The sequence below is a fragment of the Pogona vitticeps genome, chromosome 5 (assembly GCF_051106095.1).
Source record: "Pogona vitticeps strain Pit_001003342236 chromosome 5, PviZW2.1, whole genome shotgun sequence".
In the NCBI taxonomy this organism is placed as follows: domain Eukaryota; kingdom Metazoa; phylum Chordata; class Lepidosauria; order Squamata; family Agamidae; genus Pogona; species Pogona vitticeps.
This window is the reverse complement of record NC_135787.1, coordinates 8,841,173-8,904,276: the sequence shown is the minus strand read 5'-3', so window position 1 is coordinate 8,904,276 and position 63,104 is coordinate 8,841,173. Positions and strand designations below refer to the sequence as shown.

General features: G+C 40.5%; 2 protein-coding genes across 4 annotated transcripts; both read left to right on the top strand.

The window, feature by feature from the left end:
- Window positions 1–10,162: 10,162 nt before the first annotated feature.
- On the top strand, window positions 10,163–43,330 carry MOB1B (MOB kinase activator 1B). 2 transcript variants are annotated; one of them, XM_073002082.2, is made up of 6 exons: window positions 10,163–10,598; window positions 31,172–31,338; window positions 34,245–34,338; window positions 35,220–35,353; window positions 36,427–36,590; window positions 38,032–43,330. In XM_073002082.2, exons 1-6 carry the CDS (start codon window positions 10,585–10,587, stop codon window positions 38,107–38,109), a joined length of 651 nt encoding a protein of 216 aa, XP_072858183.1. In that variant the 5' UTR covers window positions 10,163–10,584; the 3' UTR covers window positions 38,110–43,330. The 2 variants fall into 2 exon arrangements, with proteins under 2 accessions (XP_072858183.1, XP_072858182.2); XM_073002081.2 differs by lacking the exon at window positions 10,163–10,598 and adding an exon at window positions 26,340–30,549.
- A 616-nt stretch (window positions 43,331–43,946) lies between these two features.
- On the top strand, window positions 43,947–61,123 carry DCK (deoxycytidine kinase). 2 transcript variants are annotated; one of them, XM_020805253.3, is made up of 8 exons: window positions 43,947–46,465; window positions 47,470–47,563; window positions 49,517–49,632; window positions 51,336–51,529; window positions 53,970–54,117; window positions 58,331–58,446; window positions 58,963–59,062; window positions 59,545–61,123. In XM_020805253.3, exons 1-8 carry the CDS (start codon window positions 46,358–46,360, stop codon window positions 59,590–59,592), a joined length of 924 nt encoding a protein of 307 aa, XP_020660912.3. In that variant the 5' UTR covers window positions 43,947–46,357; the 3' UTR covers window positions 59,593–61,123. The 2 variants fall into 2 exon arrangements, with proteins under 2 accessions (XP_020660912.3, XP_078250594.1); XM_078394468.1 differs by lacking the exon at window positions 43,947–46,465 and adding an exon at window positions 47,052–47,170.
- Window positions 61,124–63,104: the final 1,981 nt, after the last annotated feature.

Sequence of the window (63,104 nt, the reverse complement as noted above, 5' to 3'; positions counted from 1 at the left end):
GTCACAGGTTTGGAATCTTCTTCCTTCCATTTCTTTCTAAGATAACTCTTTACTTTCCCCCTTTGAGATTCGTGCTCCATTCTACTCTTTCCTTTCAGTGAGTCTGTTAGTTACTCCATTAATATTCTTGTAATTTTATTAAACAATCCTCCACCAACGCTTCCTCCTTGTCTTTCCACTGTTTTGCCGCTTGAATTCTGGCTTTACCTAATATGGATAAACAAATTTTTGTCTCTTGCTTCGAGTTTTGCCTTGAGTTCCAGCCAGTCTTACTTAGTTCTCCTTGTGGTATTTTATTTTCTCTTTTATTTTTATATTCTTTTCTTGCTCTTAATTTGGTCTTTTCAATCACAAGTTCCCATTATGTTATCCTAAGGTCTTCTGTTGTTTTTCTCTTTTAAAAGACTCTCTCTGCTCTGACAAATCCTCACTTTGCTTCTCACCTTGTTCTGTTCTTTGTAATCTTCCAACCTCCCTCCAGTTCTCTTAATTGTTAATTAACAGTCCCTCAAAAAGGTCTTTACTCACAGTATGTTTTGCATTCACACCTCCATCTCCTCTTTTAAAAATATAGTGGATGGTATGGCTTGGTTTCCATAGAAAACTCCTGGTTCAGAGTTGTGGCTGCCTTGCATATCCTCCTCCAAGACCTGGCAAGTCTGTTTTCAACTCCCTTTCTTCTATTCACAGATTTCCCCCCCCCCCAAGGTCTCCCTGGAGTCAGTCTTTGGCTCCTCTCCCAGTTCCTCCTCTCCTGGAGGCAACTTTGAGTCAGCCAAATACTGTAATCTCTTAGCTGACTTAATCAGAAACCACCACAGCTATGATCCAGAATCTTGCTGCTTTTGCCAGCCACACCCACCGGAAGATTTGAAGCCCAGGTTGTGCTTGTGGTGAATTATAGGGGGAAATGGGTGGTGGTGGTGGTTTAATGTCACCCACAAACCATTCAGCCCACCAAGTAACCCCCACTCCACTCTTTTTAAAGCCAATTCATGCCTCTTCTGGAAGCCTTTCCAGACAGTAGCTTAATAATAAAATCATATATATTAAAATAATAGCTGTCACAAAAATGGGGTTGGGCTTTTCTGTAATGGATGGGAAGTAGTGGCCCTATAACACAATTTCTCTCTTCCCTCTTGCTTCCTTAAACAGCCCTGTAAGAGAAAGAGTTGCTAATGGGGACTTAATTTAGGGCTGGACAACGGTTGGGCCCCCCCACTCATGATATTGGATGTAAGTGATGTAGGTGGGATTTGCAGTCCAACAAGATCTGGAAAGTAGACTCCACCCCCCTTTAAAAATATGCTTATGATGTTCAAATTCTAGTTTTTATTGAGCTGATGGGAATGAAGCTGGGAATAGATTACAGTATTTATTACATCAGAAAAAGAGAAATTTATTTGACACCCTAGTAACCGATTTATTAGGATTCTGTAATGCTTTGCAAAATTTGCAGAAGCTGTTTAATTGTGGAATCAAAACGTTCTCAGTCTCCAGTCTTTGTATCTCTGAATATTCTCAGTCTTCCAGGTGTGGTTATCTGGGATGGGTCATGGCAACTGGACTTCTTTCTTGTTAGGTTGAAACGTTTGGATACTCATCGTAGTGTCATCTTCATTCTGAGGGGAGTTGGTAGGAGAACTCTGATATATCCTCCACTTTGGTTTCACTTCCCCGTGGTCTGAATAGGTTCATTAGATGGACAAAGGACTTGGGTGTGTGTGAGTGAAATCCCACTTCTGCACTTCTTCTCCACCCATTGTCATGGGTTGTTAACAGGAGTTTTGGTAAGCACCACATATCTCTGCACTTCAAACACACTAACGCAGGGACTCATCCACCCAAATGACAGGGCACCAAAACACAACAGGAGCAGTATACTATATATGGTTGAATGCAAAGAGTCGTGTTGGGAGCTCTACATTGGAGAAACCAAACAGCCACTAAACAGGAGAATGGCCCAGCACAGGAAGGGCAATGGCTCAGGACCACAATCAGGTGTGTTCCTTCATTTGAAGGACAAAGGACACACATTTGATGACCAAAATGTACTCATATTTGGACCTGAGGAGATAGGTGACTTGAGAAGGCTCAGGGAGGCCATTCCTCAAGAAATGGCAATGGCTCATTTTGCTGAATAATGTTTTTATTATCTAACATTGGAGAACTGTGAGCAATAACTTCTGTAGGACCAACAGTTCCTTCCAACCCCTTCCACTTAACACAACTGTCTTTCAACTCTGGAGTAACAAAAGAGTTCACCATCAGGGGTTCACTCCAAACTGCTCTCAATCTATTTGCGAAGGTTTTCACCGGCCGGGATCGAATGGTTGTTGTGGGTTTTTCAGGCTCTTTGGCCCTGTTCTGAAGGTTGTTCTTCCTAACGTTTCGCCAGTCTCTGTGGTGGTTGCTTGAGGGGACGGTTCACCTTCCTGGCTGAGACCTATTCTTTCTCACTCTCACTCAACAGGGGTGGGGGGCCTTTGATGCAATCTGTCTCCTGTTTATCATGCTGCCTTTTATCCTTCCCAGAAATATCAGGACCACACCCACCAGAAAGACCAGTGTTAATGGCCCATTACAATGGGTGGAGGACTGCAGAAGTGCGATTTCACTCCCCCCCCCAGTCCTTTGTCAAATCTAAATAAGAAAGAACTCCAGTTGCCATGACTCAACTTCAAGATCCAGTCTATGTAGTATTTCTTATTCCCTCAGAGAGCTGAGATCAGTTTGAATATGATTCAGTAATACCTTCAGTATTAAAATTCAGGTGTGCAGGATTGTTTTTGGACTACAATTCCCACAATTCTACATGTAGCATGGCAACTGACTAAGCTTCCTGAGTAATTCTGTTAGATAATAAAAATTAGGCATTTTTGTTACTGGTTCATAGAAGCAACATTGTGATTAAACAGTATCTTTATCAGGACACTTAGAAAGGTAGAAATAAAGTGAGTCTCCTTTTAGATCTGCTAGTTGCCCTGATGCTCTTAAGCCACTTCAAAATACTGGCGAAGGTTACAGACCAAATAAGGTTGGGTCTGTATGCAATTTGCATGTGATGATTGCACCAGTGACATCCTGAACACACTAGTGACTCTGTTCAGCCTGTTTACACTTTGTAGACAAGCCTTTACGTCACTTTTGTGAGGACAAAAGAGCAAGTATGTGGATAGAGAGAAGGGGACCGTATACTGTATACAGTACAACCTTGAACTCCTTGGAGGAAAAGTTGGGTAAAAATACCTAATACACCATTCTGATTCACAAAACAAAGATCAGGAAAAAAAACAAATCACCCAGTTCTCATGTACATTGGTCAAGTGCAGCAAGGATAAGGTGGAGAGAAAAGGGATGAAAATAACTTATGCATAGGAAGGAACACAGGAAAGTGTGTTCAAGAGACTCTTCCAGCTTCACAGCAATAGGATTCTATGACTGAAAGCTAGCATCTCCCATCTTACTTTCATTGAGCCCTCAACAGTGCACATGTTCGGTCCCAGATGTGTCTTCTCTGGCTCTTTTTAATTATAAAAGGAATGCCATTACTGTAGATTGATTGTATGTATGCCTGCTTCTGAGTAAGCACCACTGAATGCTGTTGGGATACATCCAAGATGGATAGTACTTTGTCTCATCCTCAAGTGCAGATAGGTTCATATTGGATTATGCCTAATTAGAAATGTCTGATTGCATGTGTGCTTAGCAGCGGGCTGTGATTCTCCAAACATAAAACATAGTTTATTGGATCTTTTTGGATTTAAACTAGGCCTGGGGACCTTGAGGGGGAAAATTCCAGGACTCTGATAAGGAAGTGAGTCAGGGACCGTTGAAACTTGATGACATCCATGTTTTCTCCTTTAGGTGGGTTGCACAGAGTTCAGTAGGACATGTAAAGGCTGCAGTCCACTTAACAGGTAGGTGAGTCAGTCTGTCATAACTAACTTTAATTTCAGTTCTCCACTAAAGTTCTGAAACTGTAAGGATGAAACAGTGCAGCCTATACTGTATGTACTGTAAGGCTAGGATGTTTTGGTGCTATCACAGAGGCATCTCTGGGACCAAGTGCCTTCACAGAACACCACAGACCTTTCTCTTCAGGCAGGCTTTTCCTTCATGAGAGGACCACTGGTCATGAAATGGACTGTTGTGCTCTGTTGTTTTAAATGTGTTTTAATGTTGATCTTAGTTACCATGGTAGTACTTGTTTATTTTTTTTTAATTTTATACTTTTCTGTTTTAGTGTTTATATACTGTTTTAGTAATGTAAGTCACCCTGGATCCTTTTGGAGAGAAAGGCTGCATAGAAATATTTTAAATAAATAGACAACTTTTGGGTTAGAAATGGTGCCTCCCCCAGCAACGTGAGGTGCTTCTTCAGACTTTGCTAGTACCCTACCTGAAAGCACACCATATCATAAAACGTTTACGTTCTCTGAAGCTCTGAGCCATGTTAGATGTTTTGCCTGGTTGGTGCCACTTCCAAAGTGAAATCACTCACATACTTGATTACTCAACTGTTTGCAATTAAAGTGGAAGTACGTGGTTGTAAAAATCAGGATCTGTGTGTGTGTGAGGGGGAGGAGAATAAACATGGCACAAGGGCCTCTTGTTGGTCTCTTCTGGATTATAACATATGTTTCCATATCCTATTCCACATTAATTTGTTCATTCAAGGAAAACATAGTACATGAAAGGCTGTAATGGTTTTTAATATAACACACTGAAATAATATCTGATTTGAATATCTTCTCTCAAAGTATAAACAATGACAGCTGCTGAAAAGAGGAAAAAATACAGTATCTTGAATCTTAGATATGCAATTCTAAGAGCATAGTGCATTGACGTTTTTATATTTATTCTATACAATACCTGTTTAAGCTTTCTCAAAGTAGTGAATATACAAAATCTGTAACTGCATTTTAATTATTTTTTGTACAATGTTGTACAAATAAATTTAGTTTTAATTGGTTGACAAAGCCAGACAAAGCTTAATGATTATAACAAGAGAGTTTTATAAACTTTCAGTATTGTGGCCATTCTGAAGCTGATTCTTTGGCCATTTGGTCATGTGGATGACCTCAAATGGCAGATCTGATTGAGCATGTCTTAAGTAATAGCAGTTATATAACAAAGTGGTATGCTTCTAGAGCTTCCCATACTTAGTGCCTAGAGTAAATATCTCAATCACTGCAGTATGAATTAAATATAATTCAGATTATGTAACTATTTCTTACAGAAATGCCTGCCTGATTGTTAGTATGGTGCAGTTACTATTAGATTTAGTTAGCTATTGGAATGTAGAATATTTAAAGAGGGTAATTGAAAGAAAAATAAAGTGATAAAACAGAAATATGCCTCAATTTTTGCATTTATTTTTCTTACAAGCTGCTTCTTTATTATTAATTTTATGTACATATTTGTCCTTTAATTTTACATCCCTGTTCTAAGCATACTTATTTGGAAGTTAGGCTTACTAATGTCAGACTAAATTTGTAAGAATATGTGCTTACATTTTCAGGAGAAGAATCATACCCATCCTATCACATCAAAATGTTATTGATAGCTGCTCTAAGACTATAAAATATTGCCAAAAGGCCCCCTTAGGTTACTGCTAAGGAAGTTTTGAAAAGTTGGGGGTTTTTTAATCAATGTGTTCTTAAGTATTTTGAAACTCTGTTTTATGTTTTAATTGCATTTGTATTATTTACATGCTGCTAGCTACCTTTATTGCTGAATAAAAACTCATTTAATTTAAATAAACGTTTGGTTTATGGAGTAGAATTGTTTTTCTCTACTTCTCTGTTTTCATCTTATGTTTTATTTTATTTTTTCTGTCCTTATTTATTGGCAAGGGAAGGAGGGCAGAAGAAAAGGGAAGAAAGCTTTAGGGATAGGACCATGGCTGATCCCCACCCCCTTTCTTAACATTAACTATGTGCAGCAGTCAGGATTACATAAAGGAAGTGTATAGCTGTTTTGTAAGCTGTGTTGGCTTCCTTCACATGGGGTTTCAGTGTGCACTGTAAAATAGCATTGTCCAGCTCAGCCTAACTCTGGAACATCACAAGTTAAGCAGATGGGATACAAGAAGGTTTGGGAAAAGATGTAGAATGCTTATATGTAAGTGAAGGCCTTGAGCAGGCTATGCTAGTTCTCATATATCCAGAAGGATGGCGGTCCAGGGAGGTCCAACAGAGCCCAAACATGTGGTGGTGAAGTGAATACAAATTTTGTAAATCCCTTCCTACACATTACATCACCCCCTCCAGTATATAGCAATCTCATCTTATGAATCATGAAATAAAAGTTCGTTTTAATTATGAACGTATGTATTTTACCAGCAACAATATCCCACCAGCAGCTTTACTACCATGTCTCAAAAACACACATATCTTTAGCCATTTTCCAATTTTTTAAGATCCAGGTTGAGGAAGATTCCTTCACTACCACCCAATTACTGTATTTTGTAATGTTTAGGTTTTAATAAATATATATAATATAGACTAGGGCTGTTGACATGATCGCACCTAAACGCCCTCTCCGCTGCAGAGACCGCCCGGCACCCTGGTTTAATCGGGACCTCCGGGCGAGGAAGCGGGTCAGGAGACGGCTAGAGCGCAAATGGAGAAAAGTCCCGACGGATTTCAATAGGATAGCTGTCAGGGTCGCTACTAACCTTTATCTTGCTAAGGTAAAGGCTGCTAGTAGATCATACCTCGCTAACCGGATAAGCGAGGCGTCCAACCAGCAGGCGGAGTTATTCCGTATAGTACGCGACCTCTCCGGAATTGGTCCGGGCGATGGGCCTCCCCCTAGTTTTTCGCCGGACCAATTTGCAGCATTTTTTAAATCAAAAGTGGAGGCCATCCGCCGGGACCTCTCTCCTTTTTTGAGCACAGTGAGTCGAGCTGAGATGTCCAGCGCTCCGTCTTGCCCGGTGATCCTGGACACCTTTCAGCCTGTTACGCCTGACACTGTCTCCAGGGCGCTTGACCGCTGTCGTGCCACCACCTCCTCTTTGGACCCTTGCCCGGCCTGGCTAATCAAAGCAGCCAGGCCGCTAACAACGGAGTGGGCCACGGCTATAATAAATGGGTCTCTCCTTGAGGGCAGATTTCCATCTGCCCTGAAGGACACACTCATTAGGCCCATCAGGAAGAAACCTAGTTTGGCGGCGGACGAAATTGGCAACTACAGGCCCGTCGCCAATGTTTCTTTCCTTAGCAAGGTAGTCGAGAGGGTGGTGGCCGACCAGCTTCAAGTGCTCCTGGATGAAACAGATGCCCTGGATCCATTCCAGTCGGGCTTCAGGCCGCGCCACGGCACAGAAACGGCTTTGGTCGCCCTGTGTGATGACCTATTGAGGGAGGCTGATAGGGGCAAAGTGTCCCTGTTGGTCCTCCTCGACATCTCAGCGGCCTTTGATACCATTGACCACGGTATCCTCCTGGGGAGGCTATCCGAGTTGGGAATAGGTGGCCTGGCATTGTCCTGGCTCCGTTCCTTCTTGGAGGACCGCCCCCAGAGAGTTCAGCTTGGGGAGAGAGTCTCGGCCCCGTGGAGCCTCAATTGTGGGGTTCCACAGGGGTCGATTATCTCCCCAATGCTATTTAACATCTATATGAGGCCGCTGGGTGGGGTCATCAGGAGGTGTGGTGCTTCGTGTCACCAGTATGCGGACGACACGCAGCTCTACATCTCCTTTTTGCCAACTGCAGGAGAAGCCATCCTGTGCCTTCAGCGCTGCCTGGGGACTATACTGGAATGGATGCAGGAGAACGGGCTTAGGCTGAACCCGGACAAGACGGAAGTACTGAGGGTGGGCCCTCCCACAGTTGGGGATTTGGGAAACTCCCTCTCTTTTGGGGGGGGTGACTCTCCCTGCAAAGGATGGTGTACGCAGCTTGGGGATCCATCTGGACCGGGTGCTCTCCATGGAGTCACAGGTGGCGTCGGTGGTCCGCACCGCCTTTTTTCACCTCAGGCGGATAGCCCAGCTGCGGCCCTACCTGGATGTGGGGGCGCTCACCATCTTAGTACACGCGCTCGTAATCTCAAGATTAGACCACTGTAATGCGCTCTACGTGGGGCTTCCTTTGAGGTTGCTGCAGAAATTACAGGTGGTGCAGAATGCGGCGGCCAGATTACTCAGTGGAGTGAAAAAATTCCAACATATTTTGCCCACTCTGGCCGCATTGCATTGGCTGCCCATCAGGTTCCGCATCAACTTCAAAGTGTTAACGCTTACGTATAAAGCCCTAAACAGTTTAGGACCTCGATACCTGGTGGAACGCCTACTCCCACCAAGTTCTACCCGGGTCACACGGGCGAGCCAGGAGGTGAGGCTGAGGAGCTTAACGCCGAGGGAGGCCCGAAAAGAGAAAACAAGAAATAGGGCCTTCTCGGTGGTGGCTCCTCGCCTTTGGAATAACTTACCTCCTGGTATTTGCGGAGCTCCCTCGCTGGGCACCTTTAAGAACCTATTAAAGACTTGGATGTTTCAGCAGGCCTTCTCTCCAGATTACTTTTGATTTTCTTCTCTCCTTTATTGTTTCCCTATTTTTAATTGTTGTTGTAATTATGCTGTTTTATGTTATTGTATTTTATCTCTGTTGTTGGCCGCCTAGAGTAGTCCACCACGACTAGATAGGCGGGATATAAATTAAATAAATAATAAATAATAAATAATAAATAATAAATAAATAATAATAATAATAATAATAATAATAATAATAATAATAATAATAATAATAATAATAATAATAATAATAATAATAATAATAATAATAATAATAATAATAAATATATTAATCAATATATTGCCTTTATTTTTCTCTTTGGACTAATATAACTTCAGACATTTTACAAACAAACCAACAGAGAAAAACCTTAACACTTTATTTTCTTCCCTGTTCCCATTTGAAATCATTATGGTGGTGCTACTGGTGATATTGCAAGCCAACTTGCCAGGTCAGTAACATTTCATTCCCTAACATTTCAGAGCTAAAATCTGAGACCAGGAACCAGATCATTTACTGACATCAGGGTGAGAATGAGGAAAGAACATCATATGTGCAAATGCTTTTGCATGAAGCCATTGAGCTTTAATGGCCACTAGGAATGGGTGGGTCTGGGTGCCCAAGCTTTAAAAATGTTTCAGACAAAAATCTAAATTTTTCCTCCTCCATCGTCACTCACCTCTTTCCACCTGGGTACCAGTTGTTATACAGTCTCTATTCTGAATTCACTTGTTCATCAACTTCCCTGTTTAGTGTGTTGCTTGCAGTAGATTGCAAAAGTACCTTGGTTATTATGGAAAAAAATAGAGGGTTGTTTGCTGTCCCGTAACCTATTTCACTTATTTTTCTTAGTCGCCTTATACATTTTGGCTGTTTTATATACTGAACAATACACACATAAACCTGTTGGGCCTGAAAATCTTCTTAACAGCACTGACTCCCATATTAACTGGGACCAGTTATTTTTGCTTCCTCCCTCCTGGATGTGCTCAAAGACAGTTACTTCAGTTCTTTGAGAGAGTAGGTCAGCCAAATGTTTTGGACCACAAATCCCACAGTCCCTGACCACAGGTCATGCAAGTTATAATCCAAAAACAGCAGGAGGGCATAGGTTTGTGGTATGTGTGTTATGAACAAAAAGCATACACACGCACACAGACACACACAGATATAAAGCATATACAAACACAGACACAGTATATATATCTATTCCGGAGCAGAGGTGCCACTTATTTTAAATACAAGAATCAATCACCACTATGCTTTTCTAAAAGCAGTTTATCTTTTTTGCTTTAGTTAGAAGAAAAATCCATTAAAATACAGTACCTATTTTTTTTCATTGTCATGTTAACAAGCTGCTTGGACTGTTGTGCGAAACAGATTTGTTCTTAAGCACTAATTATGAACAAGTGAATTCAGAAGAGAGACGTTGTAACAACTGGTTGCCCCAAGTGCCCAGGTGGAAAGAGGGGAGTGACAATTTTAATTTATGTTATTAATTATTTATCGCATTTATACCCCGCCCATCCAGTCAATTGACTAAATGTTATTTAGCGGCACTTGCACGTAAAGCTCACAGGGGTAATACAATAAAAGTCAACCCAGAACTTTTTATTAGTCCATCACCTACATCGAACTAGCAAAGCAATAAAAAATCTAGAATGAACTCTGAAAAGGGACTGTGGCTATTCATGGTGTCCTGTCACCTGAAAGCTTGGGGCTGAAGCCTCCCCCTCTCGGGGCCGCGCCTGAGGGAGCCAAAAAAAAAAAGAGGGCCACCCCGCCATCCCTCACACGCTCTGAAGGCGTCAGGGAAAAAGGAGGCGGGAAGAAGGGCCGCTGAGGAGGAGGAGGAAGAAGAAGAGGGAGGCTCCCGGCCGCTGCCGCCGCCACCACCACCGCCGCCGCGGCCCAGGCGTCATTCTCCGCCCCGCGGCCTCTGCGCGCTTCTCTCTCTTTCGCGCCGCCTCTCCCCTCCTCTTCCTCCGTCGGGGCCGAGGTGAGACCGTTGCTGTTGGGTCCCTTCGACGCCTCCTCCTCCTCCTCCGCTGCCGCCGCCATGAGCTTCTTGTTGTAAGTGTGAGGGCCGCTGGGTCGGTGGATGAGGGAAGGCGGGCAGGCAAGCCGGGGCGACCGGCGCAGGCCTCTTGCCGGCCCCGCGGTCTCCTCAGCGGGTTTGGGTCGGGGAGGCTCCCCCAGAGCGACACCGGAGCTGGCGGGGGCTTCTTCGTGAGGAGAGACAGGAAGCCCTTCGGCCTCCCTTCCGACCGCCTGGGCAAGGCTCGTTAGGGTTGCCCGCCCGACGGCCTCCCCAGGCAGGGCCGGCTGGAAGGTCGCGGCTTCCGTGAGGGAGGAAATGGGGGGGGGTTTACTTGGGAGTAAAAGCCTCCTGGGGCCTTTTCAGCCTCTCCTCGGGGCTTCGCCCGGCCTCTCCGCGCCTTGCCCCGCCGCCCTTCTCCCCCCTTCTCACTTCCATGTTTGCACCTTCTGCTTCCCCCCCCCTCGTCTGTGTCTCCTTCTTACCCTTGACCTCCTCCCCTTTTTCCCTTTCTTTCAGGCAAACCCCCCCCCCCCCGCTCTTCCCCCTCTTCATTTCCTTCTGCCTTATTTCCCCCTTACTGGGCAAAAGAAAAAATAAAAAATAAAAGAGAAAAGCGCTTCTTTACTTCGGAGCTTGCGTTCACATTGCTAGTTCCCCTTCAGCATCCCTCGCTTCTCCCCCTCCCTTGCCTGCTAAGAGATTTTTCTTTAAAAAAAGAAAATGAACAGGAAAACGGATTCTGGATTCCTCTTGATCAAATGGAAGGAAGCGAAGAGATGGGGGGGGTTTCAGGATCCCTTTCTGTTTCCATAGTGATAGAAATCGAGATTGGGGGGGGGGTGTTCAGCCAGTGTGTTTCCTTCTGCTGAAATGTTTGGTTTTGCTGCCTCCAAACCACATCCTCTTAAAAGTTGGAAAGTCTGTGCATGTCTGTCTGTCTGTCTACCTGCCTACCTACAAAGTAGCTGTCTGTCTGTCTCTCTCTGTGTATATATCTGTGTGTATACATACACAAAGGTATAGGTATATTTGTGTGTGTGTGTGTGTGTGTGTGTGTGTGTGTGTGTGTGTATGTATGTATGTATGTATGTATGTATGCATAGGTATATGTATGTATACATGTGTGTGTATGTATGTGTATATATATATATATACACCCACATACCTATACACACACACACACACACACAGAGAGACACACATACATACATGTATATATACATGTATATACATACACATGTATATGTGTGTGTGTGTATATATATATAGAGAGAGAGGTGTTGTTTCTGGGTGCTCTTGTCTGAACAGCCACTGTCAAAATGGGGAGGGGGTTATCTTATGAATACCGGACTGATTTGGAGGAGGGAGGGGCCTTGGAGGTTGTAAACTAGTCTGGTTCCCCATATGTCTGTGTTCTTCCCTCCTTTGCTTAGATAGCAGCTTGGAACTCCCTAGTGTTTTCTTTCTTTCTTTTTTTGGGGTAGCCATAAAATGAAATTTAATCCCTTGTCTTCAGGGCCTTCTCAAGGGAATACAGAAGGTAATCAATCACCCCTTCTCCCCAGTATTCTTTTCTATGAGACTGATCTGTCCCAGGTGGTACTTATGATTAAGCAATATATGGCAGTATCAAAGAGATAGGATTTTTTTGTTTTTGTGTGTGTTGTTCTTTTGCTGAAGCTGGCTGATAACACAGCTGGTGCTATTATATATATGCATTGGGGGCATCTTGGACAATAACCTTGAGAAATTGTCATCCTCCTTTTGTATTCTTGTCAGTGATGCCAACATTGTGTTCTTAATGTATGTTTTGAAAAAAAGCAAGCAAACCCTGAAATGGAGAGGCAAACATTGAGTTCTGTTTTAAAAAGGCATTTTAGAATCTTATGTATCTAAATTTAGCAATCAGCTGCATAGTGCTTGACAGCCAAAGAAGTTCCTCTCTAGGGCATGGTAAAGGACACATTTTTTTTAGCTGTAAAAAATAAACTTGAATTTTGATCCTTCAGATTGGAAATATGTGGACGCTTTTTGTGGAAGACTCTTCCTGTGGAACAAATGGTTAAAAAACTTTGAGAAGAGGAACATCTGATACTGGGAAAAATACATATTCTCCCTCTCTTATAAAAATTTTTGCAGAAACAGTAGAAAACTTTTGAGGAAGTTTAACAAGATGAGAGTGCGTTCCTTTGCGCAACAGTAAATCTCATTGAACCCTGGGTTTTAACCTATGAGCAAGCAACAAATTTAGCCTGTGTTAAAACAACATAATGTTAACTGCTTTTGAGGAGCTTTGCTCACATTCACTAAGTTATTTATGCCGTCTTTTGGGGGGGGGAATAACAGTAAAAAGCAAGTACAAAGCTTTTTGGGTCTTATGAGATTGGGACTTGCCCTGAGATTCTTAAGGCTATCTTTTGTTTGACATTATTATAGAAGCAGGTATGGAAAAGGACTGATATTGATACTTATACATGGAACAGCTGTATCCTCTATAATGACAGAAGCAGTTAGCTAACTGATCATGTCCCTCCCAATAAGAGTGAAAACAGTATAGTCATGACAAACAAAATAAACAAGTTTAAGTTATGTGGAGAAATAAAACTCTGCTTCTAGAACGTGGGATATTGGGAATTTAAAAAGAACATGCCATTTGGTTGTAGGAGACATTTCAATTCTAACCCTATAATGCATACTTATACCTGCATGGTTCTAAGAACCTTTGTGACTGTATATTGTTACAGGACGTTGAGATAACCTGGTCCTTTTCAGCTGCTTTGGTGACAGTAGCAGCTAAAAATCCTGTTGCATAAGGTTCCTTTTGCATTCTTACTAGTACAAATCTATAATAGCAGTTTCTGACTGTCTCCAAGGGACCAAATGACTTGTAGGGATTTATACAAAAGAGCTTGAGAAAAACAGTTTTTCTGCCAGAGTCAAGTGTCTTTTTGTGTGATAGAAGTGTTTACGTTTCCCAGGGTCCCAAAAGCAATGCTGAGCCACACATGACTGTCATAGTTGCTAGCACTCTTTCAGGCACTCTTAAATCTTGTGAAATACATCCATGTATGCGGTCACATACAGTATTTTCATTTGCAGTCCAGGAAAACTCATACTGCAGGACTCTTTGTTGGTTAATACAGATTATTATCTCTTTGGGGAGTACATACTGAATAGTTTTCTGAATAGTTTTTATCCCAGAGCTATAACTGCAATTAATAGTGAGCTTAAAGACCACCAGTAGTGAATAATTAGTTGGACTGTGTTACTTGGCCTGCGGTGTAGATGTTTGTATTTTTAGTGGGGGACTTTTAGTGGGTGGGGAGTGTTTGGGGAATGTTATGTTTGTGCATGTGTCTGGTCTCTGGGTGTCTGTGAATTTCGTTGTATGGGTATACTGTGTATATACTTACAATGACAATAAATAATAATAATAATAATAATAATAATAATAATAATAATAATAATAATAATAATAATAATAATAATAATAATAATAATAATAATAATAAAAGTCTGAAATACAGAAGTAAGTGGTTTGCTTGAAAAAAGAGACTTGTTTATGTTTGCTTTAAAATCCGTGGTGTAGTCTGGTTGAGTCTTCTGTTGTGGATTTATGCTACTTTCTACTTAATTAAGGCTCGTAATAATTTTTTGGCTATAAATCCTTGTTATGTATTTACCTTGCTTCCTAAAGCCAAATAAAGCACTAGTCATCTGAACAACTGCATTTTTCAGAAAAATCTCTGTGATATTTAGACTGGTACCAAAAACTGCACAGATTTGGAAGTTTGAGCTATCAGTCCCTTTCTCCCCAGCTTGTAAAAGGATATGAATAAGGAAAGACATTTATTTGTTTTATTGTTGTCTTTCATTTGGAGCTTTTTGAACCTTATTATAACTTGGGACTGGGCTACATGAAATGCTGTCTGTCGCTTACACAGCCTTCTTAAACTAGTGTGATAGACACAAAATGATCATACAGCATTTCCTTTTATACACCCCAGTTTCACATTTTGCACAGTTCGGTCTGCTGCAATATACAATTATCTTTTTTTTTTAGTGGTACACAAATGTGTGTTCTTTTTGGTATAACTTCCTCTCCGTGATATATCACGCTCTCACAGTCATGTGTTTTAGTTATTGATTAAAGCATATTGTCCCCCCCCCCCCCCGCTTGACATATAAAGTTGTCTCAGCTATGTCTTATGAAGCCTTGTAATTTTTAGGATGATGTGTTTTAATGTTCTGTTTGTTGTAAAATATTTCAGGATTTTAAGTGAGGACTAATTGTAGCTATTTTTAGTACAGTAATGTCTGTCTTGGCTAGTATGCATGATGGACGCAGGAGTCAATTTTTTTGGAAATATCTTCAGTTCCTTCTAAGAGTTTTCACTGTTCAAAATAGGTGGTGTTTACTCTTTGCTGTGTGTCCTTTCTGGGAAGAAGGAATGCAAATGTGCAATACTGTATAGATAATGACTGAACACAAAATGTTTTAAAATTGTTTAGAATGCTATGGTTCTGTTTTGTTTTACAGATTTCATAGTGTAAGGACCAAGTTTGTGTGTCTGTGCCTAATTCCCTGCATAGGGATTGCAAAATCACTATGAAATGGGAGCTATATTGTCTGCAAGTATCCATTGCTGCTTTCAGTTTGGCTCAAGTGTGTAAATGTCTAGCATGCATAATTAAATTCTAAACCTCCCAGAGAGTGCTTTAAGCACTGTGGGGTGGTATATAAGCAGCACACTTTGCTTTTATATGTTTTGTGGCATTTCTACACCTTCTCTGGGTCCTTTTGATGCTGCTTGGGAGCTCTCCACCTGTATGCATGCAAGGTGGAGGTAAGCTGTTAATTAGATATTTGATGTTTGGTTTTAAATCTTTTGCTACCTTCATACTACTTTTGAATGGCTTATCCTATACCAGATCAGACATTCCTTTGAACCACTCTTTTGCTCAATATTGATTGGAAGCCAACTTCTTGATTCAACCAAGCGTTCAAATTTTAAATAAGTTCATGTTTTATTTATTAAAGAGCAACTCTCTGCTTTCCCTATGGTGTTATAATACTGGGCTCCCTCCCCCCCCCCAAGCTGTTGTATAGGAGACTTTTTGGGGATTTCTTAGCCTCTATTTCAAGGCTACTGTGAAAAAGCTGAAAAGCACTTTCTTATGGTGGCTAATCCATTCCACCACAATGCACACTCCATTCTTTGAAGCTTCCACAGAACATGGAAAAATATGTGTGATGGTACATTTGACATTGTTTGGCTGATGTGACATTTATATCCTGTATCTTCTGTATTTCAGTGGCTTTCAGGATAGCAGCTTTTCAGAGCAGTTTGTGGTCTATAAACTTCTGCAGCAGGGAGCCATTTCTGTGTTTGTACACCTTGCCCCCTCTGTGATTTCAAACCTAGAATTGCCGTTGCACAGTTTTACCCCCAACACATAGAAGGCATTGTGGTGGTGGAAGCAGCTAGTCTGTTCATCCTTGCTCACCACCTTCATGTATTATTTATATATACAACAGGAATCCCTAAATAGGGCTTTGAAATGTGTATAAAATACGTAGTTTTGCTGCACCTTCTCTGTTACGTGGGCTTGAAATCAAGATTCTAATCAAATTAGCCTTTCTAGAGCCTAGCTACATTGAGGGGGAATTTTCCTGAACAACTTGGGTAGGCAGAGAGAACTTTTGAGAAATTGTCTGTGTTTCTTTTGCAATAGTTGAAGGATGTAGCATGTTTTTCCTGTGCAGTAGGTTTAAAAACTGGTTCACAATGATTAGAGGTTACTGTTCTTAAATATAGACTGTCTTGAAATCTATTCTAGCGTGTGTTCTTTTATTCTAACATTGAGCTCTTGTGTTCAGTGTTAGAAGTTTAAACATTTGCCTCAGGCTGACAGAATTACCTTCTGTGTATTCTTCTTTTTGAAAGCTGTCAGAAGTCATAGGGACTAATAAATGTTTAAAACCACAAATAGAAATTCCCCTGTCACCTCTAGTGTTTTAACTTCACTATAAGGAGTGTTGCTACAGTTCATGTATTTTGTACACAGGTGTTTAAATGACTTCTATTCAGCTGTACAGTTCCTGAATCACATATTGGACTTGAACAGGCCTTCTGAACTGAAGGACATCTCTGAGGGTTCCATCTCTGGGCAATTAATGCTCTCCCATCCATTTATTGTTAACTTTTACCAGGATTCCCACTTAAGTCTGGTAAAACACAGACACTATGAGGTGGTTTCAGGTTGGATTCCTGTTTACTATTAACAGCATTGAATATTTTTAATGTTTTTCCCTCAGTTTCTATCAAAAATGACATCAAGAGCAGTAGAAAAATACAAAATGCAAGCAAAAGCAATATCACTTAAAACATTTAAATGAAATTTTAAAAAAGCTTTGTTTAACAAATTAGAGTGCAAAAAATATAATTACTACAGAATGCAATTTTTTATTTTATTTAACTCCCCCTCTTTCTAGCTAATAGGGAATGCTATCAATGGTTACTTGCTGTTTTTGCTCCTCAAATCACTTTATATAAAGTGCATTTGAGTAGCAAAAACAGCAAGTAACCATTGATAACATTCCCTATTAGCTAGAAAGGGGGGAAAAGTTAAATAACAGCAAACCTTTTCAACACGGAGTCTATTTCTGGTTAGAAGATAATGTTGTTGTCTTCAGTTTAATTATTTTCATAATAGTTAATCCAACATCTCTCCAGAATCTAAGCTGATCTTATGGAAGTCCTATGAAAGTTTACTTGTTATTAATAAATGTAAAAAATGGTGACCAGATTTCTATAAATTGGTCTTTCTTTTCTATTCCTTTTGTTACATTCATTTTGTGCGCCAGTCTTTCATTGAGTGCAACTGATAATACATGACTCATTCAAGCATCTATTGATGAACCATCCAAACTTTCCCACTTTCATGATATTTCCATTCTTGCAGCTGCTAATAACATTATAATCAGTTCTTTAGACACTAAAAACTGTTATGTCCAAAAATTGATAAAAGTAAAAGCTGATGACAATATTATATTGTGTGGCTAGCTATCTCGTTTAGAAATTAAACAACACTCTTCCAATATTATACGACAGGAGGGCACTCCAGGCATTGCTGAATAAAGGAGCCATACTGACCACATCTTCTCTAGCATATTGCTTGCTGTCTACCGTCAAATTTGCAGAATTTTGTATGGGTTCCTATCTTTAATGCATGTTTACAGTACATAAAAGTTGATTTAAAAGAGACCACTGATTCCTATTTTCCCAATGGGAGTCCAATATTGAAGTATTAAGATCTGTTTACCATACTGTTTTAAATCCCTTTTTCATGCATGTGTTCTAATAGCCATTCAATTTTTTTATGCTTGTTCCTTAGTTGCATTGATAGATGAAACAAAAGTTCTTCATACTGTACAGTGTTAGAGGTCTTGGTGGTTCCTGAGTATGCATTCTATGTTTAAGAAAATTTCACACCTGGAACTCTTGATACCACGTCAGATTGCTACCTTGAAATATTTTCTGGAGGGCATCACTACTGATTGGTGATCTATTGTAGAAAATATCAAGACACCATGTGATTTCCAGGTTTTATACTAGTTGATTTTCTCTTTAGAATAGAATTGTGGATGGTTCAGGAATGGACAAAGGAGACAGGTGAAGCTGATAGTTTGACATAGTGCTTCCATACATTATATGTAGCACCCAGGAAGGGATTTTCTAATTTAGTAATGCCATATATCTGAGATTAAAATGGTGAAAGAGAATATTGTATTTCATTTTGATCTTCACTTTCCATGTCAACCCCATGATACTGAATTATCATCTCTAATTACCCAAACTAATTGCTTTATTTGATAATCTTGAAAGTATAATTAAAGATTAGAGATGGCAGATAATTTAACTTTCCTGTGGAGAGTTGTTCCTGAAGAACTTTTAATCAGGGTTGTATTAGGTGGCCCGTTGATCATCAGTGATATCTAACCTTTATTTAGCTATACAGTAATTTCATTTTTGAAATTTGTTGCTAGACCATATAATGGTGGCCCTTAGTTCATTTTGCTTTGGAAGAGGTGTCTGTCAATAGCTACTACCCATAGTAGCCAAAAAGGAACCTCCACATTCAAGCAAAATATTTCTTTTTACCAAATATCGGGGACAAGTAGTAGGGGGTTTGTGTTCTTAGAAGCTTGTATGCAGAACATTGAGGAAACCGCTAATGGAGACAGAAATCTGGGCTTCACCATTTTTTGTTTATATTTACACATGATGAAATGTCCATGCGTTGAGTTTAAACAGCTACTGTACTTACCGGTAGTTGATGTTATGGATGTGTAGTTGTTAGAACCACCGTACACTCTGGACATAGTTAAGCAGTTCTTAGCCTAGTTAGTACTTAGATGGGAGACCACCAGGTCATGCCAGGGATCTCTAGTTTTGTCTTGCAAAAGATAGTACCTAAAACCATGAATACTTACTAATAATTGATGTGGACAATATTGAAATGAATGAGCTTGATCATTAGCCATTTGCAATTTTCCCCTTTGTGTTTTGTGAATGCTATATACTTTTTATTTTCTGCTTTTTCCTTATAAAACAAACAAACAAAAAATGTCTGGCGCTATCTACTTTCATTCTCCACCCAGCTCATTTTTCATTACAATAAGTGTGCTGTACTGTGGCATTGGGTTATGATAAACTTAAATACAGCATAATAGGAGCATGTATTTGCTTAGAAGGGTTCTATGCAGCAGCTGGCTCCTTTAAATTGATTTACTATACTGGTGTGTCTTTGACACCTCCAAGAAGTTGTTATCTCTGTCTCAGAGCTACTGTGCTGCCAGGGTAGTTTGATAGTCAGTAATTAAATGTAATGAAACTGCAATTGAAAACACTCACATTGGTCTAAATAACATTTCTGTAACACAGCACATAAGAACAGGAGGAAACGTGGTCTTAAGTAATCTAGGAACTATTCCAATGGTAACATAAATATTGTTTTGCAGAAAAGTGAGATGGCTTCATGATTACAGTCAGAGAATTGAATGTTCAGATCTTATGCTTGGGTTACCATCCTAAGCATACTTTTTAGGGAATAATTGCTATTTTACATAGTTGGACTTACTTCAGAGTAAAGTCCTCAAGCTGTGCCATTAGAATATTGCTTTTAAAAAGTGTATTCTATTGTAAAATGTAATGAGCTTGTTACAGTTCCTGAATGTTCTGTATTTCATCCACTTAGACACAAAATATGAATATAAAATTTTCATTGTTCACTTCCTATTTCTTATCTTTTCAGTTACCAACTTCCTAATTTCTGCCTGTCTTCTTGATTTCCTCTTCATCACCGTTTTCTATACGGTTCCATCCTTGAATTGAAATGTCTTCTTAATGTCTTCTTTCAAGGGCCTTAAGTGTTTATGATTCACAACAGTGAATGAATTCTGAAATAATTTTTCAGAGCCTTATGTTCTATTGAGTAGGAAAGACAGATTTTGTGCTTTGTCAGTCTAATTCATAACATGTTTTTAACGCACCAGTTCTTATTGGTATGCAACTATATAGCAACCAGAATCCTTTTGAGATCTTACTCTGGAATAAAATTCCATTAGGTAGCAAATTGTACCTAATTAACAAGGTGGCAAGTGCATGTTGAGGATTTCTTTCTTTATCATTTTCATTTATTCTATTCTTTTGTCCAGAGACACCCAGAATGGTTCTTTCTTGTTGTTTTCTTTCACTTTGCTTAAAGAGCAAGCTGTTCCTCCATAGGATGTCACAGTGCACGAGGCTATGCCTGTGTCCAAGTTTCATATTGAGAAGTTAGTCATGATATGCTGTAGAAATAGTTTATATGCTATATAGTAAGAGCATGCATAGAAGAGTATTGAATTAATTTGTGTTGACAAACGAATTAATTGTATTGAAGCTGAATACCTTCCATATGCATTGCCTCCAATGCATTTTTGGTTTCGCCTGGCAGGACAAAGTTCCAAATAGAGTAGTCCTAGAATGAGCATGTATACATTACTGAAACAGCAACGTCTACTTCGGCTTGGGCATGTTGTGAGAATGGCTGATGGTTGGATTCCAAAAGATCTCCTGTATGGAGAATTAGTGCAGGGAAAGCACCCCAGAGGGAGACTACAGCTGCAATACAAGGATATCTGCAAGCGGGATCTGAAGGCCTTAGGAATAGACCTCAACAGATGGGAAACCCTGACATCTGATCGTTCAGCCTGGAGGCAGGCAGTGCATCACGGCCTCTCCCAATTTGAAGAGACCCTTGTCCAGCAGGCTGAGGCAAAAAGGCAGTCACGAAAGCAACAAAATCAGGGAGCTGGACAGGGGGCAGATTGCATTTGTCTTCAGTGTGGAAGGGATTGTCACTCTCAAATTGGCCTTCTCAGCCACACTAGACGCTGTTCCAAGTCCTCCCTACAGAGCACGTTACCATAGTCTTTCGAAACTGAACGATGCCTAACTAACAAGAGTATGTGGAGGTAACCAATTGCTTAAGTGGCTTTTCAAACAAAAAAGAGAAATGAATGGATAATAATGGAAGATGAGTCTATTAGTTGCTATTAGACATGATGAGGCATTGTGCTGCTGAAATCTAAAGGCTGGAGAGCAAATCCAAGATATAACTATTGACTTCATGTTCTGGTTGTACCTTTCTTAGAGATAGCAACTTGGTCATTATGGAAACATGATGCTGAGCTAGATAACCTTTGCTATGATGTAATTATGATGCACTTTAAGAAGGATATCAAGAAACTGGAACAAGTTCAGAGAAAGGTAACATCAGAACATTGTGATTAGAAGAACATTGGATTGATGGCTTGGACTTATTCTCAGTTGGAGTACAGCTGCTTTGCACATAGGGAAGCATTCATGATGATGGCAGCCTAGTTCAAAGAATCAGGTCTGACTTGTTTTTGTTTCCAAAAATCTCTCTGCATGAAATTAGGGAAGGATGTTGAAATTGTATAAGATTGAGAAAATATACAGCATGGCTGAGGAGTGATTACAGAATTGAAGAAAGTCTGTTTCTGAGTCCAAATGCTGCTCTTAATCTTTAAGATTAAGACCAGGACACTTGAAAAATAATCCTCCTTCACATATCCCTACCTGAGCCTTGAAATCCTTTTCAGATGCCCTGTTCTTCATGTTCCATCAAGTGAAGTGAAGCAAATTGCTGCCATGGAGAACGTGCAGAGTGGTGGCAATCTAACTCTTCTTGGAGAGATTTAACTCATCCCTTTGTTGTTGTTCTGTTGCTTGATTAAGACTTTATTTTCCCAAATCCTATGTGATTTTAATGCTCCAAACCACAGTTTATGCCATACATGCTTCTTACTTTTTCTTCTCTGCTGGAAAATTTTATGGTGCATCATATTTCTAAAATATTTTATTTCTTTTTTTTTAAAGCTCCCCAAGGAACAATGCTAGTCTTATATAAATAGAACAAATAAAATGTGTTTGTTTTGTTAAATGTGTGGATGGCATGGAGAGAGTAAAGTAACTTTTTCTCCTGTGAGTTAATCACATAATTAAACAGAATCAAGATAGAAAAAAATTCCTCTGCAATATACAGTAACATACTGGGAGTTTGTTGGCAGTGATAATAACTGGCTTAGATCTTAATTAAAATGGGTTAGATGAAAATTTTCAGATTAGTTTTTCATGATGGCCAAATAGAATTTGCATGTTTAGAATAGCAGATCTCTGTGTGCAAGTTGATTCACACAGATGTATTCTCATGATTGTAAGACAGATTTTTAACTTAACAGTTTAGTTTTTATACATATTACTAAATTTTCAAGCAGTCATTGAATATAAGAGTAGCTGTAATAATTGCTCTTCTTGACATTCCGAATTTAATTTAATTTCTCTCTTATTTTTTTTTGAAGGGGTTTTCAACATCAGGAGCAATTAAGAAAGTGACTAAAATATATTTTAAGATTTGCCAGGTATTTGCTGACAAACTATATAGACCAAATGTTTTTGAAGGGAATGGTTGTAAGTTAAGAAATCTCTGTAGGTGCTATCTCTTGCATACTGAATTACTCAATTCAGATAATGCCTATAGTGATTTCTTAACTTACGGCAATGTGCCATTTGCATAACTGCACAGTAGGATTTCAACCAGTGTATTAGTGTCATACGTACAGTTATCCTGTGGTGAAAACCCTTACTACTTGGCCAAAGCCTGGATAGTGTGCATATGCAGCCCATGAGAACTGTATTTGCCAGAGCCACTTTGATTATTGCTAAGTCAGAATTGTTAACAAAACAATTCTGTTTCATCAGCAAAGAAAGCTGACGAGATCTGTATGAAAAAATAAAACCACATATTTTGGTATTTTCATAATTGATGTTTAAACTATTTCCAGGAAGTATCTTTCAAACAACAACAACAACATCATCGTTTGAACTGCAGAGCTGGAAGGGATGCTATGGATCATTGAGGTCCAGCCCCTTTCAAGGAGGCACAGTGGGGAATTGAACTCCCAAACTCTGGCTCTGCAGCCAGAGACCTAAGTTATTTACATGTTTTGTATCTGGAATCAGAATAATTTAGAAATGGAATGTAGCAGTTACTAAATATGTACAAAAATAGCCCAAGGTTTCTGATTATATTGTACTGAAAAAAAGTTCTTTGCTCTACCTTTATTTTGGGTAGCCAGACAAAAAGAGGAAGTGTGGTTCAGTATAGATAATTGGGGGAGAATCAGTAGCAGGCAGATGCATTTCCTGTTAATATGTGTGTAAAAGAGAAGGAGGAAGTACTTTCATTTTTAACAGAAATCATGAGCTTTGTATTTAGCAGAGGAACATTTCAGTGGGAATAAATGGATTAAGTGGAAAAAAGATGGTCCAGCTCAAATGAATATTAAATATTGATTTCTTACCCACTTTCTGTTCATGATAATCTTAGAAAATCTAAGAATCTGTGTGTTTACAGTTGCCATGTTTTGACAAATAATCCTAGAAAGATACAGTGGTGCCCCACATGACGACGATAATTTGTTCCCCTGAAATCGCTGTACAGCGAAATCATTGTCATGCAAAAACAGTTTCCCCACTGGAATGCATTGAAAACCGGTTAATGCGTTCCAATGGGGAAAATACCTCGTCGTCCTGCGAAGATCCTCCATAGGGCAGCCATTTTGCGAGCGCTGATCAGCTGTGTTTAATCGCTATCTTCCAAAGCATGGGTCTGGAAAACAGCTGTAAAGATCGTTGTCTTGTGAATAAACGGTCCGTGAAGCACAGACCAAATCGTTGTGAAGCGGAATTCCCCCATTGAAATGCCTGTTTTGCGAATCGCCATAGCGATCGCAAAATTATTGTCTTGCAGTTTCGTCATTTATCGAGGTCGTCATGCGGGGCACCACTGTAGTAGCTATCTGTGGGTAGAGTAAGTTTTTAAAGGAAAGTGTGTAGAACACTGCTTTGGTAGGAACATATTGTGCCCTAATACCTTAAAATGAAGTATTTAAGATGATTGTTTAGCTAGAATCTTGTTTATTGGCTGTACTTTTGGCACCCAGGAAGAGATGGATTGCTTGTGTAATTGGATAAAAGAGATTCTTGGATGAAGGGAAGAGCAGAGTATTTGGATCCATAATTGTCAGTGCTTTTGCAGTACTACAGTGGAATGTTGTTTGTTTAAAGAAGCATCAGCATAATGCAGGATAATCCAGCAGTAACTGTAGTCCTAACATGAAATGGGCATTACATCAAAGTTGTAGCAGTAACTGTGCTATTCTTTGAGGTAGCTTTGCTGTATCCCTAAGCTGTCCAGCTCTGAAACTCAGATTACAAGAGTAGTAAAGGCTGGGCATCTTGTTTGTCAGTAGATGGATCCACTTTAGAATGTCTCATTTGGGACCTGACATAGTTTTGTGGAGTGCTCCTCTTCAGTGTTTTAGTCAGCCATGTTGTTCTTCCACCAATTTTTCCATTTTCCTTTCACCCTAACAACAGTTAAGAGTGGTAAGAAGTTACAAATCAGATACCTATTTATTGAATCATGTGGTTGAAATATTAAAATATTATTTGCTGCTTTTGATAAATCATATTTCCTGTTTGGTCAATACCAGAAGGAATACAGCAGAGTAGCCCAGAGGTGTACTGCATCAGTTAGAATTTAGAACTTTGACTTGTTGCATAAACTCAAAGAGAAGTGGGGGCTAAGCTGTTCTGTTTGTTCAGGATAGTGAATTGGAGCATATTAGGTATTTCTGAAATACAGTGGAGTCTCGACTTACGAATGGCTCCGCTTATGTACTTTTCGACCTATGGACTTCTCTGGCTGCAAAATTTTACTTCGACTTGTGGTTGGAGAATCAACCTGCAGACAGAAGGGGGAGGTGGGGAAAGTGCCCAATTCAAAATTGGTGCTTTCCCCGCCTCCCCCTTCCAGGCCACAGGCCGTAGGTTGTGCCTCCGGATGCCTTGCAGGGCTTCTCTGCCGCCATGTGAGGCATCTTGGAGGTCCCCCCCCGCCACCGATAGTGCTTCGGAGCCACTATCAGCGGCGGAGGGGGACCTCTGAGATGCCTCCCATGGCGACGAAGAAGCCCTGCAGGGCATCCGGAGGTCCCCTGCTGCCGCCGCCGCTGCTGGAAGCCGAACCACACTGGGCAACCCAAGCCATGCTTGGCTTGGGTTGCCCGGCGCGGTGCGGCTCCCAGCGGCGGCAGGGTGGGTGGGGTCTCCGGATGCCTTCCATTGCTTCTCTGCCTGGAAGGCATCCGGAGGCCCCCGCCGCCACTGGGAGCTGCGCCGCGCCAGGCAACCCGAGCCATGCTTGGACTCCCAGGAATCCAAGCATGGCTTGGGTTGCCTGCCGCGGCACGTCTTCCTTTTGCCGCCGCCAGGAGCCGAGCCACACCTGGCTATCCCAGCCATGGTTGGACTCCCGGGAGTCCGAGCATGGCTGGGGTGGCGCGGCGAGGCTCCCAGTGGTGCCGGGGGACCTCCGGATGCCTTCCAGGCAGAGAAGCAATGGAAGGCATCCGGAGACCCCACCCCCACCCTGCTGCCGCGGCCGCTGGGACCCTTCGAAGCTCTGAAAGGGCTTCCTCCAATGTTGGGGGGGGAAGCCTTGTGAGAGCTCGGAAGGCAAACAGGCAGGGAGAAAAAGTCTGGAAATTTGAATTTTCCGTCTTTTCTCCCTGCATTCGTGGCTTCGGAGATTTCTGCTGGAGATTGGAGGAAGCCATTTGAGAGCTCAGAAGGCAAGAAGGCAGGGAGAAAGGGCGGGAAATTCAAATTTCCAGCCTTTTTCTCCCTGCCTGTTTGCCTTCCAAGCTCTCAAAAGGCTCCCCCCCCCCAACATTGGAGGAAGCCCTTTCAGAGCTTTGAAGGCTCCCAGCGGTGGCAGCAGCAGGGTGGGTTGGGGGTCTCCGGATGCCTTCCATTGCTTCTCTGCCTGGAAGGCATCCGGAGGTCCCCCGCCGCCGCCACTGGGAGCTGCACCACACCGGGCAAACCAAGCCATGCTTGGACTCCCGGGAGTCCAAGCATGGCTGGGGTTGCCGAGCGCGGCTCGGCTCCTGGTGGTCGTGGCGGTGGGAAGCCGCACCGTGCCGGGCAACCCAAGCAATGCTTGGACTCCCGGGAGTCCAAGCATGGCTGGGGTTGCTGAGCGTGGCTCGGCTCCTGGTGGCAGTGGCGGTGGGAAGACTCCCAGGACTCCTCGATGGCTGCAGCGGGGGACCTCTGAGAGGCCTCTGGCAGCCGCGCCGAAGCCCTCAGAGTCCTCCAACAGCAGCGATGGCGGCGGCGGGGGACCCCTTGAAGACTTGGAAAATGTAAGGTGATTTTTAAAATATTTATTTTTATTGTGTGTGTGTGTGGGGGGGTTCTTGGGCCCGATACGGATTAATAGGTTTTCAGTGCATTCCTATGGGGAATGCATTTTCGACCTACGGACTTTTTGACCTACGGACTCCGTTCCAATACGGATTAATTCCATAGGTCGAGACCCCACTGTAAAAGATAGTAGGGGGGGAAATAGTAGGCATCATAGGAGGACAGGGGAATGTCATCGTGGTATGCAGTGTTGAAAATACAGTACACAATTAATAATAATCATCTGCCATCAAGTCATTTCTAACTTAACAGTGATCCTTTTTAGGGATTTTCAGGTAGAGAATACTCAGAAGTGGTTTACCATTCCCTTCTTCTGTGAGCAGTATGGGACTTTGCAGCTTGCCCAAGGCCGCCCAGGCGGGCTTTGCTCGCAGGAAGCACAGTGAGGAATTGAACTCCCAACCTTTGGCTCCACAGCCAAATTCTATAAAAAAAATCATAAGCGAAGCTGTTCTACTGTGAGTTCTGTAGAACCCTAGCAGGAATAATAAATTTGATCTCAGCAGACAAGCTTTAAAAATAGCCAGTTGTCTTTAAAAAATGGCTTGAAAACGGTCATTGTCCCAGCCTGACTGCACATTGATGTTGCTTTTTGAGTTTGATTTTTCAGATGAAATAGACTTTAGATGTAGTCGATGAACATTGATTTAATAACCTGGATAATTGTAGGAAACATGATTTTGGGTGTCCAATAATGACTGATAGTTTTAGTTCTTGCAGTCTACAGTTGTAGGGCATGGTATTTGTTTTTCTGTTGGCTAAAATCTATAGCATCATGAAATAATCTGCCCATGTGTGCATGTGCTTAAGGAGGGCAAATTATTACTCGAGTCAATAAATATGCATTCTGCCCTTTTATGGTAAAGCTCACAGCAGTGGGTCAAAATACTGGTATTTTAAATAGATCTCTGTACTTCGTGTTGTGGACATGGAAAGAAACCAGGCTCACTCCATGGGTTAAAAACGTGTTGTGACTCTTAGATTATATACTTCTAATGGCAGATGTTATGTGTGAGTTCTTACTTGTTCAGTTCAAGCCTGAGCAGTCTGTGCTGGGGAATATAAAGGTATCTTTAGAAAAAGCTGATAACTCTGTCAGATGGCCTTGTAACTAGAAAGGGGGAAAAACATTATTGGCGCTAGAAATTCAGAGCAATTGTTACTCCACTCTGAAGCTACTAGTTTTGTCTGGTTTAAAAAACAAACAAACAACCCCTCTCCCCAAAGTTGGGCATTAAGTTAATCAGGGAGTACCTTTTCAAGATAAGAAACATCACACCTGAAGGCCTGAACAAAACAAGACTGGATAGATCTAAGATTTGACTTAGTACAAAGTAGCTTCCTATCTTCCAAACAGACAATGAAAATATCTAGTCTTCACAGCACTTCTAAATGTGTGGTTTTGCATGCATGCTGCATGTGACATGTACATACATGCAGTAGTGCACTATGTAGAATTAAATAGACATACGAGTTCTGCATGCATTACTCTGCATAAATTTGGAGTGATCGCTTCCTTTGGTCAGTCACCTGAAGGGAATGAGTGTTAAGTAATAAACTGATATACCATTGTAACACACATTAGATTATTTAGAAAGTAGTGATGTGGCCTAAAGCTCAATGAAAGCTGAGTTGCACAAGTTGAACTCCCACTCATATTTATCATCCTATAGAACTTAATCTCGCTATTCAGCAAAGCGAAGTTTACATTTAAGTTATACAGACCTCCAAAGGACATTGGTGGTCTTTTATACTATGCCAAGGGAGTGCTTATGCCGATTATAACATAGTCAAATATTATTAAATTAAAAACTCTTAAAAGAAACAAAAATTACCTTTGAGACAGGCCAGTTCAAATTTGTCACAATTGTATTTGGAGTGCATGTTTAGGGTACAGAGTACCAGACCTAATCCTGTCCCATGTCACAAATGAATCTCCTTATATATTTGGGGGGGGGATATTAAAGAAAGATGTTTGCGCTTTTTCTGATAGAGGAGGCTTCTCATATGGGGTGAATTCATACAGTGGTGCCTCGCTTAACGATATTAATTGGTTAAAAAAAACATCGCTATGGGAAAACATCATTAAGCGAAATGCGTTTTCCCATAGAGATGCATTGAAAACCGGTTAATTGCCGTCCTTAAGTGAAAAAACCCATAGGAAACATCATTAAGCGATACAATGTTTCCTCCATTGTAATGCATTGAAGCCTATTCAGTGCATTTCAATGGTTTTGCGATGTCCATTTTTGCAAATTTAAGTGTGTCTTAAAAGGTTCAAAAACTGTTTTAAATGCTTGGAATCGTTAGTGCACCTTCTAAAACGGGTGCAAACTTAATTTGGCTTTGATCTGACTTTTTGTTAATTTTTGCTGATTTTTTCCCCCACCAACTTTTGACAGCTGTCAAAATTTGACTGCTTCATGCTTTCCTATGGGGGAGAAAAAAGTTCACGAAAAATTTTCTACCTGTACTGTAAAATTGTACAGTATAGTCTGGAAAAAAAACATGTGCAATGTACTTTTATTGCATGCTGTGACAGAAATTCTTAATCTTGAACTCTGTACATCACATATCATTGGCGTTGTGTGGTTTAAACAGCAAATTCTGTTATTGTGATTTCATGCCCTGACTTCACTTCTCAAGTTCCAAGACAAATGAATAGGCAAACAGTCTTGACTATTGCCTGTTATCTAGGAGTGTAGAGGAACTGGATCACTCTTTTTAGCTGTTTAGGATATTTTATTATCAAGGTTCAGGGTTCTTAGTGGTCATCTTTTTGGAGTTGCAAGGGCCAAAGAACACAAACAGGTTTGTTGTCTCTGTTTGAGAAACTGAACCAGAGCTTTCAGTCAATAATCTACTGAATGTCATGCTGAATTGCTGACTAGACACTTTGCAAACCTCTCCATAAATATATTTTGCTTTCCTTGCCCTGTGTAAGATGTTGCATCGCTGCCAATATCTTTCACACAGAAACATTTGAAAATAGCCAAGGCACACCTGACTGTATGCATTGTGGAAAGGGCATGGCAGGAACAGGATGAGCCTTAATGGCTTGAAGCATCCAAACTTCATATTGGCCAAGATAGATGATGATCAATAACATAAGTTGCTGTGTAATATTTGAAAAGAAATTCACAAGTGTTTCCCCTTATGCACAAATGCATAGATAGCCACTTACAGAACCACAGTTGTGGACAGAGCACCAATCCACAGTTGGGAACTACAATTCTAGTTGGGAAAGCATCTCAGGGACCCCGTTCTAGCATTGTACAGGCTACGGATAAAGGGCAACGGCAAGAGCTGAGTAATTGGAACTAAAATGCCAGGACCTCGTATAACTGCAAGCAATTCGGACCTTTCTGCACCACGCATATAAAGCATTGCTTACGTTTGGTTTTGTTTCTTTTGCCTGTGTATAGTTTCAAGCATACCTAACACAATTCAGTTTCATGCCTGTCTGCTTAGATGTAAGCTTCAGCACAATAAGTATGCATAGCACAGCTCAGGTCTATGCAGGGAATTAAAAACATACATACTTTTAAATATCCACCTATATTTGATTATTGATTGTAAATAAAAGTAGAACAAGCTTCATTCAAGCAGGAGCTTGCAAGCTGGATGGGCAGTTTCTACAGTCTTGTATTTTCCCCACACCTGCTTTAAAGGAATGTGTATGCATACGACTGCTTAACATTATCTCTTTGGTTGGATTTTTTCCCCTGTAGTGAAGCTGTCGTCCCCTTTCCCATTTGTCCATTTCTCTCTATTTGCATATATTTGGAATTCTTTCTGCTATAGAAACCTTACTCCTCTCTTATTCTGAGATTAAGGCCTCATTCAAACATAGCTTCTTCCACATATCAATCGTAGCTCAGTACCACACAGTTGAAGACTCTGTAAGGATGTTATGACTGAGTGGTGGTTGGAGTGAGAATTTGGGCTTAGGACGTCTAGTTTCAAGTCCCCACTAAGCAATGAAACTCACTAGTTCGCCTAAGGCCAGAAGCTCTCTCCCTACCTGCCTTACTTCACTGGGCTGTTGTGAGGATGATGTGGAGATAAGGAGAGCCAGGTACAGTATTCTGCTTTGAATTCATAGGAGCAAAGGCAACATATAAATACAACTAACAATTAAAATAATAAATTGGTGGGATTGCAGCGTGGAAAAGTGTCTCCTGTATAACTCTGGCAACCTTCATAGAAAATTTGTCATTAGCATTTATGCTGATCTCCTCAACCACACCCTGTTTAAGAATTAGTGTTCTTCAGACAGCAGAAAGATGACATTAAGTTATAAAACAGCTATATATTCAGTTTAACGATTCTGAATGTTCCTGTTAACAGTCGTTTATTTTCTGGGTGAGTGATGTTGCAGACTGATTCAGAGCCTCGGATGTAGGGGGAGAAGTAAATACTATCCCCATCAGGGAATGCTATTATATATTGTTTGAGTGTAGTAAGTAATAGGAGTGTACATTATGTTCCACGATATGTAGCAGATTAATCATATGGCAGTTTTTACCTCCATCCCCATTTTAATGGTTCATTTTAGTAGCAGATGGTGGGGAAAGCGCTTTTTGCCTATAAGAGAGTAAAGTGAGGCCAGAACCAAAAGGAATCAATTCATGAAATGGTTCCCCTCCCTCCGCATGTACAAACTTCACTGACACCAGAATATTTTTCCTGATTTGCAGTGGTAGCCGTTCTTCTAAGACTTTTAAACCAAAGAAGAATATTCCTGAAGGCTCCCATCAATATGAGCTGCTGAAGCATGCAGAGGCCACCCTTGGAAGTGGCAACCTGCGGATGGCTGTTATGCTGCCTGAGGGTGAAGACCTCAATGAATGGGTTGCGGTGAACAGTGAGTAACTTTCCATTTTCCCTTCAGTTTGGTTTTGGACACTAATATGGGCTGCTGCAAAGGCTGGGGTGGGCAACTGACTTTTTGTGTTTTGCACGATAGACTGTTCCCTCAGGTTGTCAGCCTGACCTTAGAAAAGTAGTTTTCTTGACCAGAAGTCCCAGAACCTTCCAGCCAGTAGTCGTGCTGGCTATGGGGCTCTGACAGTTGTTGACCAAGAGTACAGCTTTTTCTAACTTTGTTGTTAACATAAAGAAGCTTGGCAATGGCAATTATTACATTTATTTTTGGTAGCCGAAAGCCTAACCTTTAGCAGTGGCAAGAAGTCACTTGACTTTTAGGGATAAGAGAATACACCATGGTGTAGCAGGTACATAATTGCAGCCTTACTTCAACATAACATAGGGGCAGTTATCCTTAAATAAGAGTGTGGTTTTAGATGCACCATTTAGCCATTTAAAGGTCTACCTATGTTGGTTTGGCTTACTAGATTACCAGTATTTATGGTTGCCACAAACTCGTCTCTCACTCTTCAGCTCTCTTGCTGAATCAGAGATCTTAAGAGAGGCAATTATTTACTTAGAGATGCACTTAAAATGTAAACTCATTTGTAGAAGATGAGAAAGAGCAGGGACTCTCTGCTTATGGTTGGACAAGATTGCTGAATCTATGCAATAAGTGATATTTTTAAATAGGGGGAATCATGCAGTGACAAGAAAGGACTCTCAGGACCCCAGAGAAGAGATAGGCTCTGGATGCAGAAATCAGCTTTGAGAAGCCCTGTGGGAGATGATATAAAATGAGAAACAGACTTGTTGGAGGGAAGGAAGAAGAGATGGTTTGGAGTAACATGCTGGACTGACAGAAGAACCCTTGGCACTTCGGGTGCCCAGTTTACCTGGCAGAAGTCAATTTGCCAGCTCCTATGTAATAGAGGAGCCTGAACCTGAGGCATGCTGCTGGTCCTAGCCCTGGAAGCACAGGCTGGACCAGAGCTTGAATGTGCCACTTCCACCCAACCTTATACAGTGGTGCCCCGTATAGCGAGGTTAATCCGTTCCGGATTAACCCTCGCTATACGGAATCATCGCTAAACGGGTAGGGGAAAGGTATTGGAACGCATTAAACTTCGTTTAATGCGTTCCAATACCTTCGTTACTTACCCGTTCAGCGAGGATTCCAGGTGCCGGCAGCCATTTTCGCGCCTTCGCTAAGCGAGGGCAGGGCGCAAAAACGGCTGCCGGCAGCCATTTCCGGGCTTCCGGCGGCCATTTTGGAACCGCTGATCAGCTGTTCGGCGGCTCCAAAATGGCCGCTGCAATACCCGATCTTCGCAATGCGGGTTTTCCCCATTGCGAAGATTGGGTATGTTTCCGTATAGCGATCCCGAAAAAGGGATCGCTATATGGAAACATCGCTATACGGTGCACTCGTTAAGCGAGGCACCACTGTAGTTGTTGGTGCCGGTGCTTTTGGCCTCTCAAATGAACACTACACACCTAGGAAGAGGACTTAGCTGTGAACCTATCTCTGACACTTTCCAAGGGAGGATAAAGGACACGGGTTTGACACCAAACACTCTGAAATCCAGGCTTGCTGAGGTTAGACTTGAACTGAGACTACTTTCCTGGGGGTGAAAGGATCCTGAGGGAGATTCTGCCAGGCCTGACAGAAGGACTTAGGGAAAGGTTAGAGATAAATCTCCGCTAATGTCTTTACCTTTGTGTGGCCTTGAGCGAAACTTCAGCATCTTAATATCAGCCCCTATATATATACTGTACAGTAGTACCTCGGTTTACGAAATTAATCCATCATCTGGGACGTTATGTAATGCGGAAATTATGTAAACTGAAACGCGGATTGCCGTAGCAGCAGGGGTGGCGCTAGAAACCTCCAGGTGCAATGCATCCTTTTTGTACAGCGAAAACCCCCATAAAAATACAAACCAAGGCATTATTTCTTATGGATTTTGGCTCGTAAACCGAAAATTACATAAAATGTATGTAAACCGAGGTATGCCTGTATGAGAGTATTTCAGACTTCTCTTCAGCTCTGCATTCTAGGGAGGAATTATGTGCCCTAGATAAAGGGGCACCGTAAACCTTGCTGCCCTGTTTTGCTTAAGAGAGAAAATCTGAGAAACTGTACTTGTCTAAAGTCCGTACAATTCACACAGAAAGGCAACTTCTTACAGCTGCACGGTCCTTTCATATGTGGTAGGATGAAAGTACCATTTTGGCATGAATATCAGCAGAGCAGTTTTGAATACCTTGATGAATAGTTTATTCTTCATTTCATTTTGAGCTGAATATAGCAGACTGACAGTAAACATCTAGAACAGGGGAACTGTAATTTTGATGTTCCTTGGCCAGAACTGAAGTAGATAATCAGCTCTGCTAAATGGAGACCAGATCTGGATAGAGAGTTAATGCTTATGGCATTGAAATTGTCATAATCCGTCCTTCTGCAGTTAGACTGTAGAAAGTTACAGATCCCACAGTGCTGCTGTTGTGTCTGCATCCAAACTAAAACAAGACTAGCTGCACAGCTGTGCCTGTTTTCAGGGTCAGTAAGTCGCCAGATAATCTCTTGAAAAAAGCACTACATAGATAACAAACAGTGGAAGAGAATCAGTTTTATCATATTAAAAGTGAACAGTAATTGCCCTTTCCCAGTTTGGATGGTAGCAATAATGCAGTCGTTTCTTTTTATTGTTACCGTAATATTCAAATAACTTACTAGAATTGGGGTGGTAAACATGTCTGACAAAGTGGATTTATCCGTGAAAGTACACCTTAGAATATAAAACTTAATTTTTAAGCTGCCATTATATTTTTGTTTTGTCTGGATAAATTTCTTACAGTTTGTAGGTTATCTACTAAAAAGAATGTGCTTTTTTTGGGTAGCTGTGGATTTCTTCAATCAGATCAACATGCTTTATGGGACAATTACAGACTTTTGCACAGAGGAGAGCTGCCCAGTGATGTCTGCAGGTCCAAAGTAAGGTGTCTTGCTACATTTCAATGCACCATTAAAACTGAAATATAAAACATAGTGTTCTGCAGAGAGAAACGATTATCTATTTTGCATAATTTTGGTTTGAGCCTGATACCAAGTTTTGGCAGATTTATATGCAGATACGTATATTTGTTGGGGGAAGTGTAGATGAGAGAGGGCGGTAGAGAATAAACACGATTAATGTTCATGTGGAAACAAAGGCAAAATGCAGAGTTTTGCAAGGTCTTTCTACCTGGGTCTACTCACACACACACCATCCCCCCGGATCTCTACAACTATAATACTAGGAATTGCTGAAAGCAAAACGCAAGTCAAAATGTGCTGTTTATATGCCACCCCATAGCACTTAAGGCACTATCTGGGCCGTTTACAAGTTAATTATGCAGGCTACACATTGTCGTTGTGTCTCTCCCTCTCCCCCCTCCCCCCCCACCCGTGGTGAGCTGGATAGTCATTTTACTGACCTGGGAAAGAATAGAAAGCGGAGTCAGTAGAGCAGTCTTAACCACTGCGCCAGGAGGTTCAAGGCAGTGAGAGAAGAGGAAGAATAAATATGAGATGAATGAATCAGTAAAAGAAACCACAGCCTTTAATTTGTAAGACTTGAACAAGTTTCTTAAATGGCCACTTCTCCTGCCACATAACTTCCCCTTTTAAAACTGGACACACTTGTAACTGGGGTCATTTGGTGACTTGCATCTTAAAGGAAAAGAATGATCATGTGATGCTATCCAAGCCCTCAGCAGCACCTATGTAGTTCCCCCTTCAATGGCATTCTGTTAAAAACAAGATGAAAAGAAAAAATATTTACTTAGTACACATACATCTCAAATAATGGTTGAAGGGATTTCTTTGTTTTCCAGATATGAATACCACTGGGCAGATGGGACAAACATAAAGAAGCCAATCAAATGTTCAGCACCAAAGTATATTGATTACCTGATGACCTGGGTTCAGGATCAGCTGGATGATGAAACGCTATTTCCTTCCAAAATAGGTAATTTTAAATGCAGGCTTTATTGTTCTTTTTAAACACAAAGGTTGCATGGTTTAATTTACAAACTATGGTCATCTGTATTTTTCTAAAGACAAAGGGGGCAAAAATGCCTTCAACAAGGGGAAGCCCCCCCAAATTCTGAAATACATATATAAAAGCAAGCAGCTGTTTAATGTTTAAATTTGGTTGCATTGTTTTCAAAGCTCATTTCAACCTTGCCAAAAAAGAGTAATTGTGTGGGCTAAAACTTTTCTAGTTTTTAACAGTCCTTAAATAAAAGAAGGGATGTGGTGGCACTGCAGGTTAAACCACAGAATCCTCTATGCTGCAAGGTCAGAAGACCAGCCGTCGTAAGATTGAATCTACGTGACGGAATGAGCTCCCGTTGCTTGTCCCAGCTCCTGCCAACCTAGCAGTTTGAAAGCATGTAAAAATGCAAGTAGATAAATAGGTACCACTTTGGTGGGAAGGTGACGGCATTCAGTGTCTAGTCATGCTGGCCACGTTACCACAGAAACTGTCTTTGGACAAATGCTAGCTCTACAGCTTGGAAACGGGGATGAGCATCGTGCCCTAGAGGCGGACATGACTGGACAAATTGTCAAGGGCAACCTTTACCTTTAAATAAAAGAGAGAGTAATTTGTTGTTTAAGTAAGTGATTATATTTTTTCTGCTTTTTTCTAATATTTAACAACAATATATATTTTCTTTCCTGAAGAAAGAGCAAAATGAGGAGTAGCACAAGTACCACTTTATTTCAGCACCCCTTCACTCTGTTAGCTGGTGTTGCTAAACAGTCAATTTTAAACAGATGTAATTCTGTAGAGAAAACTTGGGATGCAAGTCTGTGATGGACTCTACTAGTTCATGAGCTTGATAGGAACTCATCTGGTGGTTTCCTATGCTTCCTGCAGGGGTACTTTTTAGAGACGTCCATGCCTTTATAAGGTCGTATCCTGGTACTTCTCTTGTTTCTGTGCTGAGACATAAACAAAGAGCCGTCATCTAGAGGAGTCCTGAGTGTGATAGTACTGGAATGTTAAAAATGAAGGCTTGTTTTGTTGATTTCTAGGCGTCCCTTTCCCAAAGAACTTCATGTCGGTAGCTAAGACCATCCTAAAGCGACTCTTCAGAGTGTATGCTCACATCTATCACCAGCACTTTGATCCAGTCATCCAGCTTCAAGAAGAGGCACATCTCAACACATCCTTCAAGCACTTTATCTTTTTCGTTCAGGTAAATTAAGACAGGAGTCACTGTGATATTTCTGTGCAAGATGAAACTGTTCCTCGTTGCATCGGATGACGCCTGTGGTTGCAAAAACAAGAACCTTTCTGTTTTTCAAAGCAGTTCTCGTTTATCATGATCTTATGGTTGTCGTCATGGTGGATCGGTTATTCCCTATTCCCAGTTAAATTCAGTGTCATTTAAAGAATAAATCTCATGTGTATTCACGAAGGCTTTCACGGCCGGGATCTAATGGTTGTTGTGGGTTTGCTGTCCTCTGAAGATGTCGGCCACAGAGACTGGCGAAACGTTAGGAAAAACCATCTTCAGAACACGGCCAAGAAGCCCGAAAAACCCACAATAACCAAATCCCATGTGTGTTTGTATTAAATATTGCATATGTACACAGATGGTGGAAGCCTTATGTGGAGAAGAGAGTAGAGATAGACAAAACCACAGCCACAGTAATGCAACCATAATGGGCCTGTCTTTTTAGGGTGAAATACTTGAATAGTCACCTTCTGTCTTAGTGATGTAATGACTGAAACCCTGATATTTAATCTAGTAAACCACAACTAGAATAGGTCTATTAAGTTTAATGGAAGTTACGGAAGTGTTGACTCATCAACTCCCTACTGATTCAAGGTATCTACTCTAGGCATGACTTTACTATGCTAAGTAATAGGATTTCAACAAGTATGTTCCCATTAATGTGACCTGGATGGAGAATTACCTAAATACCAGGCAGCATGTGCTTTAACGGGTTATTGCAGTACAGGCATGTGATGATTTGAAGCACAAATGGTGCCCTGTCCTTGCTTGCCTGTTACGGAGTTCTATCATATGTCGTCTACAGATTTCCATTATTGGATGTATTCATAAATATTCGGCCATTAATTTACTTATGGCCCAACATGATAAAATACTGTGGGCACTTCACTATCTCTGCAGTTCCAAGTGTAAGTTCTGTACAGTACCTATCCAGTGCATCAGGAGTGTTTCTAAGATCTATCTAGGGAAATGTAGCTCATCCCATCGACCCATGAAAGATTACCTTTGACCATCTGCATATGAGTTGAGAGGAATACCTTCTTGTTTTATGTGAATGTGTTTCTCCACAATGACCATTTAGTACTCTATACTTTCCCCATTCTGGTGGGGATCTTATAATCTCAGTTTCTGTGCTTGTCCTCTGAATCTGCCGGCCACAGAGACTGGCGAAACATTAGGAAGAACAACCTTCAGAACACAGCCAAAGAGCCTGAAAAACCCACAACAACCATCTATGTTTATTGTCCGTGCTTATAATTTAACTTTTTTGATTGGCTGTTTTCCTTCCTAGCATAATCCACTGTGATTTGCCCTTGGTTGAGTTACAGTAACACTGTTGGTAACTAATGAGTCTCCAGTTAAACATTCAACTGAGATGTTTTATTTCTACCTTTCACAGGAATTTAACCTTATAGACAGAAGAGAACTTGCTCCACTTCAAGAACTGATTGAAAAACTCACTTCAAAGGACAGATAAGCAGAAATGTATCTGTGCAGAATCACTTGTTTATTTAAGCAGGCATGTGGTGTTTTAGGGATTTGGGCTGTAATTCTCTACACACTAGTTGATATCCATGGGACCTACTCCTGAATAAATATGTGGAGGGTTGCAGCCTTTTAATTTTTTTGGTTTTAGAAAGAAAAAGAAACTTGTTCTGCATTTATTTGGGAAACCTAGATCCTTTTCTGTGCTTTTATTAGAGGAACTTCTTTGTCTTTTAGTGTGAGAGACATGGCTTTCTGTTATTGTTCATTGTGTACTTTTTAAAAGAAAAAGATGTGTGTTTATAAAGGAAAATAACATGCTTGTTGGGAAATGTGACACTGCTGGTTCTATGGGTTCTGCATTGCCAGTTGTAGCCCATTCTCAGAAGATCCTTAAAAAGACTTAACCTTCTCTAAGTGCCTTGGCAGACTCTCTTCTGAGGTACAAAGCACATACAAAGAACATTGATGGAAATAGAATACAGAAATTGTTACCCAGGATATTTACTACCACGTGTTATATATAAATAAATATGTGTAAAAGTTTTTTTTTTAAAAAGCCATAACTTACCAATGATCTCCAGCTTTTAATATAATGCAATGCCTTTAGAGACAAATGCAGGCTGTGGAAGAGGGAATGAGTGAGAGGCTGATTTTTTTTTAAAAATGTACTACTCAAAAACCCAGCCAATAAGTTTTGCATGAATGAAAGAACAAGGATAGTATAGTCTTGACCACTCTCTCCTTTGTTGCTTACATTGGTTGTACAAACATTAAATTTAATTTAGACCAGCTAGTTAGTTTATGCTGATGATCTACGAAGGTCAAATTGTAGTGTAAACTTTCCTGCCTGATAAATTGGCAGTCTTGCAGAAGCATCAGCATTAGAAGTAGGAGTTGGTCACAGGAACAGCCACGATGTTAATACACAGCCTTTAAAAGCTTGTAAATAAATCCACAGTACTCATTCTAAAATTTGGGGGAAAAGCCCACTTCACTAAAGAGTACAACTTTCTTAGCTTGTCCTTCCTTAAATAACAGACTGTCTCAATCCCCTTTTCATATGGAGTACTTGCCATTTCATTCATTCTGACCACTTTGTCCCTTTGCAATTTCAATTCTACAAAGATAGAATAATTAAATGCATCCATATTGTTATGAACTAAAGGATACAGTTAAATTTTTGTTCTTGATTTAGATAATAGAATAATTGGGTTGAAAGAGGCCTATAATCCCATGGAGACCAACCCCTTTGCTCAGTGCTGGGATCCAAATCAAAGAAGATCTGACAGATGGTTGTCAGGGGGAAAAAAAAGACCCACCCACATCCTGATTTAGATATATTCACTTAGTCACTTTGATTTTGATGTTTTCTGTCTCTCTCCCCTCTCATCTCTTTTTCCCTCTCTTAAAATCAGTAAGAGATATTCTCATATAATCAGTCTGGAGTAGAATGTTTCAGAATGTTATAGTAGCATAATGACAGAATCATGCCCAAGTTGTTTGGAAGTTTACACTTCTCAGTCTATAGCGTTAAACCCAAAAAGTCCTGATTTTTACAGACTGACAATTGTGCAATTGTCTAAAACAGTGGTCCCCAACCTTGGGCCTCCAGATGTTCTTAAACTACAACTCCCAGAAGCCTTCACCACCACCTCTGCTGGCCAGGATTTCTGGGACTTGGAAGTCCAAGAACATCGGGAGGCCCAAGGTTGGGGACCACTGGTCTAAAACATCAATTTGGGTAATATTATATACACAAAACATGGCTTTATCACATACCTTTCCCCCCACATGTTCTATTGTATATGTCAGGTCTAATGAAAGTTCAGGCAGGCACAGATAAGCAGTATATAAGCAGGAATAATTCTTACTAAATTGCTCTTCTACCTTGCTTCAATTTTAATCTTCCCTAAAAGAGAACTGTTTTTTAAGTGGTGGATGAAATTTCTAGAACTGGGAGTCTTGGGGTATTTTGAACAGTGTTTACTTTGGGATTGTAGTTAGTACATTGGCCATAAATATTTGTATTACATAATCATAATTCTTGAAGTAGCCTTTTTAAGGGACTGTGATGAAAAAGAATAAGGTTATAAACACATGATATTAAGTTTCAAGTTCTCATTGGGAGGAAAGAATTAATACAAATTTCAGTCTGAATTCATTGCCTATTTTCTCATTAGATAATAAAAGCTTGGAGATCATTGTCTGAGAGTGCTGTTGGTTAAACTTGGCTGGTTGTATTAAACTTGAAAACAAACACATTTTAAAAATGAAGACTGTTTAAACGGAGTATTCCTTATTTCTTAATTGGAAACTTTTTATATCTTGTGTGTGTGTGTGGTCTTGAATAAGTACTGTAATTTACTGTTTAAGGATGTATTAAAATGAAAGCTCAAATGTCTAGGTTTTTCAGCTGAACAAGTTTCTTAAAAACTAAACACAGGTCAAAATCCTATTGTTTACTGTAGTACTACATTGCATTAGAGTAGGTCTGTTGAATCAATGGAAATTTAGTAAGTCAACTTCTCCATAAATTCCATTGATTCAAATGCAACTTATGGAGAATCTGACTTAACAAATTCCCATTGATTTAGTGGGTCTAACTTACTGTGTTAAACAACAGGATTTTGGCCATACAATCATTAAAAGAAAGGAACATAGAATGATTAAAAGATAAAATAATACCCTGGATCTTCATTTTAATTTTAAAAGGATACTCTGCTAGATAGTGGATTGCTATTTGATATTAACTGTTGGCTATTCAGGCCTAATGAACCCTAGAACAGACTTCTTAGTCACACCCAGTCATTTATTATAATTTCCCCCTCTCATTGTGAAGGAATAGCCTTGGAGCTTCAAATGGCTGAACTGGCTTTGTTCTCATGCCAACTATTACCATGTTCCTTTATTTCTGTAATATATTCATTAACTTCAAGGGAGGTTACCTACCTCAATTAGATGAAACTGAGCAAAACCGATTATTGAAAAATTAGATGCAAGGCCAATAAAACCAGTTGTGTTGTGCTTTCCTAGGCCACTGACTGATCGGATGGAGAAGATTTCACATTGTTAAAACAGAATTTTAAAATGTTGACTGCAGAAATTATATGCCTACTTTGCATATTCATGTCAGGGATTCATGTTGATTGCACAAATATTAAAATGTTCCACATTCTATTGTTAGTGGTAGCTGTGCTTTAGAGAAAACAATTTGCAAAAGGAAACTTTTTTGTGAATTCATGACAAATTTTCTTTCACTGCTTACTATGCAACATTGAGTATTTGTAGTTACCGGACGCTCTGCTAATATCTGGGAACAGAAATCTCTCTTCACGGGGAAAAGACCAATTTGCTGCTATTGTATCATCACTTACTTTATTCTCATCCCCCCTTTTTTTCTTAAGCTTTGCTTTGGATTACCATACGTATGAAGTTTTACTTTTTTTAAAATAGCTTTTCAAATTTGAGCATTTGAACATCTTAAACCAGCCAATATTATTCTCCTCCTTGGGATGCTATCTTATAGGTTAGATAATCAGTTTTCTTTCTTATGATTTAACATGAAGGTGGATCTGCCAATATTTTCAGCTGCAACACTCTCATATTTCTTAATACATTTGTGGCAGGAGGTGGTAGTTGTGTTACACTTCTTTTAGTAGTTAAGAATTCTGAGTTTTCTAGACTGCATTTCTAGAACCACTAGTGACTTTAGAGTGAATATTTACATTTATGTAAAAGTTTAGTTGGTAACCTTTTTCTATCAGTTGTACACATAGTTTCCTATTTTAAAATAGAATTCCTTGCAATTGTAGTCAAATTTTAAAATGCTTTGTTTGCTTTCCCCCCTACAAGCACTGTCCTTTTCAATAGTTTCCATAGATTACTGTATTTTTAAGGGAAATTAATTTTTATAGCCACTAAACTGTACTTATTATTTTTGTACATGTATAACTAGGTCATTTGGGAACACAAATCTTTGAAAGGTCATTTTGTTCTATTTTTGAATACATTTATTTGCAGATGTCGTGTTGCTAAATGTTGCCATGAGAATCAGTATCTTTGCCATGCAGTGGAGGAGAAAAAATACTTGAGAAATGCTACTCCAGTAACCTTCCTAGATGCAGACTGCAGGCAGATCCATCTAATTGCTACTTACTGGCAGGTCTGATTAGATAGTGGGGTGGAGGGAGACTAGGAAAAAATGTAGGGCCAGTTACTTGTGCTCTTCTTACAGGGAGGAAGCACACAGGAATTTGATGGTTTCTTGATGTGGGCTGCAGCTTCCTGTCCGAATGAGGCAAGTTTTATACATTGATCAAAAGCAGATAAAATCTGGACTGTACAGTTTCAGCCTGCAACAGACAGGCAAACGGGCAGTATACATACACATTTTGTAAGGCTAGATTTTAATCCATCATCTTTCTGAGCATTTTGTGTCTCAAGGAATACTGCCTCTGGTGTAATATTTCAACAAGTAGTTCTCCCTCTGCATGTATATTTTGAAATAGTACAGTCCAGCAAAAGTCTTGCCATTTGAATCTTCTGACTGAATGAATTGGAACTCCTGCTATTTGGTTAATGGGAGTTGCCTTTATGCATGAGGTCAACAGGGTCTCCACCCTAAATCTGGTGCTGTGAGTGCCTGCCAGAAGCAAAAAGATATTGGAAATGCAACACTGTAATCAAGTCTGCATTTTGAAAAGCTTCAAAGCAGCTGCACAAAAGACTTAGAATATTAAATGCAACATACAGACCTGTACTGTAAGCAGACTGTGCCAATATTACTTCAGTTTGTATTCATTACTGATCTATACCTGTTTGAAATGAAAACACCTTTTTGATTTTAAAAAGTTGAATGTCTGAAATTCTGCAACACATGTATTCGAAAGATGTAAATAATATATACAGATTGTTGTAAGTGATGGGATGAAATATATATATATATAAATTCTAGGCTTTTTCAGTAAGGAACTGAATGCTGTTTATAAGAAGAAAAATAAATAGCTATGTTTGACCATGATTGCCTTTTCCCCCCTTCTCATCCTTACAGATTTTTTTTCCTAGATGGACATTCACCATGTATCTGTGCATTGTACACATCTGAGCATTCCACGTACATATTACTATGTGTAATTACCTCATCTGGATTTCTGAACTACTTGTATTACAAACAGATCTAATAGCAATAAAATGAACCTGATCTCCTTCAATTTACTTACCTCCTGATGCTGAAATGTTGGCAAAGGACTGCAGTCCTCAAAAGGGGAGACATGGCTATCCCAACGCTGTGCCCTTCTTTGACCCCATTAGGGATGGCTTTTTTATCCAATACTCTTGCAGTAGAGTAGAGGCACATCTGTGGCTCACCAGAAAATACAACAGAATTTGATTCCACTTTCAGTGCTGGACAGTAGTAGCTCTAATCTGAATGCATTAGGGAGAGCAGTGTTGGTGCTCTTTGAAAGACATAGATAGATTTCTGTCTAAAACTGTGAGGTTTAGAACAGTTAATACTAGGTATTTTAATTCTAATCCAGTAGGAAGGACCATTTGCTAACTATCTGATTATGGGCTAAGCCTTTGTAAGGAAGATCTACCTAACTACATTTGTGACTTCAGAATAGAACATGCTTGCATCAAAGCATTAACACTACAGTTAACCCGGACACAATGAAAACAAAATAATGTCTTCACATGGGCAGAACTATAAATCTGACTTCAGGGTTCAGTTGCAAATAAAGAAGTATATGTTTTGACCCTTTGGCTGTTATCTTCTTCTGCAGTCCCTCTTAATTTTTTCCCTTAACTAAATCCTAATTAAGACCAGAAAGTCTTTCAAAACAAACAGCTCTTTCAGTATAAATAAACCTGCACATATTTATTTAAAAGAAAGTTCAAGTGAAGTTGATAAAGGTTAGTACTAGGCAAGTAGTTGTGGATGTTTATAAGAGAGCTGGCACACTTTCTGAACTACTAAAAAAATCGTTTGGGGTAAGCTGATGAGAAAGAAAACAGGCTTATGAAAGAATACAACATGTATGTAAGGTACCAATTTTTAAAGCCTTTGAAGTCTTCCGTAGCTGTTTATTGAGCATTTCAGAAGAGGTAACTGTGTTAGTCTGTGCTAGTATATCAGGCAAAAGCAAAATAATAAAACAATTTTATTTTAATGTGAGCTTTTGTAGACAAGTCTACTTCAGACGGAAGTGTGGACTTGCCCACAAAAGCTCACTTCAAAATATAATGGCTAGTTCTTTAAGGTGCCGCAACATTTAGCCTTAATTTTTAATTTTTTTGTTTTTGCCAGATATGTCTTGTTAAGAGGTGATCTGGGACGAGGCAAATAGCTAAATTCCAAACCCATTATTTACTTTGGACAGGCTGTCTTTCCCCTTCAAACTACCTGTGGTACTGTATAATCTCACATGCTATGTTTTGTTTCCAGAGTAGCCAGAATAGTATTCATGAGGTGAATAAGTTCCAGGGCAGATGTATGTGGCTGGGTTTCTGGCAGGCCATCTAAAGATAACACGTATCATGATACAACAACCACACTGAAACTGACAAAGCCTGGGTTCGTTGAAATCTGCTTAGAAACCCTATGTATGCATCCTCATATTCCATGCAAGGTTGTAAATCTTTTAAAATACGGATCCTGTAATGAATAGCCTGAGTAACTTTGATCCCAAAGGTGACTGAAGATTAAAAAGCAATTTCTACACAATTTCAATAATAGCTTGCATTTTCTGTTAAGTTGGCCTTTACTGCATGCAACCACTAATTCTTGGGCAGTATGGTTGCCTAAGACAACAGTCTAGACAACAAATTTCCATGGATAACTAATTACATGTATTTTGCTTTCCTACTCTTCCAGCATTTGTTTCACATTTGCTATTTTCTTTGAAGAAGCAAGATCTTGGTGAGAATAGAATGTTCATCAGCATTTGCTGTTTCAAATCAGGAAACTGCTTAAAATCTCAATGAAGTTTGGGGACTCAAGCTTAGATTTATTTAATAGAGATGGGCACAAATGGCTAGTTTGTCAATTCATTCATTGCCTGAGCAGGTGTTTGGCCCTTCAGACCCTTGCCTCCTCTGGTGGGTGCCCACTTAGAAGCTTCCCTGCTCTGCTGCTTCTAGGCGCTGCTGGAGGAAGTGATGCTTTGAAGTGCCAAACTCCTCTTTGGGCGATAACTTGCAAAAGTGGTGGTTCATTCCCATCTCTACTATTTACCAATATCTCAAGTGTTCTGTATCTCAACTTTCCTTTTTTTAAAAGTTTTTTTTAATGACAATCCATTAAAAATAACAGAATCATATAAATTAAAGTATAATCACAGTAATCTTTTGATAGACTCATACAGTCATAGCTTAGTGGCTTAGGCATCTGGCTGTGGAGCCAGAGGTTGGGGGTTCAATTCCTCACTGTGCCTCCTTGATAGGGGCTAGACTCGATGATCTATAGGGTCCCTTCCAACTCTTACCATTCAAAGAATATCCAAGATTACATGCTGTATGCACAACAGTAATGTTATTTTTTAAAGCCACCTAAAATCTCTTTCCATGGCTCATTATCCATATTTTATATCTAACTTAACAAAACTTAGTTAACCAGTTTTTTTTTAAAAAAAAATTCTGGCACCTTTGATTGACCTCGCACTTCATTGTTCTCTTTGTAGCAACTCAAAAATACATACCATTTTACAAAGAATAAGATTGGCACGTCCCTGCCCTACAGGGAAGCACAAGATTAAAATAGGAAAGAAAATTGAAGTTGAGGTTATACTTTTAATTCTTTCAGGGGAAATCATATTTAAGAAACCTGTTTCTGGGCCCAACTCAAAGGGCAGGTTCTAAGTGGCTAGTTGCTAGGCTCTGATCACACCTCAAGCCAGACACTAATTTATAGCCAAGCAATTATTATTTATGGGAGGGAGGAGGGGACTGCACTCCCAGAATCCCACAGCCAACCTGGCTGCTGAAGGATTCAGGGAATTTTAGTGAAAAAATTTGTTTACTAAGGGCTTGTGCTGGATGTACTTACCAAGATTCTCCCAGAAAATTAGGTGTCATGGATAGCTCCTGAGGAGGAGAGATTTTAAGTCCCAGTATCTCAGGTTTCGAATGCCTTCCCCAGATATTTCCACAGGGTAGGTCTCTTAGCCTGCATAGAATACCGGAAGCAGTGGGCTTATACAAAATACAGATACTTATATCAGGTATTGTTAACCTTTAAGATGCCAAGAGTCTCTTTGTTCTCCTTCAGAGACACACACCTTGTGTCTGTTGTATTTTTCAGGCAGGGTGAAGATCTGATGCAGCTGTATCTTAATCTCAAACTCTCTGTAAGTATTCATATTTCAAAGCTGGGGTTTGTAAAATTTCCCTTGCCATTGTGAGCCGCTGCTATTGGATTCATTCTCTGCTCCTGGTTTATACTATGTTAGTTTCCATGTTTATTATTTTATCAGTGCACTAAATACCCGTATTTCGTTGCTTTTAATTTTTATTGAAACCACCCACGAAAGTTTTTATTTTTATTTTTTTACAAGGATCTGAGAGGGAAATGGCACTTGGCCCGAAGAGAGTATTTCTACCATAAGAAACTTATCTCTCTCAAAAGCGGTTATAAAAAACCTTTGCCCTTAATATTTCTTAGGCACACACACACACACCCACCAAACAAACCCCGAGACAAAATATCAAACAGGGACGCAGCTTCCTTGTTAGTTCAGTTTTATTTCTCCTTGACTCTTTCCCCCCCCACACACACCTTCTCTGGCTATCGGCCAAGGAAGAAAATCTTGGCCTAAAAGTCTGGTTGGGTGCCATGGCAACCGCACAGGAAGTCTGTGCCGGCGGATGTGTTCTCCGCTCAACAGCTTCCGCTGCAGCTGCATCCGTTGCTCGGCGTGGGCTTCATTTTCCCTTCCCCTTCCAAGCCGGCCTCCTCACCGGTTGGTTGGAGAGGAGCGATGCTTGCTTTCTTTTTTTCACGAACTGCAACGCTTTCTCTTTCATTGAATGCTTTCTGACCCTTCCGGGCACCTGTAGGCAGGGGAGAGACCAGTGAAAGGGGGGGCCGTTGGGCGGGTGGGAACGAGAGGGAAGCCCGCGTGCGGGGAGGGTGGGGAGAGAGAAAAAGCGCCTCGCCGGTGACGTCATCGCGCGGCGTATCCAATCCTGAAGGACCCCGCGCCCTTTTCGAACGCCGGCTGCAGAGGCGAAAGGGGATTGGCGCGCTCAAGACGCCGCCGAGGGGAGGGGTGGGGGGGGTTACTTCTTTTTCCCGCGGAGAAAGAAGCGCCTCTCGCTGATTTTTGTCCTTCTGTCCCCACCGTTTCTCCAGCGGCTGCCCGGTCCGGCGGTAACCATGGCAACTCCCCCTAAGCGGCCCCGGGCCGAGAGCGGCATCAAGAAAATCGCTATCGAAGGCAATATCGGTAAGAGGAGTTGGTGGGGGCGCGGGGGGGGCGGCGGGCGGTATTTTCCTCATAGTGGGACTGTCTGGAAAAAGGTAAGGTGGGGGTGGGTCAGCTACTTTTCTGTGGGAACCGGCTTTGAGGTGAGGAAGAGGGAAGGCATTCATGAGAGAAAGCCCCCTGGATGGGGGGGGGCGGCGGTCTCCACCCTTCGTAGCCCCGGAAATCTGCCTGTCGCTTCCCTGAGCAGGTGGGTGCTGTTTCCTGTCTGATTGATTGGTACATCCTTAAACATATTTTTTGTAGGAAAAAAAACTCAGCCTTTTCGTCGTGTTTTTCTAAGGAACCTGTTTCCTAAAGCTGTGTGTGTGTGTGTGTATGTATGTATATATATATATATATATATATATATATATATATATATATATATATATATATATATATATATATATATATATATATATATATATATATATATATATATATATATATATATATATAGTATATATATATAGTACAACTTCTTAATCCAACCGTTAAACTAAACTGTAAAGGAAGCCTGATTAAACGCAGCTGTGTATCTGCTTGCATTCCCATCTGCCAAAAGGGAAAAAAAGGAAAAGGACCCACAACACACAAACTTCCCTCTGGAAATTATTATTAGTTTATTTACGCAAGACCGGATCCTGCTGGGGGGGAACACTGTGACAGGAAAATGCATAGCAAGGCATTCCTGTTCTACGGCTATCATAAGGACATGCAGAAAACTTAGCACTTTTGAAATGTATAAGCCTCTGAACTTGGGAGAATATACAGAGCCTGCGTTTAAAACTGACAGATAAATTATGTATTCTGAACTGCCCACTTTTTGACACCCCCCCCCAAAGCTATGTTTGTAAAGTGAAAATGTTACATCATTAACTCTGGCAGCGTTTGCTAATTGCTAGTGCATCAGGGATAGACTATATGTTTATTTAAAAGAGGTTCTTCCCCTCGCCCCTGCCACCATTTATTTAGCTCCTTAGAAGCTTGTTTCTCTCAACAGAAAAAAGAAAAGAGTCCAACAGTGGCAGTTACTGTATATTATAGGTTATATTGCTCAGCACTTCCTGTTTGTTAAAATGTGTTCTCGGAATGGCTCATTTTCAAGGTGAGTTGAACCAATACGCTTGTTAGGAACTTCCTAATACCTAAAAACAATGGCCAGTAATACTTATTACAAAAGGTTGCATTAGTAGATACTGTGTTGTGATTAGGTTAGGAAGAGAAGAATCTGGACCAAAACCTGCATGCCCACAATAATGTGAAACTGCTAGGAAAGAGGAGCTACACAAAAGTAGGAACAAAGGTAGAATATAAAGCAGGGAGAGGGTGTTCTTTGGCCCTCCAAATGTTATCAGATCTCAGTAGCCCTAGCTATTGTAGGCATTGGTGAGCGATTAGAGGAATTAACGATAACTTTTGGAGGATTGAAAGTTCCTTATCCTGGTTTAAAGGTTCCAAAGAGGAAGTGTATCAGATGCTCCATAAACATTGCCTTATTGTATACAGTATATGACACACTGAAAACAGCTAGACTGATACCACCTTCTATATGCCCACATTTATTCTCCTTTTTGTTTGTTTGTATCTGTTACGTGTGGTGCCCTTTTTGAAGTGAGCATGAATGATCTGTAATCTGTAGGAGGAGTCACTATGAAGTACAGTGTGGAAGGAAGTGACTGGGAAGAACTTGTGGCCTTGAATCAAAGGCATGCATGTTTCTTGTTACATCTTTGAAAAGAACTTTACATTTTAAAAAGCATTAGACAAATCTATAGAGGCTATCAGTGGCTGGTAAACTTCGTAGGAATATACTGTATATTAATTTCAGTAGCAAACACTAAATAGCAGGGAACAGCAGCTAAAAATGTCTGGTGAATCACAGTGCCAGAATCTTATTATTCGGTAAAGCATATTTTTTTATCTCTACAGCTGCAGGAAAGTCTACTTTTGTCAGTATTCTCAAAGAAGCCAGCAAAGACTGGGAAGTTGTTCCAGAACCAGTCGAAAGATGGTGCAATGTTCAGACCTGCCAGGATGTCTGTGAGGTATGAATAAATAAGGTATATCTGATCAAGATAGGAAAAAGACTTCAGGGTGCAATGGTGGGATGCAATGTAAATTGCCCCATTTGACGCTAGATCAGTAGTTTTATATATTTTTCGATTCATAATGTGCTGTAAGCCGAAGTTTTAAATTGTCTATTTCTAAAAAAGGAATGAAACAACCGGGTAACAATAAATAAAAATGCAGAAGTAGAACTGCAGAAATAAGTAGTTTCTTTATGCAAAGTTGCTCTGTTTGTATAATTGTATAGAGAATAATTTTTGTGTTCTGACCGTATACTGGTTTTCTTTATTATCACTATGTATAAACCTCTGCACGGTTATCTGGGCTTAAAATTCATATGCTTTTGCCATCATTCCTGGTTCAAAACTAATGGGCTAGAAATAAAGATCCACTGTAAATAAATTTCCCTATGTTTAATGCTAGTGCTCTCTACTGGTCAAAGTAAAAAAAATAATGAGAGACAGACTGCTAGCAGTTCAGGATCATTTTATCTTGCTCTGAGACATAGACTACCATTTTACTGTTGTCTGGAATTCATTACCTATTATATTTTGCTTTTAAGTATTTTGGAAAAGTTATTTACAAATATTTTAAAGATGATTTAGTGTGGTTTTATGTAGCTTTGATGTAGTCAGAATTCTGGAGGATTCCTAGTTTATTGTATATAAGCAGTATGTTTTAGAGTCTGCTTGGTTGCTCTTCTGATGCAAGCAGTAGTAATTAGCATGCATCAGCACACAGTCTTGTTCTCTAAAAACCAAGAACTTGAATTCTTGCTTGTCCTAACATCTAATTACAGTCCATTATTTATGGTCATATGCAGCTGCTAGCTAGGTTGTAATACTGTATGTACCATGCTCATCTATTCAGGTTTTCAAAAATAATCACTCAGTGAAATAAGAAGCTAAAATATCTCTAAATGGAGTAATCTGTATTTAAATACTTTTTCTGTTCCTTTTTAAAATATATTCACATGGATTTGAATTATTTCTAGTAGCCGCAGCTACTACTATGTATAAAAACATTTGTTTTCAAGTCCAATTCTGCATTGAAGGAAATGTCAGAAGCATAGATGATTGCATCTGAATCAGCAGATATATGGTTTTTTCCAAACAGGGAAAGAACTAAATTGCAAGTTGCAAAGGGGGTCCATGAGCCCAAAGCCTGCTCACCTTACTGTGGTTTGGCGTTTTGATGTTTGATGTGAACCAAAATATATGAAACATCTAGAAACTGATATCTGTTAATGTATACTCTGCATATATCTAATATCGCTAGTTTTTCTTCGCATGGCTGAATTTCATACCTTTATGACAAAGGACATTTGCTCTGTGTTTTACTAGTATAGTCAGTGCTGACTCGCCTGTTTTACTAATTTGTTAGTGCTCGTTTATGTACGTGGAGGCTCTTACTAGTAAAGGTGATCATTGCTCGCAATTATAAAGAACAAACTTCTAATAAAAGTTTAAAATATTTTTTTTTAAAGGAAGAAACTTTTCTTTCTCATTGTTTTATTGCCCTCACCATCTTGGTATGTATGATGGACTGAAGAAAAAAAATGATTGGAAGTAGCACAGTTTTGGCCAGCTATATCTTAAGAATTGTACTGGAAACTTTCATAAGACGAAAGGAGCATTAGGCAAATGCTGTCTTGCTTACTTTGTTTTGTTTTTTTGAAAAGGAGCTGACAGCTTCGCAGAAGAGTGGTGGCAACTTACTCCAGATGATGTACGAGAAGCCAGAAAGATGGGCCTTCACTTTCCAGGCTTATGCCTGTCTGAGCAGAATTCGAGCTCAGCTCAACTCTCTGGAGGGGAAGCTCAAAGAAGCTGAGAATCCTGTAGTCTTCTTTGAGAGATCTGTTTACAGTGACAGGTGAGACTGTATTTTTGGCTCATTTGGTCCCTTGGTCCTTGCAACCCATTCAGTTTGACAGGCAAAAGCTTTCCATTTTTAGTTCCTTGGAAGTGTGGTCCTGAGGCCAGAATAGCTTAGACGGAAAATGTACATGTTTAGAAGTAAGGATGTGTAGACAATCCCCTGCATCTGGTTTGTGCCTAAATAGATTAGACCTTTGGTCTAGATGGGTGGGGTAGAAGTAAATCTGCACAGACTGTGACCAATCTGCCCTGTGCCCTGTTGGTTACATTCCAACCGGATTCTTGTTTAGGTGCATGACAGTATCTGTGTGCTTTTATTCTCCGGGAAGACTCTGTTCTTGTGAACAGGGAAATGCAAGGAGCAAAGCCAGATTATAGGCTAAATGGTGCAGACAAGACAGAAGGGCACACATGGCACTCTGCAAAGACGGACACTCTTTTATTTTTATTTCCTACATTTTTCAAGCCTCCAGGAGAGACCCTCTCAGTTTTCTAAAGCATTCACCATGAAGTGAGTGAGTGAAGAGCTTTAAAAGGAAGTGGGCATAATCATTTTTGATTTCTTCTCAAAGGGACAATTTAGCCTGCTCTACTACACTTTCTATCCATTCTATCTGCCCCCTCCCTTCCTGTTCTGTGGATCTGAAATTAGTGCTACAGTCCCAAGAATTTGATGATTTAATTGATGACTTTACATTGGGAAACAGGAGTAGTAAGCCTTCCTGGACGTTGTAATTCTTCAGTAGGCATCCTCTAGTCTATAGAGCCTAATGGGCAGTGAGAATATGAGTTCTGAAGTCCTCCACACCCAGGGGGAACCACTCCTGCTGATCGTCACCCCTGCTGTTATGTGATTGTCCAGTGGGGAGAGAACCTTTTGGATACAGAAGATTCTGGGAGTCGTAATCTTGCCTCCTATTAGGAATTATAAAGTGCACCTCCCAAAGGCCTATGGTTTTCAGGTAGCATTACGGCAGCTTCCTTTTCTTAAAAGTAGAAACAGGATGCAGAAGGCAGCGATGGAGGTAAATAACCAGAATGCTGGTCTGCAGAATTATGTTTCTGGATTGTACTTCCTAGAATTTAGTCTGGGAATTCCTGGAGGATTCCGGGGGTTGTAGTCCAAAGATTTGAAAGAGTACATCCCTAGTAGGAAAAGCTTATTTCTAAGATAGAAAGTGTGCTCTCCATTATCTTTGAGTTCTTCATTCTTTCTAATTTTTGATCATGTGTGGATACTCAGTTTAACACAGGAAATCCGTGAGCAAGCTGCTCTGCCCTATTTCTATCTCTGCACACTTTGCTTTGCCCCCATGATCGCCCCCGAAAACACACAGATACCCCTGACTAGTTCATTTTTGCATATTTGTCTGAATACAGTATACATCCCTGTTTAGAAATGCGTTGTGATGGGAGGCAGCAAGTGGTGTTAGTGGCTCTGTCATGGGCTGCAAGCTGAAGTGTTGGTTTCTGTTCCTGGCATTCCCTTGTTTTGTATTGCAGCCGATACATTTGGTTTTGCTTGTGGCTTGGGTGTTGATAAACAGCTGTCTTGGAATCTCCAGGCAGCTGCTTCAAGGCTACATTTGTGCAGCAAAAAATGACTGAGGAGATCATAGTACTATAGAGTCATTGAGTTGGAATAATTGAATTAAGGCTATCGAGTCTAGCCCCCTGCTCAATGCAGAAATCCAAATCAAAGGAGGTCTGCTGGATGGTTGTTTAGTTTTATCCGGAATGCCTCCAGCTTTGGAGCACTCACCTCCTCACTAGGTCATTGGTTCCATTGTCGTACTGCTCAAACAGTTAAGACGTTTTCCCTGATTTTCAGCCTAAATCTGACTTCCTGTAGGTTGATCCCATGATTACGCGTCCTGCACTCAGGGATGATCGCACTCTGAGATGATGTGATTGCTGTTTGTTGAAGCACCTTGGTAGTTCAACAAAGGGCATTCCATGCAGACGGCTTGATCAAGAATGGGGAAGCTGCAAGATCAGAAGCATTGCCTTGCATCCAAGTTCTGTGGAAAGGGCAGGATGCAAATAAAATAAGAATAAAGAAATAAAAACAATGCTAGTAAACTGTTGTACTGGTTCTTAATTTGTAGTCACCCTTCCTATTGTGAATGAGAAGGCACTTTGAATATGCTCAGAATAGTATTCTTTGTTAACTGTGAAGCAACTACTAAACACACAGACATATTATTCATACATTTCTAATGTTGAATACATTTCATATTCGTTGTGATCAACTGTTCTATTAAACCAGTCCTCAAGATATCTAGAAATACAGTGAATATTAATCTGTTGAGCTGTATTGTCAGCACTTAGGTAGCCAGTTCTTTGTCTTCTGTCTCAGGTAATCTGCTTATAAACAGTATGTTTCAGAAGGGTTAGGGGATGACACTGAACTTGAATTTCTCTGTTCTCTCTAGGTATATTTTTGCATCTAGTCTGTATGAGTCTGATTGTATGAACGAAACTGAGTGGACTATTTACCAAGATTGGCACAATTGGATGAATCAACAGTTTGGACCACATCTTGAACTGGATGGCATTATTTATCTCCGAGCTACTCCTGAGGTAGGAATTGAAATGTTATCGGCAATTCAGATGCTAGAATAGGTGTGGATTGGCTTTAGTCTTGCAAGGCTGAGTTTTTAAATATATTTTTAAAACAGCTCTGAGATCACCAAATGGAATTGGGTACAAATCGGTAGCTCAGGAGAGTGGAGTCAGTTACGTGCTTGAAACTATGACTTCTATATGTTTCCAACAAGAAAGGTGCCTCTGGTTTGCTGTGTATTGGATATTCTAATAAACTAATTTAGAAGGGTGTAGGTTAAAGCTGTTTTGCTACTTCTAATGCTGGAAACAATGGAGATAAACACATTCGGTCCTACAGCAAATCACCCAATTATCAAACAGTAGATTTAGCCTACCTCTTGAAGTAAGCTGTATTAACTTGCAGAGTTCAAACCCTTCTCTCTTCCCACAAATCTCAAAAATGTGTATATTCACAGAACACATTTAGTTATTTTGTTAGTTAGTTCATTCGTTCTACCCATAGGGGACCCAGGGCGGCTCACAGCAGATAAAATTTTTTTTTTGAAAACACCATATAAATGTCACAGTTCGATACGTTACTCTAGATTTTCCCTTGGCCTGCAAAGCCTAAACATCTATAAATGTTCTTTGCTATATCTTCCAAGCCTGTCCAGGTAATGAGAATAAGAGCGAGCAAAAGGAAGTTTTTTCTGCTTCCATTCTTTTGCTTAGTATTGACAGTTTGATATAGTCCACTGAAAGGCTTCAGAATTAGTGGTTAGTCCTTTGCTGCTGCTAAAGGACTTACTTTGGGAGAGGTCCACTTTCTGTAAGGCTCCAAAAATGTCTGTAATCTCAGCCTCCCCTTTGACTTCAGAAGGTATAAGGACAACTAAAGAAGTTCCTGACACGTGACTTCTAAAGGCTGTAAAGGCCGTTGCCCTCTCTGACTTTCCAGAAGTCACAAAGTAGGTTGAAGGAGAGCGTAGGTGAGAGCACCCCTTTACTTTAACCCTTCGTGTTTTAGGCCTTCTGCACTTCTCTGTCTTCTATTTGTTTGTACATCTGTGAGGATTTGGCTTTAGGCTCCTCTTTTGGTTCAAAGAAATCAGTAGATTTTTGTGGCTTCAAAACAGGTGAAAGATTTATTGGTGCATTTAACCATAAACAAGTGTCTGTGACATGATTATGAGTCTTTTCTTCTTCTGCCAACGGGTCCAGAAGGGGTCTCCAATCTTCAAACAGGAACGGGTTGCCATAACTATTGTTCCATGGTCCCGGTCAATCAGCAGGGACCCAGTCGCTCACAGTCTGCCCTGTCGAACCTTTCAGCAAGGACACGGTCTCGTCATCCCGATCGCCATTCCACAGGGTTCGTCTCTCGGGGTCTTGATCCTCCCAGGGTCCTCCCTGTAGTTCTTCCTCATCTCTCTTATTCTCCATTCTAGCCTCTCCCTCCTTTCTCTCTCTCCTCTCTCCTTCTCTCAAACTCCTCCTCCACTCTCTCGCCTCGGCTTCTCCCCAATAAGAGGGTCTGGGGGGGAATCTCCCTTCTTGTTCTGTAATCTGCCACCACTTTAGGCACTCTCAGCCTCTCCCATCATCCTGTCCAGACATCCTCCATCCACACCCATTCCCAGCCTGACGGCAACTGACTCTCCTTCCTTTTTACCTCCCCTGTTCCTGCCTCAACCTCCACCCTCTTCTTCCTCTCTTTTCCCACCTTTTCCTCCTGGACCTCTCTCATGATTACACCCTGCAAGTTCTCCGTCAACTCCCCTGTTTCTGTCCCTTGCTGAGCTTCTGCCGCAGGTCCTGGTGCTGGCTGGGGACCCTCCTCCTTATTCTGGTTGTGGGGGAGGGACGGCTCTCCAGCAAGTGGGGCATCCCTCTCGCCTTCTGTCTCACCACATCAATTATTCCACCTTATTTTCACAACAATCCCATCAGATAGGATGGTCCGATAGGTTGCAATAGAGTCAATTTGATGGCTGGGAACTTTTTGGTAAGGGTGGGATTTCATTCACACCCTTCCAGGTCTGTGGCACGACTGTTTCATGCTAACTCCGTGATCACGCTGGCTTTTGGCAGTCTTGTTGGAGAGAGGGGGGGCAGACTAGATCTCACCTTAAATTCTAGACTCCAGCAGTTTAATTCTATGTTAGAATACAGGTAGTCTATAATAAAGATTTGAATTAAAGTGTTATGGGCTTTTTTAAATTTTAAAAGGCATGTATGCTGATAAATAAGTTATTTGTAATCAGCAAGGAAACAGAATCTCTGAGCAGTCTGCTTCTTGGTCACCTGTTCATCCAGGATTAACATGTCTAATCTCCTTGCACGTCTGTGTCCTGGATAGAAGGACTGCTCTCTGTGTTAGGGGCACTTAGGGATGTACCATCTCTTCTGCATGTGCCTCTCTGCATTTATGTGATAAGGATTACTTTGTGATTTGTGTGGTTGCCCTGAAGGCTGCAGAAGAAAGTCTTTGTTTCATTTTTTTGATGGAGGTGAATACCTCAAAATGAAACTTGTCAATCTTGGGAAATCATCTGTCCTACATGTGATAATCAAGTCTTTCAAGCCCATGATAAAAGAGAGAGTTTCAACCCTGCAATGCTTACTGTAGCAGAAGACAAAGTGCTGCCTATCATGTTTTCTGCAAAGGGCCAGCTTTAAAAAAATCTTTGCTGAACACATCTTTTTATCAGTTTAGTACACACAAACCTTGATCGATGTGGTGGTGCTGTGGGTTAAACCACAGAAGCCTCTCTGCTTCAAGGTCAGCAGACCAGCCATCATAAGATCGAATCCACACAACAGTGAGCTCCTGTCGCTTGTCCCAGCTCCCGCCAACCTAGCGGTTCGAAGGGATGTAAATGCGAGTAGATGAATAGGTACCACCTCGGTGGGAAGCTAATGGCGTTCCGTGTCTTGTCGCGCTGGCCACGTGACCACAGAAACTGTCTTTGGACAATCGCTGGCTCTACGGCTTTGAAACGGGGATGAGCACCACCCCTTAGAGTCAGACATGACTGGACTAAATGTCAAGGGGAACCTTTACCTAAACAGAAACCTTAACATATCTATGCTGTTGCCACTTAGTATGGCTGCTCTGTGTTGGGTGAGGTGATTCAATGTTGGAACAATCCATTCTGTACCAGATCAGTGATAAGAGATTTGGAAAAGCCAAGGGGGCAGGACTTCAGTCGTACTACTGGTCTTCCTCAGCTAATGATTCTAGGGGGAGGGACCTCCACTGCCACCCAAAAATGAGGAAGCAATGTGTAGTTACAGTTTAGTAACTGTGCCTGGAACCCCCCTTCTGTCATTTGGAAACTTAAGATCTTTGATACTGAAATTGTAGGCCTCCCACCAAAAAAGTCAATGAATGGAAGATCTAACATTGCCTGCTAGGACATGTGACAGAATGAATGTAAAACTGATATTCTGGTGGTACACCGCTAGTGCCATAAAGATGTGAAATACAGTGGGGTCTTGACTTGAGAACTTAATCCGTATTGGAAGGCAGTTCTCAAGTCAAAAAGTTCTCAGGTCAAATCTGCATTTCCCATAGGAATGCATTGAAAACCATTTGATCCGTATCTGCTCTTTTCCGTTCATAGAAACTAATGGGAAGCTGCTATTCCGCCTTCGACCACTAGAGGGATATTTTTTTCCTTAGGTCAAGAAAGGTTCAGGGAAGGCAGGGAAAATATAGTCCAGGCAGTACAGTACCAGGCAGTCCAAAGACTGTCTCCCAATCCACTCTCTAAACGCTGGGAGGAGTGAGGAAGCAGACAGGCACCCTTTTCACTGGCCAACAGTTAACTGAAAGTTCAAATTTTGCACTTTCCCTGCCTCCCACGTGGGTTTTTTTCAGTTCTTAACTCAAATCTAAGTACTTAAGTCAAGTCAATATTTTCCTATGAGAGCGGTTCTTAAGTCAAAATGTTCTTAACTCAAGCCGTTCTTAAGTCAAGACCCCACTGTAGTATGAGAACATTAAAAAAACCAAAACCAAAGCAAAAGCTTTTGTTTACTCAGAAGTTAGATGCTTTGAGCTCAGTGGGACCAACATCCAGGTAAGAGGATGTAGAATTACAAGTGTAGGGTTTAAAGAGCAACAATGATCTTGTGAAAGTTTTCTGGCACAATCTCTCCTGGCCTTTCTTATAAGATTCATTGCAACTCTGCTGTTTTTTTAATTTCTGAAAACCGTACTTCAGCCTCGTTTTCTTATTCTCAGAAATGCTTGAATAGGGTTTATGTGCGTGGAAGGGATGAAGAACAATCCATTCCTATCGAGTATCTGGAAAAACTTCATTACAAACATGAAAGCTGGCTTCAGCACAAAACATTACGGTAATTCTCTGTTTCTAGCAAATGTGCTTTCCAGGGTTCTCGTTAAGTTTCTGATAAAGTACAAATCCCTTAAGGAAATTTGCAGGCTTCTCTCCACTGTGCAGATGGCATTAGTTCATCAGACTTCCACTTTTTTTATATGCCAGGTGATTTTAATTTCCACAGGGCCAAGTTTTGGCATGTGCACTTCTCAGTATTGGAAACCTTTTCATTGATAGACTAAGTATTTAAGAGCTGAATAGTAGTAAATACGTGCCATTTCTTAATCTATAAATATGAAATCTGATTTGAAAATAATTTTGTAAATATTGATGACCCTAACTAATATGGCTTAAGAGAATTCTGTGCAAAGGTAGCTCTGCACGGTGCAAATATTTGGACATCTGCACCCTGTGAGACTTCACTTCTGAGTAAAATTTATAGGATTGGTGCTCCAAGTCTTAAAATAACGCTTTATTTCAGAAATAAATACCATGTGTCTGATTTCCCAGTTCAAATGTCTAGTTTTCTTTACAGAACGGATTTTGAATATTTGCAAGAGATACCGATTCTAACACTAGATGTGAATGAAGACTTCAAAGGCAGCAAAGACAAGCAGGAAAATATGATTGAAAAGGTAAAGTTGCTCCCAAATGCTTAATTTATAGGGTTTAGAGAGATCATCTTTACAATTAGTCAAGAGGCATTCATGCTTACACAATGTGGGAAGTGATGCTTAGGATCAATTATGTCCCCTGCATTGGTCATTTCCTCATCCCAAAGATCAACTAGGGTTTTTGCAGAATTGCTTGCAAGATGACCGAAAACTCCAAAAGAGCCACTAGGATTCATAGACCTTCCAGGATAGATCTTCTTGCCTGAATAGGTTCACCATTGCAAACTTCTTCCAATAGTTACCATCAAAATTCATTTATGGTTGACTGTATTTCTAGAGCTCTGCACATGTGAGCAGCACATAACCCAAAATATATCAAGTGTGGTTTTTTCAGTTATGTTCTGATGGAGAAGATTATTAGAACATGATGTTCAGCAACCAGGTTCCCCCCCCCCTTATCTACCATTTATTCAACTGATATTTGTATCTTTTTGTCTTTGCAGGTCAAAGAATTTTTGAGCACTTTACAGCCTTTCAAGAAAGCACACTGACCTTTCCAAATATTCATATTACTTTTTTCATCACCAATTCTGCTTTTGCTTAACGTCTCCAAGGGCAAGATTCAACTTTGTTTCGATGCTGAATATCGTACTGATCTCATGTTACATTTTTCATAAAGTTTTCTACTTATCTGGTGGTGCTCAAACTTCTTCCAGGAAGTATTTGCTGAGAATGGCAAAATAATCTGATATAACACAGTACAGTTCTGGGATTCCTGTGGAAATACATGGCATTCAGTGAAAAGCTGGTAAAATCACAGGTTTCTCTAAAACTGCTCTTGGGATATTTGAATGGTTTCTCGGGTATCCTTCGTGCATACTTAGATGTTGATTAGCACACTCCTATCTGGGAGACCACACCACAGAATGGAGACTCCTGCCTATAGTGGGACATGTATATGTGATACAGGATGCCAAAGCTGCATTATGTCCAACACAACATGCTTATCCAAGAACGATGCATTTTTAAAATCCGTGTAAGTTAGCCATATCAATAGAAAAGCTTTCTTGAATGGAATGGATATTTTGATAGAAATTAAGGTTGTTCTTTTATGGCAGCCTTCCTTGCTTTTCTAAGATGCCTCTTTTGTCTGCTTCTGGTAGAGTAACATTACCAAAAATTGTTTGTAAGCATTTGACCATGTAAAGAAATGGTTTCAGCTAGTCATATACACTGATTTCTTACAGACTTGAAGTTGTAGTCTGATCATACAGCCCCCTTCAGCCTAAAGCAAAAGCTTTACGTAGAAAACCTTAGCCACAAGAATATGTCAGTTAGGATTTTCCACCATACTCCTAAACATTTTAAATGAAAAAATTGAGTGTGTGTGTGTTGCTGAATAACTTCTTCATATTAGAACTGCTTCCTGAATTATTACTGAATATAATTTATGAGTATAATCTCCCATTTCTCATGAAGCCTGCTTTATATTGGTTTTGTAGGGATCTGTTGCGGCGGAACCTGTCAAAATGGGCAAAATTAGTAGTCAGGTGAGAAAGTGGAAGTTGGATTGTGGTCAGATTCCTGAGCTGGTTTGAATGTGTAAGGTTCACATATTCCTGGCATCTGATTACTGCCTTGTTGACATTTACTGTTTTTTATGTATCTCTGAATTTGCCACTTACGTGCGGAGATGATCTGAAGTTTTAAATAAGGTGTGTGCCCTTTGTTTGAAGAAATGAGACAACAGTCATGTTTTCATCCCACCTTTTAATCTACTAATTGTGGGAATATCATCTCTTGTTCATTTTGAATCTCCATAGAATAGTAAAAAGTGAGCCCCTGGCTTAACCATATTTTAAATTATTTTTTGTAGAAATGATTTTTTAAAAGATTAAAAGTATCAGATTATTTCACTGGCTGTAAATAGATGCAATGTTTTAATATGATGTCATCTTTATCTAGACATAGTTTACTTCAGCAGGACCTTTCTCATCCAAGGTTGCATTGTGTTACTGCTGGCCATTTTGTGTGATCATGCTGGAAACGTTTGTTAGCTGAAATAAATATAGAAGTGTCCCAGTTCTGCGTTAGTCGAGTCATTTGTCACCATCCTTGATGGGTTTTCCAGTCTGGATTAAAGCTGCTTTTTCCTTTAACCCTACAGAGCTGAGATTGCCAATCTTAATTTGTTCAGATGTGCAGATTTTGAGAGTACTGTGCACTTTACGTTCTGGGATATATTCTGTATTTAGCCCTTCGCACATTGCGCTGGCATGAGTCTTCAGAGAAGGAGAGGGCTTGAACAAACCATGTCAGCAGTTTTCACTGCTGTCGGTCATTCTTCTTCTGCATGCATGCATTGCAGCTGCTCTGTGCATAAATAACTATCCAGAGACAGGCTGTCCTCCGCCTCCCTCCCAAGCCCATAAACCTTCTTTGCATTCGCTGCACCGGTTCAAAGCTGACTTCACAAGCAGCAAAACTTTGTCCTTGTAGAAACACAGCCATTGCATACATGGGGCTTATTTAACAGTATGCAGAGCAAGAACTAATTGAGTCGGATCTCCTTAACAAAGCCATGGCGTAGCCAGAAGGAACACTGAACTTGCTGCTGGACAAATCAAGGAGTTCCCACAGTGATAGACCCACTTGGACCCCGAGATGCAAGAATTTAAAAAAAGGGGGGGGGGATGAGGGCACGTTACATGTTCTCTGTGTCACTGCTCCAAGATTGTCCATTGGCCCTCCATAATTCTGGCTGGTGGTTGCTGTTAAACACTCCTGCCTATCTTTATAGGATGGGTTGTGCCACAGTGGATCTTGCCGTCTTTTCTATTAGGCGTTCTGCTAAATCTGAGCTGAGCAAAGCGAGACCCCAGCCCCGAGCCTCCCCTGAATTTTTGAAAAATCAACCTTTGTGTGCTGTAAATCACCCTCTGCTTAATTTTTGGGGGGGGGAGGGGGAGTCAGTTTTGCCTCTGGGCTTGTTTTCTGTGGAGCAGCGCCTTTTTTGAATACTTGCAGCCAGTGAGAACAACTCGGGAACTGGAGGGGGGGGGGAAGCAAAATTGCTCCCTATGGCCACGAGAGGGAGCAAGAATTTTCTTTACAAAAAAAAGTTTACTCCTCTCCCCATTTTGCAAAAATATTTTGGGGGCAGCAGAGCAGGTATTGCCATTCAAGGTCCAGGAAAGCACATCCCTGTGTGTTAAATGAAAACGTAGTCTATGTTGAACCTATAGGTTTGCTTACTCAAAGTTTGTGGCTTGGTTTAATTAGTTACCTTCATATCCTGTCTTACTTTTAGTGAGCTCAAGGTGGCATAGCTGTGCTTTCTCACTTTCTCCTCACAGTAACTCGAGGTACAGTACATCAGGCTGAGGGAGCAGTTTGTTCGATGTCACCTGAAGAGTTCCATGGATCCGTGGGGAACACAAGCCAAATCTCCTGACTCTCAGTCCGATGCCGTCACAACTCAACCGTGTAGAGTTTGTTGGGGTTCAGTGTGTGAAAACTAGGACCGTGGAATTTTCCTATGGTATTCTCAGACACACTGTGGATACGTAGGTGGGAAAAGCAATAATAAATTGGTCAGAGGTCCATCAAATGCGCTTCTGTTTTTCTCATGCAGAAAAATGAGGGAGGAGCTATAACTTCTCTATATTAGTCAAAAAAAGGAACATTTCATTCTGCAATTTTACTTTTTTCATCATTTTGTTGTTGAGTGGAGGTATGAAGGAAGACACCAGCTCAAAATTTTAATGACAGTATCTTCTGATTTCTGAATGTGCATTAGATATTAGTTGATCTGAAACATATCTGCTACTAGAAGTTACTCTTGTTCCTGTTGTAAATTAAAACTGAAGTTTCACCCTCTCTCTTTTTCTACATATCTCTTGTGTTCCAAAGAATTACCCATTCCTAGAGTGTGTTGCTTGTATGAGACTAAAACACGTAAACTTTGATATCTAGGTGCGGTGAGCCTTAGAAGTGTTCTTCACGGTGGATTTCTAAAACAAGATTATGACCGCATGCAATGCTTGATTCTGGGTAACCAACC

What these genes read in the sequence shown, in the direction of transcription:
- MOB1B (XM_073002081.2), top strand. Translation starts at nt 30,452, where the DNA reads ATGAAACTCACTAGTTCGCCTAAGGCCAGAAGCTCTCTCCCTACCTGC. An exon ending in TGAATGGGTTGCGGTGAACA is followed by an intron (nt 31,339 to 34,244) that starts GTGAGTAACTTT and finishes TTTTTTGGGTAG; the next exon opens with CTGTGGATTTCTTCAATCAG. An exon ending in GTGATGTCTGCAGGTCCAAA is followed by an intron (nt 34,339 to 35,219) that starts GTAAGGTGTCTT and finishes TTTGTTTTCCAG; the next exon opens with ATATGAATACCACTGGGCAG.
- DCK (XM_020805253.3), top strand. Translation starts at nt 46,358, where the DNA reads ATGCCAAGAGTCTCTTTGTTCTCCTTCAGAGACACACACCTTGTGTCT. An exon ending in CCTGCCAGGATGTCTGTGAG is followed by an intron (nt 49,633 to 51,335) that starts GTATGAATAAAT and finishes TTTTTTGAAAAG; the next exon opens with GAGCTGACAGCTTCGCAGAA. An exon ending in AGGAAAATATGATTGAAAAG is followed by an intron (nt 59,063 to 59,544) that starts GTAAAGTTGCTC and finishes TTGTCTTTGCAG; the next exon opens with GTCAAAGAATTTTTGAGCAC.